Source organism: Salvia hispanica, chromosome 4, assembly GCF_029641045.1.
Source record: "Salvia hispanica isolate PSC_SH4W2 chromosome 4, Shi_PSC_v1, whole genome shotgun sequence".
Classification (NCBI taxonomy): Eukaryota; Viridiplantae; Streptophyta; class Magnoliopsida; order Lamiales; family Lamiaceae; genus Salvia; species Salvia hispanica.
In genome coordinates, this window is record NC_142695.1 from 60,329,110 (window position 1) to 60,392,668 (window position 63,559).

The following is a 63,559-nucleotide window of genomic DNA, read 5'->3' on the forward strand; positions in this document are numbered from 1 at the left end:
TAACTACAAGAATTATACTAGTACTTCGTATGAGTATCATAAATCTCTATTTCAAGGGAAATGGAATGTCATCTCAAATATTAGTTAACAATCGCTGAAACGTAATAAAAGTCAGTATTTTGCAATAGTGTTCCTCACCGTGGAAGTTGTTGGGACTACCGCAGCGGAAGAATAATATTGCACTCCCACTTAAATCACCAAATTACAAATAACTTGGGTCCATTTTATTTTATAATATTTCCCGCGTTTAAGATTATCTTGATCTGTCAATTTAATTCTTTTGTCTGCTATGTGACTAGAATTAAATTAATTCTCCAAAGAGTTTTTCTAGTTTGAAACTTTATTTATTATTCGTGGAATAAATTCCAACTGCGCAGTTTTCTGAATAATAAATTCCTTTTTCAAACACCTCTTGGGGATCACCCCTTAGGGATTTAATCATACCACACTGGGCACGCGAATTCTATGAAATAATATTCCAATACCTTCATGTTATTCAATTACTACCACCCAAGATATCATGAACTTGAGTTACGTACAAACTCTCACATATTGATAAGTCAAAGTGGCGTTTGATTGAATAAACAATATTGATATTAATATCGTAGACTAGAAAATATTAAACTTTCTGAAATATATTCTTTCAGTAGATAGAAATAAAGAATACATTTCGGATTAGATCCTTTCAGTGCTTTACCACACCGGTGTTACTAATCTCTTCTTATGTAAGAGAGAATTATCACAAAACACCGCAACCGTACCAATAGGTAGCCAAAGCCTATCTAGGTTGTGAATACGTTTTTCTTCTTACTAGATCTGGCCAAGTCCCCTATGGAAAACTCATGAGGAGATTCATCGAATTTCCCTACTTGACCTTCTTAGTAAAAAGCCTTAGACTTGTTTATTATATTTCAATAATAAACCATTATATTATATTATTTATTCTCATAAATACGTAAACAAGTGGACGTGGCGTTTCTCGTATACATGCACAAGCTGACTGTACAAAGGCATGTACGCTCGAAGCATCTTTTAGTATACAAACCCCAACAGAAGTTGCATAAGTAGGCCTCGATCCTTCTATCAGAATTAAGCCTTGCTCTGAAGCCTGGTCCATTGCCTATAGAGCATAAGCAAGTAGCAGATGAGCACAAAATAAAATGGTAGTACATATGTTCTTCACTGGCCATTTATTTGGACATATAACTTATAACACCAAAACCAAAAGAAATCATAGAATGGACCATCTATATTTGATCAAGCAGCTGGCATTTTCTCCTTATTCATTCTTTACTGCATCAAAAACTTCAAATAAAAGCAAGCAAAAGCAAGAATATCTGTCAACATAATTACAGTTAATGATTAGCAGCAACAAATAATCAATAGTACAAAAAGAGTTTATTTATCAAAGCATGAAACTAGAAAAGACCAACTCGGCTATCAAGTTTATTTAGTTTACACGGGAATGGTGGTCTGTTAAACCCATATTTCTACATGATATCTTTGTGAATACTACATTTGTCTTTTGAAATGAATTCGGGAGAAGCAAATGTTTTTCTTCTGTGAAATATGTATATTCCATATTTCATCTAATAGACTGTACTAATGCATTTTGCAGCTATTATTCCATAACTTCTTATCATTATCCGATGTCCTTTCCTCCTCAGTGGCAGCCTTCCGAATTTATTTGGACAGAAAAAGGGTAAAGAAGCTCTACTGAACAATGAGTATAACTTATACAGTAGTATAAAGAAGCTCTTAGCAGTAATAACTCTCAATAAGAATGAATGCAAACACCACAATTTTTAAGTCCCGGCCAAAGCAATGCTACATACAGAGATCACTAGAACATGAAGGTCATACAAATATGCTCTTTTACTTCCCACTGAGAAGTTTCTCCGCTATCCACAAATCAAAGTATCAAACGCAGAGATATAGCAGATGAGAGTCACATCAATGTGAAATAATTTCCATAGCCTTGATGGATTCTACTAGTTTGAGAGTTTTTCATAAACTAACGCAATGAAAAAAGGGCATTCTACTGTCAACTGAGAAATGTTTGTGAACACCACAACCTTCTAATGCAATGTATACTAGTAGTTCATAGTTTAACCCAAAATCAACACTAATTCTGAACTAAAAATCAAATGCATCAAACTATAGCTGAATGACAGAGTTGAATATAGAGAATGAGAAAAAGCACACCAACACTCATGGACAAAAATTGACAGAGTTGGAGAGATAGAAAGAAATGCACAAAGCAGAAAAATGTGGAGAATTCCTAAAGTAAACCGCAGAAAAGAAGAGAGAAATCACCGAATCAGTGTGGGTTAAAACGACAGCTCTCTCTCTTCTTCTCTCTCTTTCCTCGTAGTTAAAATGCACAAGCTTCAGAGCAATTTTCACAGATTGGAGATATCAATCTTCGCAGATTGGAGGGGAACCGAGCAATTTTTGATTTCATGGAGCCGATGAAGTAGAACGGTCGAAACGGTAGAAAGAGCTAGGGTTAAAGTAAAAAGCGGAATAGTGCATTTTAATTTCCCACGGATAATGGCCCTCGGAAATTAAATTCATAAATTAATGATTAAAAATGGAATATAGCATTTTAATTTTCCTACGGATGTTTCCCTCATAAATTAATTCCTAAATTAATGATTATTAAAATAATAGCTTTACCCACAGAAATCGTCTGTTGGTAAAATAAACTGACAAAGTCCGTGACAAAGATGTTGGAAATAACGTGGAGAAAGTTACCAGCGGCAAATCCCTTGGTAATCCATGGGTAAATTCCGATGGATATTTTGTTGTCAGTAAATCCCTTGGTAATTAGCGTTTTTTTTAGTGTAACCAGTGAATTGATCTGATTTTGATTTTTGATCGAATTATTTAATTACTTCATATATTTGTGCCAAAAAAAAATTAAGGCATCGGATATGGGCTTATCCAATCCTACATTTCCGTATGGGCTCCAAATATAAAACTTAATCGATTCTCTAACTATATAACAAGGAGTTAGCAAGGCCCAATTTTAAACATGATTTATCCTTTGCAGCCCATATCATATGAAGTATACTTTAGAAAGTTTAGAATACCTTTTTGTTTAAATAAAATAATTGTGATATCTAATTACAATTTAATTTATTGTGCATCGCACAGTAGGTTAGTTAAAAATAAGTGAAGAAAATATTTTCTGATTCCTGTTTTAATTAACCTTCTAATTGAATCTCTTTACCAACTATAGATGCTTTATTATTCTATTTACTTTATTATAAAGATAAGATGAGACTTAGAGTAAAGTTGTTACGATGATTGCTCTGCCACACCTAATCTAGCAGAATAATTATAATTAAAAAACAAATTGAGGAAAAGTAGCATGTGAAACAAGAATTAAAAGTATTAAGTAGTATTAACACAATTGTCGAAGCCAGCTAATTTTTTCCCCATTATTAGGTATTGTATTTTGTCTGGTATTAATGTCTTCATAAATTTTATCAACAATAATTATTTTTATATTATCCACTTAGTCCTAATTAAATCACTAGTTGAATTTGTCTTCATAAATTTTGTCTGGTATTGATGTCTTCATAAATTTTATCAACAATTATTAGTTTTATATTCTCCACTTAGTCCTAATTGAATCACTAGGAGCACTTATATTTCAAAATCACTTCAAACTCCGAAATCGGAAAATCAAACAAAGATAAGAAGAAAGATTTTTAAAAAAAGGTATTTTCTTTTCTTCTTTGAATAGTTTCAAAGTTCATCATATAATTATATATGTTGTTTTTCTTTTTAAATCCAAAAGTTTGAATTTGAGACCCTTTTTTTCATAAATTTGATTCAATTTATAAGATCTGGTTCATTATATAAACGATTCAATGCCTTTTTTTAATATATTATTGTGTAAGCGTGCTATTCTTTTTTGCAAATTATTATAATTATTATTCTCCATTTACTCACAATTTCTTAACTTGCAAAAGTTGACCAGATTGGGTTTATGAATTTGTAGTTCAAAATCCTCCAATTCTGAAATAAATCGAAAAGAGAGTGTGATTGAATCCGAAATAAATTCGAAAGCAGCACAGATAAGAAAGATTCACATAAAAAGGTATTTTCTTATCTTGATTTCAATAGGTTCAGAATTATTTAGATAATTATATATGTTTTGATATCTTTCACTTCAGAAATTTGATTAATTGCCGATTCATTTCGTTAAATAGAGAGTTGCAATAAAATTTAGTTCAGTAATTTTTGAACAATTCAATCATGATAACATTAGCAAGCTTTATCTTAATTGCAAAGTTCCTTTACGGTTTTTTTTTTTATCATCAAAGTATTTGAATTTGTTGAAAAAGAGCCTGAAAAGCCCTTCATCTTCTTCTTGAGCAATGCACCATAGAGAAATCTTATTAAACATTTGCACTGCAAAAAAAACACTGTTTGCCGACCAACAATTTCCAAGCACCATATTTGTGCTCAGAAATTACCGAGCACATTAACCTTTGCTCGGAAAACTACCGAGCATATTTACTTGTGCTCAGCAAACCTAACTATTATATTTTCTTCTGCTCGGCACACCAGCGAGCAATGTTAATTGTGTTCGGATATTACCGAGCACGTATACTTTTGCTCGGCATCTGAGCAAGCACTTTTACATGTGCTCGGAAAATACCGAGTACCTACACATGCGGTCGGAAATTACCGAGCACGTATACTTGTGCTCGAAAATTGGTGACATAGTTTAAAATACAAATATGATTATAATACTTACAAGTATAGAAGAATAATGAAGGTAATTAAACATAGAAAATGTATTACAATTAAAAAAAACCATCATTCCGAAATGGCGTGCAGTAGCACCGTGAAACCCCCCACTCGTGGTAGCCCGCACGGTTGATAATGATTATAAACAAATTATTTGGTTCAGGTTTTTGTGAGAATGATTAGTTTCATTGAAAAAATTGGTCTTGGTATCGAAGGCATTCGTATCAACTACGCCACCAATTATAAACCATGTATAACAAATACCAAGCACTCTTACTCGTGCTCGGTAATTAATGCGCAATTGGTAAAGTAAGAGCCAAAAAAACTAATTATAGTATTGTTATTGAAGAATGAGACCCACCTTATTAGAGAGAAAGAGAGAAAGAAGTAACCAAAAATAGAAGGGATATATTTTATGGGATGGGGAGATTATAAATTTTAATATTTTTTATTAAATTATAATTATTTAAATATTACTATATTTTTTGTCTTGTCCGATCCGACCCCCCGGTTATCGATTCCTGGATCCGCCATTGGCTCGGATGGCCGAGCACTCTAAGGTGCTCATATCAAAATTCCGACGAAGCGAATACCGAGCACTCTCGGTGCTAGGAAAGTGCTCAGTATATCACGATTTTTCAAGCATTTTGCCTTATATTTCCGAGCACTTGGTGCTCGGCAAACCCTGGTTTTTTTTGGAGTGTTGGAGCATTTCATCGAACAGATGGATCCATATTTATCTCATCTAGAAAATAATATTTATTGAGTTCATTGGAAGTAGAACAAAAGAAAAAAAACAAAATCTATCCCACAACTTTATAAAATGATCAACTATATCATAATTTTGATTTTTTTCTCAATGTCCTATAGTCTGATTTGGGGGAAATTATGCATGCTTTTGGTAAACGAAAAATATCATGCGAAAAAACCATTCAGCTATTCACACAACGTCATTTACTACATCTAGCTAGTCAATTATGTCGATATTTTTAATATATCGACGCATTACGTCAATAAATTCAGATGTGTAGCACGATGAATACTTTTGTTATGGGGCAATTGAGAAAAGTTATGATATAATTGATAATTTTTAAAAGTTATGGGGTACTCCCTCCGTCCCCACAATTTTGTCACAGTTTGACAGGGCATGAGTTTTAAGAAATGTAATAGAAAGTTGGTTGAAAAAGTTGGTAGAATGTGGATCCTACTTTTAAAGTATTAGTTTTATAATAAAATGTGAGTGAGAATAAGTTAGTGGAATGTGGGATCCACTACTAAAAAATGATAAAAAGTGAAATGTGATAAATTTTGTGGGACGGATGGAAATAGGAAAATGTGACAAAATTTTTGGGACGGATGGAGTAATATTATAGTTTCAAAATCCATAAAGATAATTATGTATGTTGTCAATTTGCATTTTAGAAATGTATCATTTTAGATTAGAAATCACGTATCAATCATAATAACACTCACAGTTTTGAAACAAGACACAACAGGAAAACAAAGTTAAATACAAAGTTTATTTAAAACTGTAGGGAGATACTATTTATTTTCTGTACATGCAACGATCTTATTAAGTGCAGTTATTTGTAGAAGCATAAACATGGCCGAGGCCAAGGTCTTAGGGATGATACAAGATCTTGAGAGTGAGCTTGCTACATGTACAAATACTGACAAGAGTGGGGAGTTGGAGGAAAAAATTGAAGTGCTAAAAGATATGTTGGATTTCTTGAGAGACTTGGAAATGGAAAAGAGGATCAGACTAAAATATTTAATAGCTGACTTGGTCGAGATGGCTCAATATGTCATGTGCCTGAGCCATTCCAGTGACATGCTCGAGGACGTCCAAGATGGGATCAAGGAGACAAAGATGCTGATGATAAACTTTGTAGCCGATGAGGAAAATATTGGAGACGCAGAAGAAGTTGTGGTGGGGTTGGAGGAAACCGCGAAGACATTGCTTGACAGAATGATTTTTACAGAGTAACAAGTTACAGATTTTGTGTATAAAGGGCATGATTGGTATCGGGAAGACAACTCTCGCCAGACAACTGTACAAGGCCGTCAAGGGCCAATTCCAGCGTCGTGCTTGGGTATGCCTTTCAAGTGACACGAGTAACAAAGAGATACTTATGAAACTGATACAGCAAATGGCGGTAGGATATGCCGAAAGAGATCTGTCATTGGAAGAAATGGACGAAGAGAGTCTCCAAAACATGCTTCGTCAGCACCTGGAAGGATTTTCATATTTCATAGTTTTGGACAATGTGTCGGAAGAAACGGAACTCAAGTACATGATCTGGAAATGTCTTCCATATCTTTCAAATCTAGGTATATATCTCCGTCCATTTTGTTTATCTTAGAAAGAAATTTTTAACTGGGTGTTTTAAACTGAAACTGAGGTAAAATTTAGACTCTAAATTATATTTAACCCAAATGACTATACCAAATAATCTAATAATTAATCCAAATTTCACATGTATATGCAGGCCTTCGTCCAAACAGGTTGAGGTTGCTGTTAACAAGTCGCTATAAACCAGACATGGTCGCTTATACTCATGAGATGAAAGCTTTGGATTTTGATAAGAGCTGGCAGTTGTTTTTGAAAACAATTAATAAATTTACAAGTGCTGAGAACAAATTTACAAAGGAGTTGGAAAGGAAGGGTAGAGAGATGCTGAAAAAATGTGCGGGTGTGCCAATAGCTATAATAGATGTGGCAAGGCAGAAAGCAAAACAAAGGCTTTCAGGCATTGAATGGGAACAACTTTTTGATTCAATTGATTTGAGTGATTCATTGAAGAAATTGGAACCGATGTATGATGAATTGAAAGATTATATCAGGCCATATTTCTGGCATTTGTCCCTTTTTAAGGAAAATGCAATTATAAGGCAAGAAAAGTTACAGCAGATTTTGGCCGCAAACGGGTTACATTCCATATACATTACAGAGGGTTTTGTACTTCAATCGATTCTTGAAGTCGAGAAGCAGCACTTTAGATATGTAGACTATCGCCTCAATCCTCTACTACACATGATATCCATCCAAAAAGCAGAAGAGGAAATGGGCTTAGAGATCTTAAGAAGCAATGGAAACAGTAGGCCCTCTCAGAAAGCCCGTCATCAGGTTATCCATTGTGGCAGAGACAAGTTTGATCCTTTCACGAATGAAGATAGCAAACAACTTATTTCTCTTATCTTCCATGGAGGCGGTCGCTACTTGGACGATGCTAGCCAATCATATTGGAAGAGTTTTGAAGCCCTCAAGATACTCGACATAGAAGATTTTGGGGTGAAGAGTTTGTCAGAAACGATCGGCACATTGATTGAGTTAAGATACTTGGGATTGAGAAACAATTACATACAAGAGATCCCCCACTCGTTGGCGCATCTGGAAAAGCTTAAGGTTCTTGATATAGCTCTGAACTTTATGGTGGAGGTACCGAATACTATAGGGCAAATGGGCAACCTTCGTGATCTCCACATGTCTGATGTGATTTTTCGGAAGCCTTTGAAAGAAGATGCGCTGCAGAATCTACGGACCCTAGCATACATCTCAATTTATGATTCGACATATGAGGACCTGATCTTCGGGAGAATGCATGAACTTGAAAAATTGGGCATTGAAGAAGTTGATGAAAACTCGGATGTAGGCATGCTCTTTGCTACGCTAGCTAAGATTCAGAACTTGCGTGAGCTTTTCATAAGAGGGTTTCGTTATAGAAGCATGCCATGTTTGGATGGAATTGGTGTTTTAGATGGACTCTTCGTACTAAAACTATATGGGTGCATAGGTAGGCTACCAAGTGCAGAAAATCTACCTCAGAGGATTAGTCGCATAACATTGGTAAATACTTGTCTTGATGAAGACCCCATGCCAATATTGGAGAACCTCGATGCCCTATCGTACATCAAACTGCGAAATGCATACACTGGTCGAGAAATGGTGATCCAACATCGTGGATTTGTATCACTCGAAGTGCTTTGCATCAGTGAATTGTGGTATCTTAGAAAGATACAAGTTGATGGTTATGCAATGTGGAATCTCAAGAAACTAGAAATCTACAACTGTCCACATCTGGAGACACTTCCGGAACAAATTCGGAGGATGGATGAACTGCAAAAGTTTAAGATGGTAACGACAAAACACATAGCAACAAAGATCAGAAATTCAGGTTTTACCTCCAGAATTGTTGAGGAGGATATCTATCCATAGTTTGAAGGTTATATCTATCTGGTTAGTTGAGTGTATATTTTTCTTCTTTCATTTACCCTTTGTTTATTTGCAAATAACTTTCTCTACAGTCTTCGTAGAAGGTGCAATGTCTACCGATAAGTGTACCTCGACGAGCAGAGAGATAAAGGCTGAACTCACCGGCTGTCGCTCCCGAGGGCCATAACCAGACAGACTTCTCCGCAAAGTTCATCAACCACGGTGTCTTGAAGATTTTGTCTATGATTGTTTCCTTAATTTATCCTTTATTTTTGGTATCTAATTGATTTCCATGTATCGAGTCGAGCATAATTATATGCCCCATTCTGGGTTTTCTTTGTCGGTTCTTTCCCGAAATGAAAAAGAGAGTCGAACCGCATAAGTGTAAATAAGTTTAAATATACTAGTACAATATAATTTGTCAATTTCTTATACCCTCCTCTCTCTATCTCTCTCTAGTGTGTGTTTTTCGTGGTCATTATTTCAGTGTATGTGTCCAAATCGGAAGTTGAGTATGCTCAAAACAAGGTCTAGATGTGTTACTTATTTAGGTTGTTAACAAGTACATATAAAAAGTTTATTTAATCAGAATTTTGAGTTAATTTTCTATTAATTCTATAATTTTTTAAGGTGAAAAGTAATTATCTAATTATATTTTTCATCATTCAAAGTAACCCATAAAATAAATATGATTGGTTTTCCACTCCCAGCGAAGGAGTAATTATGTAATCAGAGGAGACTGACTTATGATCTTGAGATTCTTAAAGAAATTTATTTAGATAAGCAGCAGAAATTTAATTAATCTGACTGCCTCCCTTTCACATGTGTAATCCAGCTATTTTCCCATTATTTTATTGTCAATTGTTCCCTTTCACATGGTTTACATTAATAATTGTCTATGCCAGCTAATCTTTTTTGCAAATTATATTTATAGTCTCCATTTATTATATGGAGTACTTAACCTGTTAAAAGTTGACCAGATTGGGTTTATGAATTGGTAGTTCAAAATCTTCCAAATCTTAAATTAAATCGAAAAGAGAGTGTGATTGAATCCGAAAATCAATTCGAAACCAGCTCAGATAAGAAAGATTCACAAAAAAGGTATTTTCTTTACTCTATTTCAATAGTTTCATAATTATATATGTTGTTTATCCTATTTAATCGAGAAGTTTGAATTTGAAATCTTTCCCTTCAGAAATTTGATTCAACGCAGAATCATTTCATTAAATAGAGAGTTGTTAGATGATTTAGTTCAGTAATGCTTGACTGATTCAATCATGTTAACATTAGCATAAAATTGTTAATTAAATTCGCCTAATTTAGATCTTGTTAATTATACTCTAATGATGGATGCATTTCTTGTTTGGTTCGAAATATTATGCAGTGTTTTTTTTCTTATTTCATATAATCCCCTTGTTGTTGTGTGTTTGCAAATTAGTTCGTTTACAGTTATTATCATCAAACTATTTTAATTTGTTGAAAAAGAGCCTGAAAACCACTTCATCTCCATAGGGAGCATTCCTCAATTTATCAGTCTTACATAAATGGATCATTGAAACCGAAGCCTTAGTTTTACAAGTAAAATCTAAACGCAAAGTGCATTTTTATAATTGATTATGCTTGATAAATTAATGATTTCTAAAGTCGGATATTTATTTTTCCCCTAAGAAGGTCATATTATGGCCATTACCAAAAGTTGGGTTAAATTACTTCACATTTAATTTTGGCTAATTGGGACATACTTTTTCTGGTTTTCTAGAAATTGTTGTAGTGTTGTTTCTAGATTATGTGTACATATTTCAAATATTTTCAATTAGGATTAATATTTGATACTCTATTCGTCATATCGTAGTTGAATGGATCTTAGTCGTCTCACTATAGTTTAGTCATTTTCCTTTATTTTCCAATCAAGATTAATATTTCCCCTGATTTATTCTCTTTTCAAGAACGATAATAAAATTTCACATGGCTTACATTATTTAAACTGTCTAAGCTGCCTAATCTGTTTTGTACACAATTATTTTAGTAGTAGTATTTTTTTTCAGGTATATTATTTAAAATAGTATTTAATCATGCTAAAATTTTACCATATTAAATTTATGAATGTGTAGTTCATAATCTCTTTCAACTCTGGAAGATATCACACTTGCTCGTTGATAGATCGAAATAGGGAGTGCCTGAATCGGAAAATCAATTCGACACCGCCAAACAAAAGAAGAGAATTTCACACTAATTTATTTTTCCCCTCTGTATCTCTCATATTGTTCTTTAAATATCTCTCCTATTTTTTCCTCTCTCTTACCTATTCTCTCCACTTAACTCCTTTCCGCTGTGACATGGGAAATGCAAGCTCTTTGAATCACTAATTTTGTTGGAGAGATTTAATTAAAATGTTTCTTATGCTCAAATATTAATTAATTGAGATGATTGCTCTTCCACACCCTAATCCACCACATGGAGTTTTATTTAGATGATATCACACTTGCTTGTAGATACATTGATAAAAGAGAGTGACTGAATGGGGAATTCAATTCGACACCGGCAAACACAAGAAGAGAATTATACAAACAGGTATTTTCTCTCCTTTCTTTTACATTGTTTTAAAATTCCTCACATGATTGTAAAATTTTCAACTTCTCTAAATCTTCCATGAAGATTTTCAGAAGACCTTGTTTGGTAAAACATGCATGATTTTAATAATACACGCTATGTTAAGAACCGAAAGCATTATCGTAATTGCAAAAAGTTCTAGATTTGTTTAAAAATGGAGGGAGTGGTATTATTTTGTATACATGCACTGATCTTATTAAGTGCACTTATTGTAGAAGCATAAACATTGTGGAGGCTGCGGTCTTAGGGAAGATACAAGATTTCGAGAGTATGTATGTTATATGTACAGAAATCTTCGAGCTTACGATGTTGGAGGATAAAATTAGAATACTTAAAGAGATGTTGGATTTCACGAGAGACTTGAAAATGGAAGACATGAGCAGACTAAAATATTTTATGGCTGACTTGGTCGAGTTGGCTCAAGATGTCATGGACATAGACATTTACAGTTTCCTTCAAATTCTCAAAGTTGAGAAACTTGAAGATGAGATCAAGATGACAAAGATGCGGATGATAAACTTTGGAGCTGTTGAGAAAAATATTGGAGACGAAAAAGAAGAAGAAGAAGTTGTGGTGGGATTGGAGGAACACGTTAAGAATTTTGTTAAGAGTGTGATTTTAAAAAATTCTCATGACTTGCAGATTATGTCTATAAAAGGCATGATTGGTATCGGGAAGACAACTCTGGCCAGACAACTGTACAAGGCCGGGGCTGGCCAGTTCCAGCGTCATGCTTGGGTATGCATTTCTAGTGACATGAGTAAGAAAGAGATACTTATGAAACTGATACAGCAAATGGTGGTAGGATATGCCGAAAGAAAGCCGTCATTGGAAGAAATGGACAACCGAAGTCTCCAACAGATGCTTGTCTGGTACCTGCGAGAATTTTCATATTTCATAGTTTTGGACAATATGCCGAATGAAATGGGATTGAAGTCCATCTTGCAAGGTCTTCCATCTGAAGGTATATATCTCCATCCGTTTTGTTCATCTTAGAAACAAACAAAGAAAGTTTTCTTTTATGACTATAATGAATATATATATATATATATATATATATAGGGGAGCACTAGGGCGCATCCTTAATTAGAGTGCTAACGTACATCCAACCACATGCTGACATGTGGCACGAAAAATGCAATATTGTATATATAAAAATGCAATACACATTTGTGAAGTTGTTCATGCATTTCCGCAGATTGCATTTTAGTTATAGGAAAATTGTATTTTTTATTGTTAAGTTTTGCATTTTCACATATATAAATGCAATCCGTATAGATATAAAATGCAAATTAAACAGTCAATATCGAAAATGCAAAACTCAACAATAAAAAATGCAATCTTCATATAACAAAAATGCAATCCGTCGAAATTCATATTGCATTTTTCTGTATATAATATTGCATTTTTCGTGCCACGTGGCAGCACGTGATTGGATGTACGTTAGCACTTTAAAATTAGTTAGCATATTAGTACATCCGTATATATATATATATATATATATATATATATATATATATATATATGGGCATGTTAGGGTGCCACCACCCCTTAAAATAACACCATACCACCATTCCTAGCCAATCATTTGTACACGTGGACGAATAATAAGCTGCCACGTGGCAAAAAAAAAAAAACTGGAAAAACTTGGTCAGCAATATGCTGGTCTTTTGACCAGCAATATTTCTTAACCAGCAATATCCGACACACTATACAGCAATCTATAGATTGTTGTATAGTGTTTGTAATATTGTTGTATAGCGTTTATAATATTGCTTAATAAGCGGTGTCACGGTGTCGTTTTAAGAGGTGGTGTTATTTTAACACAAACCTATATATATATATATATATATATATATATATACATATATATATATAGGGAGATTGATCAAAATAAGAATGCATTTAAATCCAGAAATGCAGCCCAACTCATGGCCCTAGGATTAGATGATCTAATGGTCAATAATTAACTTAAAACACGGAAGGTCATAATTAAGTAGTTTTAGGTCATATTATAATATTTGGATTTATGTCATGTTAAGATCATTTTAGGTCATGCTTTGTTAGCATGACCTAAAAATAAACTAACTATGACCTAAAAATGCCCTACGTATGACCGTGTTCTGTATTTCTGTATTTAAATCTGGTCTTCATAGATCAAAACCCTATATATATATATATATATATATAGGTTTGTGTTAACACCTCTTAAGGTAACACCATACCACCAATCCTAGCTAATCATTTGTACACATGGACGAATAATTAGCTGCCATGTGGCAATCATAAAAATTGCTCAAGGGTAAATTTTCGCGGACTGCAATATCCAATACGCTAGACTGCAATTTTTCCCGCCTGCAATATCCAATACGCCGATTGCAGTCCAGCGTATTGGATATTGCAGTCTAGCTATTATAATATTGCAGTCTAGCGTGGTGTCACAGTGTCATTTTAAGAGTGTTGTCATTTTAACGCACCCATATATATATATACATATATATATATATAGGGGAGTGATCAATTGCTAACTTATCATTTAATTGCTAATTACAACTAATTTAAGACCATAGGATTTTAGAAAATGTGTGGTCTACAATTTGCCACGTGTAATTTTTATTTTTATTAATAAAATAAAAAAAGATTAAAAAAACGCCAAATTAGGGTTTTAGATGAAAATGTCAATATAGTGTTTCAGAAATATCAACACAATGCTTTGAGAATGTCAATACGATGCTTTAAGAATGTTAACCCATTGCTTATATTGACATTCTACATGTATTATATTGACATATTTTATATAGTATGTTGACATTTCTACTTTACGAAAAAATTGAAAAAATTTTGAATTTTTTTTCAAATTTTGACGTCGGAACATATGCATATATGATATCGTTGGAATCCTTATAAAGTTTTGGGATTTCTTTTAAAAGTTAGTTATAACTAAACATGTAGTTAATTGACATTAATACCCCTATTGATATTTTATGGAATTAATCCTATGGCTTTATTGACGTTTTTTTTTTGATCGTATTGATATTTCTTGGTTGATGATCTAGGCCCTTAATTTGAATATCTAATGGCTATTATTTAGTTGTAGTTAGCAATTAGGTATTGAATTAGCAATATAATACTCCCATATATATATATATAGGGAGATGATCAAAATAAGAATGCATTTAAATCCAGAAATGCAGCCCAAATCATGGCCCTAGGATTAGATGATCTAATGGTCAATAATTAACTTAAAACACGGAAGGTCATAATTAAGTAGTTTTAGGTCATATTATAATATTTGGATTTATGTCATGTTAAGATCATTTTAGGTCATGCTTTGTTAGCATGACCTAAAAATAAACTAACTATGACCTAAAAATGCCCTACGTATGACCGTGTTCTGTATTTCTGTATTTAAATCTGGTCTTCATAGATATATATATATATATATATATATATATATATATATATATATATATTCAGTATCTAATGCAAACTCAAAACTTTAATCCTAGCCACTAATTATTACATATCAACGCTTATTATGTTTCTAGATTAAAATTTCAATAACTTCTATGAATCTATCAACAGAATCTATCAACAGAGGGTATATTAGACACTTTTATAATACGTTGAATCATTTAATTATAGAATAATTGTGTAATCCCGATTTCGTCGTTCTCTCTCCTTCCACTATTCACGTTAACTAAACCGTTTCAATTACTACCCCTCATTCCAACTTTTCTCCTCTTCTTCGTTCTCTCTCCTTCTCGTCGAAAAAATTGCTTGAAATTTGTGGTGAAATTGCGTTGATTCTTTGTTGATGTTGAATTTTGTGTTGAAATAGTGTTGATTCTATGTTGATTTTAAAATTTGTGTTAATTTTATAAAGATTTTTTGTTGAATTTGTGCAGAATCGACATGTTGCTTTTTTGTTGAATTTTGAAATCTGTGTTGCTTTTTACGCTGAAATTTCGTTGATTCTTTTTTTTCTGTTGTTGGTGATTTTTTGTGTTGATTCTTTTGTTATGCTGATGTTGAATATTTTGTTGCAATCGTACTGATTCTATGTTGATTCTATGTTAAGATCCTTTCGAAGATGTGAATATTTTCAGTTTTGGAAAGTTGGAGAGAAATTAGGAACGCAAAAACCGTTCAGAATCTTAATTTACAAAAATACCCTCTGTTGACAAAATACATACTTTTGTTGAGATAGAAATTCTACGCAATATTAACAAAAATCTGTTATAATTAATGGCTAGGATTAAAGTTTTGATTTTGTATTAGATATATGGTTTTCATTTGATCACATCCCTACCAAATAATCTATTAATTAATCCAAATTTCAAAGTTCACTAGCCTTCCAAGTTTTCTTTTATGTAATAATTGTCCTTATCATACATATATATTTCAATATATGCAGTCTTTACTGGAAACGGGTCGTTCCTGCTGTTAACAAGTCGCTATAAGATTAAAACAAAGAATGACCATTATACTTACGAGATGAAAGCTTTGGATTCTGATAAGAGCTGGCAATTGTTTTTGAAAACAGTTGATAAAATTACAAGTGTTGAGAACAGATTCTCAAAGAACTTGGAGAAGAAGGGAAAAGAGATGTTGAAAAAATGTTGGGGTTTGCCGATAGCTATAATAGATGTTGCTAGGCAGAAAGCAAAGCAAAGACTCTCGGGGATGGCATGGGAAGAAATTTTTGATTCAATTGATTTGAGTGAATCATTGAAGTTATTGGAACCGATGTATTTCGAATTGGAGGAAGTATTAAAGCCACATTTCTTGCTTCTTTCCCTTTTCAAGGAGAATGCAATAATGAGAGACGAAAAGTTGGAACAAATTTGGGCTGCAAATGGATTAGTTTTTGATGGAGGTATAACGGATTTAGCTGATAGGTCGATTATTGAAGTCTTTGGGCAAGGCTTCTACATGACAAAGACAAAGTGTCACCTCAATCCTCTACTACACATGCTATCAATCAGAAAAGCAGAGGAAGAAATGGGCTTAGAGGTCTTAAGGAGCAATGGAAACAGTAGACCTTCTCAGAATGCCCGCCATCGTGTTATCCATTGTGGACGTGAGAAGTTTAATTATTTCACGAATCAAGATAGTGAACAACTTCTTTCTCTCATCTTCCTTGGAGGTGGTGGCTACCTAGACAACGCTAGCTCGTCTTATTGGGAGAGTTTTGAACGACTCAAAATACTTGACATAGAAGATTTTGGGTTGAAGACTTTATCAGATTCCATTGGCACATTGATTGAGTTAAGTTACATGGGTTTGAGAAATAATCACTTACAAGAGATCCCACGCTCGTTCGGGGGCTTGAAAAAGCTTGAGGCTCTTGACATAGCTCATAACTTTATGGTGGAGGTCCCAGATGTTTTATGGGAAATGGATAGCCTTCGTCATCTCCACATGTCTAATGTGATTTTTCGGAAGGCTTTGAAAGTAGATGCGCTGCAGAATCTGGATTCTCTAACATACGTCTCGATTTATGATCTCCACATGTCTAATGTGAATAAACTCCAAAAGTTGGGCATTGAAGAAGTTGATGAAAACTCAGATTTAGACACACTCTTTGCAACGCTAGCTAAGACTTCATACTTTCCTGTGGTTTTAGTAAGAGGGTTTCGTTATAGAAGCATGCCGTGTTTGGACGAAATCGGTGGTATACGATACCTCAAGACACTAAAACTAGATGGGCGCATAGGTAGGCTACCAAGTGCTGATACTTTGCCTCATTTTATTAGGAGCATAATATTGGTAAATACTTGTCTTGATGAAGACCCCATGCCAATATTAGAGAAGCTCCGATCCCTAGCCCACCTGAAACTGCGAAATGCATACACTGGTCGAGAAATGGTGACCCAGGGCGATGGATTTTTCTGCCTCGAAGTGCTTTGCATCAAAGATTTGTGGAATCTTAGAAAGATACAAGTTGATGATGAAGCAATGTACCGTGTCGAGGAAATAGAAATCAGTAACTGTCCAAAGCTGGATACAATCCCGGAAGGGATTCGGAAGATGTCTAAACTACAAAAGTTTAAAATGGTAACAACCAAACACATTGCGACAAAGATCAGAAAATCAGGGTTGACCTCCAATATTTTTGAGGTGGATATCTATCCATAGTTTGAAGTTGATATATATCTGGTTAGTTGAGTGTATTAATTTCTTCATTTTCCCTTTGTGTATTTGCAAATACTAATTTGCTCTACATTCTTCTTTCATGTTCCTGATAGGCCCTCACAATCACGAGACATAGAAGTCACCATACCGACTGATCAAGACAACAGAAGGCCAACAGCTGGACGACCAAAGAGAAAGAGATCGCGTCCAACGAAATTCGGAGATTTCACCAATTACTAGACCATTATTCTGTAATCTTTTGTGTTTTAGCTTTGTTTTATTTTCGCAAGAATATTATGTTTTATTTGGTAGTTAGAGTCAATCTTCTTGGGTTTTCTTCTTGATTCTTTCCCAAGTCGTAAAGTCCGAATCAGGCAGGGGCAATTCTATAAATTATAGAATTCCCATAGATCAAGTCATTGAGAAATAAAGCTTATCTTTTTCTTATTCATGTTACAAACCCTAGCACCTCAACTAGGGCAAGCTTATTTTCTCTTTAATCTCACACCCTCGGCCTCACGCAATCCATCAAACCCTATTAGTTCCCTTTGTCTTTGTAAACAAACTACATTAGAAAGATACAGGTTGTAGAAGGTGCAATGTAGACCGATACGTGTGTCTCGATGAGCTCGGCCATTTCTTCAGCACTGCTGTTGCTCCCGAGGGCCATCACCAGACTTTGTTGTAAACTTCATCAACCACGGTATCTTTATGATTTTGTCCTTCACTTTTGGTATCTATTTAATTTGCATGTATTGTGTCAAACGTAATAATAAGTTCCATTATGTATTTTCTTTGTTGGTTCTTTCCTGGAATGCAAAAGAGATCAAACCGCGTAGGTTTAAATAAGTTAACAGATTTATTGTTTCTAGTGTTTCAATGCAACTAAGTTCAGTTACTTAGCCTTAAACATACAACTTAAGTTCGAAAAACATATGAAAGTGATGCAAACATGAAAATTAATGAAACCACAAAATATAAGCATTGCTCCTATTATGCTTCGGGTATATGAACTACTTCGGGTAAATACTTGCCTTGATGAAGACCCGATGCTACTACTAGAGAAGCTGCCTAAACTACAACGCCTCAAACTGTGAAATGCATACATTGGCCAAGAAATGGTGATCCAGTGCAATGGATTTCCCGCGCTTCGAGTCCTTTGGATCAGCAAATTGTGGAATCTTAGAAAAGTACGCATTGCAGATGGCGCAAGGTTTTATCTTGATAAACTAGAAATCAATAACTGTCCACATCTCGAGACCCTCCCGGAGGAGATTGGGTCGATGAAGTATCTGAAGAAGTTTACGATGGTAACAATGAAACACATAGCAATGAGGATTCGAAACACGGGCTTAACATCGAGGATAGTGGAGGAGGTTATTTATCCATGATTTGAAGTTGTTTGTTTCATGTATTTTTTATTATTGCTTTCACATTTCTCCGTTGTGATATGATTGCACAGCCGTGAAGCTGAAGATGAAGAAAGGAGCTCACTTGAGAGCTTCATGGGCCGTCAGATTGAGTATTAGTTAGATGGTTAAATCTGGACCATTGGATCAACTCAGCCATTGATCTCTATTAGGTTTAAATAGAATTTCTTAGTTTGTTAATTCTGTTTTTCCCAATCTCAATCTCTCTGTAACTAAGCTCAGAAATCAAATCAATAAAACTCTCTCTTCGTTTTCGCAACTCATCTTCATCTCTCAATTCTTGCCTCGCACACACACACCGAACCCCAATCCTAACAAATTGGCGCCGTCTGAGGGAAGTTCGGAGAATCGCTAAGAGAAGGAGAAGATCTATTCAAGTATGGCGTTGCGATTAGAGCAGACAAATTCAATGGGAAGAATGACTACTGCCTATGGAAGATGAAGATTAAAGCGATCCTGATTGAGAAGGGATGCGCAGCGGTCTTGGAGAAGCCCGATCCCGCAGATAAAGGGAAGGCACCTGCTCTCGATGAGAAGGCACAGGCGAAGCTGGAGGAGATGCAGCTCAAGGCCTATGGTGCAGTGAGATTCAGGAGGAGAAGACCGCGGCGGACATTCTTGATAGGCTGGATGAAGTCTATTGTAGTAAGACTCTAGCGATTCGTTTATATATGAAGAGAAGGGTGTATTCCTATAGTTTTTCTGCTGATAGATCGATTCTTGATCAATTAGAAGACTTTAATAAAGCAATAGATGATTTGGTGGCCTGTGATGTCAAGGTTAGTGATGAGGATAAGGCCATTTTGGCTCTCAATGCACTACCTGACGCTTATGATCAATTGAGAGATGCGATCTTGTATGGCTGTGATAAGGAGATCACCTTCTCGGAGGTTCATTCAGCTCTTATGGCAAAGGAATTGCAAAAGGGGGTTGTGAGGAATCTGGGGCCGCAAGCAGAGAGTCTAAATGTGAAGAAGTTTAAGGGAAAGAAAGTATTCAAGAAACCTCAAGAGTCATCCAAGAATACCTCATCTGGACAGAAAGAAACCCGCTCTTGCCATTGGTGCAAGAAGCCGGGGCACCTCAAGAAGGATTGTTATGCTTGGAAAAGAAAGCAGGAGAATGAGGGTAAGGTTGTTAACTCAGCTGAAGGAGCTCAGGAAGATGATGAGGCTCATGAAGTCCTCAATGTTATGGAGGGAGGAGTGCTGTCATCTTGGATTATGGACTCAGGGTAAAGTTTTCACATGAGTCATAATCTTGGATGGTTTGAGGACATTGAAGAAGCTACCGGGTCTGTCATTCTTGGAAATAACCAAGTCTGTTACATAAAAGGGATTGGATCAGTAAGGTTAAAAGGTGATGATGGGGCAGTGGTAGTCCTGACTGGAGTAAGGTATATTCCTGATGTAAAAAGGAATTTGATCTCCCTTCGCTTTCTTGAGAGAAATGGGTGTTCTTTTGCCTCTGCTTATGGAAAAATGCAAGTTTGTAAATATGGAAAGACACTTATGAAGGCAGATAGGAAGGGAAGTTTGTATTATTTGACAGCTCTTGTGTGCAGCAGAAAGGCTGGTGAAGCTCATACTGTGACTCCAAGCTCTCTACTTCAGTGGCACAACAGACTTGGCCACCCTGCAGCAGGCAGCATTAAGGAACTTGTGAAGAAAGGAGTCTTGCAGTGCTCGAATGATGAAGAAACAGTTTCTTGTGAAGATTGTGTAATGGGCAAGGCCAAGAAGCTGCCATATCCTAAAGGTACTCATATTTCCTCACAACCATTAGACTACGCACATAGTCCTGCACAAGAAAGGTCTATTGGTGGGGCAGGTATTATATGAGTATAATTGATTATTATTCTAGGAGAATATGGCTTTATATTTTGAAGGAGAAATCTTAGGCTTTTCAAAGGTTTAAAGAATGGTGTGTGGAAGTAGAGACTGAAAAGGGAATGAGCTTGAAATGTTTTAGGACTGACAATGGTCTTGAATATTTGTCAAAGGAGTTTGATGATTATTGCAAGATGAAGGGTATAAGAAGGCATAGGACTGTGCCTATGAATCCCCAACAAAATGGAGTGGGTGAGATGTATGCTTCTGGCAGCTAGGCTTGAAAAGAGATTCTGGGCAGAAGCAGCATCAACTGCTGTCAAGCTTATTAACAAGTGTCCTTCTAGCATCAATGGAGATACCCCAGATTTCAGATGGTTTGGGAGTTATGGAGGATATTCCGAGCTGAGAACTTTTGGATGTAAGGCATTTGCTCATATTAGGCAAGGCAAGTTGGAAGCAATGGCATTGAAATGTATCATGTTGGGGTATCAACCAGGAGTTAAAGGGCTATAGGTTGTGGTGTATAGAGCCTGGGAATGGAAGGGTCATCATTAGTAGAGATGTGGTTTTCTTGGAAATAGAATTGCCTTTCAAGAGAGGTCAGGGTCACTTCAGCAATTGAGGTGGAGCCTGAGCAGTCTGACCTCACCCCTGATCACAGTCAAGCTGATGAAATTTCTAATTCCCCATCACCATCAGCTGATCCACTTGGCCAACAACCTAATCCAGACAATTTGAGGAACTGGAAACTGGCTAGAGATAGAACAAAGAGGACCTCAAAACCACCAGCCAAGTATTTAGATGCATAATTTCTATTCTATGCTTTGCTAGTAGCTGAGGAAGTTGAATATTCAGAGCCTTGTTCATATAATGAAGCAATGCAAAGTAAGGAATTGGAAAGATGGATGCAAGCAATGATTGAGGAGATAGAATCTTTGCTAAAAAATGGAACATGGGTTTTGGTGGAGAAACCTGATGGGAGAAGAGTTGTGAGCTGTAAATGGGTTTTTAAGAAGAAAATTGAGGCTGCTGAACCAGATGGAGTGAGATTCAAGGCCAGATTGGTGGCAAGGGGGTTCACACAGGAGCAAGGTGTAGATTTTGATGAGGTCTTCAGCCCTGTGGTGGAACATGCTTCCATCAGATTATTGTTAGCCATTGTAGCAAGAAGAGACTAGGAGCTTGAACAGCTTGATGTGAAGACAGCTTTCTTGCATGGTGAGCTCAGAGAGACAATATATATGATGCAATCCGAGGGCTTTGTCAAGTCAGAGGATAAGGGAAAGGTGTGTCTACTGAAAAAGAGCATCTATGGCTTGAAGCAAGCTAGTAGGCAATGGCATAGAAAGTTTGATGACCATATGATCCGCAGTGGCTTTGTGAGCTCAAAATATGATGAGTGTGTGTATATCAAGAGTCAAGGTGGAGCTGTTGTGGCTTATCTATTACTCTATGTTGATGATATGTTGTTGGCTGGTGCTTGCAAGAATGAAGTGCAGAAAGTGAAGAATGATCTCAGTGTTTGAGATGAAGGACCTTGGGTCAGCAAAAAGAATCTTGGGCATGACAGTAATCAGAGACAGAAAGGAGAAGAAAATCTGGTTGACTCAGGCAGATTATGTATCAAGGATGCTCAAGAAGTTCGGGTTAGACAATGTTAAGGAGGTCTCAGTTTCCTATGGGCCAACACTTCAAGTTGTCAGTTCATCAAGCTCCAAGATCTGAGGTAGAAATAAATGAGAAGCAGAAACTCCCTTATGCTAGCATGATTGGTAGCATTATGTATGCCATGATTAGCACAAGGCCGGATATAGCCCAAGCTGTTTCTATTACCAGCAGTTTTATGTCGAACCATGGGAAGGAGCATTGGTTAGCCTTGAAATGGTTGATGAGATATATGAAAGGGGCCAGTGACATTGGGATTCTGTTTGATGGTGCAAATGAAGTATGTGGTGATGCTTTGGTGGGATGGTCAGATTCTGATTTTGCAGGAAACATAGACACAAGAAGATCCCAATCTGGATATGTGTTCACTCTTTATGGAGCTGCAGTAAGCTGGAAGAGCAGTCTCCAATCAGTGGTTGCACTATCCACAACCGAAGCTGAGTTTATGGCTTTAACAGCTGCGGTAAAGGAAAGCTATTGGCTAAGGGGGATTTTGAAAGACTTTGGTGTAGTTCAAGAATCAGTGGCTGTTGGTTGTGACAACAACAGTGCGCTTTGTGTGTCCAAACACCAAGTATACCACGAGAGAAGTAAACATATAGACGTGCACCTACATTTTATCCGAGAGAAGATAGATGAAGGCGAAGTAAAGGTATTCAAAGTAGATACCACTGAGAATCCGGCTGATATGCTTACTAAGCCGGTGTCAAGAAGCAAGCTTGGATCATGTATGAAGCTTGTGAGTTTATGCAAGATATGTTGATAATCGGCAGAGCAATCAAGGTGGAGATTTGTGATATGATTGCACAGCCGTGAAGCTGAAGACGAAGAAAGGAGCTCACTTGAGCTTTGGAGCTTCATGGGCTGTCAGATTGAGTATTAGTTAGATGGTTAAATCTGGACCATTGGATCAACTCAGCCGTTGATCTCTATTAGGTTTAAATAGAATTTCTTAGTTTGTTAATTCTGTTTTTCCCCAATCTCAATCTCTCTGTGACTAAGCTCAGAAATCAAATCAATAAAACTCTCTCTTCGTTTTCGCAACTCATCTTCATCTCTCAATAGACACGTTTCACTTTCACTTACTTTGATTGATAAAAAGGGAGTGTCAATTAAGCTAGCAGGCTTGACAAACCTAAAACTCTACAATCAATGATAATTAATAGCAGCCTGGCCCGCTGTAAACTTATTGTTAGGTCCAATTTATATAAGAATAAAATTAGGGCCAATAAGATTGGGCCGGTTCAGGCCAGGTGTGAATTTACTTATACTATTTGATTTGATTTACGATGCAAGTTGCAATGATTATTTCTGTTCAATTTAGCTAGATTTGTTTCATGATGATGAAAGTTGCATCGAAAGCTGTACTAAATTAATTTATTAATAAAAAATAGTTGAAGTCATTAAAATGAACTTTTGAAAGGAAGTAATTTTCTAATTCTATCTTTCATCTTCTAAAAAATAAAATAGGAATATAAATTATATAATCAGAGGAGACTGAGTTATGATCTCGAGATTCTTAAAGAAATTCATTGAGATAAGCAGCAAAAAATAATTTATCTGACTGCCTCTCTTTCATATGTTTGACATTGTTATTATAATCATTTAATCCAGCTATTTTCTCATTATTTTATTTTCAATTGTTTCCCTTGCACATGGTTTACATTAGTAATAGTGCAAGTCAGCTATTTTATTTTGTAAACTATTTTTTATTCTCCATTTACTTAGAGTTACTTAACTTCAAAAAATTGACCAGATCGAGTTTATGCATTTGTCGTTCAAAATCCTCCAAATCTGAAATAAATCGAAAAGAGAGTGTGATTGAATCCAAAAATCAATTCGAAACCAGCACATATAAGAAAGATTCATGAAAAAAAGGTATTTTTTTTCTCCATTTCCATAGTTTCAGAATTATTTAGATAATTATATATTTATATGTGTTTGAATTTGAGACCTTTCACTTTAGAAATTTGATTAAATGCAGAACCATTTCGTTTACAGTTTTTTTTTTTTTTTTTTTTTTTTTTTTTTTTATCATCAAAGTATTTGAATTTGTTGGAAAAGAGCCTGAAAAGCCCTTCATCTCCATAGGGGAATCTCATTAAACATTTGGAGCATTTCATCGAACAGATGGAGCTTTCCCCGAAGATCTGTATCAGTCTTAAATCCATCATTGTAACCGAAGCCTTAGTTTTACTAGTAAAATGAGAAAACTGCGAAGTGCATTTTTATAATTGATTATGCGTGATAAATTAATGATTTCTAAAGTTGGATATTTATTTTTCCCCTAAGAAGGTCATATTATTGCCATTACCAAAAGTTAGGCTTAAATTCCAACCTCTTATTTTACTCTGTCTTACTTTATTCATTTTCTACTTTTTTTTAAACTTTTACTTTTTTATCTATCTACTTAACACACTAGACATGCCTTTCTTACACTCCGTGCCAAAAAGATATGCTTCGACTACGAGGGAACGGAGGAAAGAGTGTTATTTAGGGAGGCTTTCGATTAAATTATGTTATCTAAAATCCATAATTTATCGAAGAAAGTAAGATGCATGAACGATGATAAATTTTCACGACTTACATTATTTAAACTTTCTAAGCTGCCTAATCTTTTTTGTATACAAATTATTTTAGTACTTTTAATTATCCGCTAAAATTTGACCATATTTGAGTTTATGAATGTGCAGTTAATAATCTCTTTCAACTCTAGAAGATATCACAATTGCTCGTAGATACATCGAAAAAAGAGAGTAACTGAATCGGAAAATCAAAACGACACCAGCAAACAAAAGAAGAGAATTTCACAAAAAGGTATTTTCTCTCCTTCCTGTTATAGTATTGTGTAAAAATTCTTCACAAGATCGTAAACTTTTCAACTTTTCTAAATCTTCCATGAATATTTTCATAATATCTTGTGTTATTAACATGTATGATTTATTCAACGCTATGTTCGTCATGTTAAGATCCGAAAGCATTATCATAATTGCAAAAAAATATGTTTATTAAATATTATTGAAATATAGTACTTCCTCCGTTTCTTCATAGTTGAGGCGGAACTTTTCGGCACGGAGTTTTAGAAATGAATGTTGGGTGAGTTAAATAAATAGATAAAAAAAGTAAGAGAGAGGAAAGGTAGAGAGAATAAAGTATAAAGTGAATAAAGTAGAGAAAATAAAGTAAGAGAGAGTAAAGTAAGAAAGAGGAAAAAGTTACCATATAAGGAAACGACTCAACTATGAAGAAACTTCCCGAAATGGTAAAATGACTCAACTATGAAGAAACGGAGGGAGTACTAACTTTTAGTTTATTAATGTTAGCTTTTGCATCGTACATCTGGATAGGCTGTGAAATTAGCTAAGGCTCTGTTCGGTATTATGAAATTGGGTAGCGGAATTGGAATTGGAGCTTCCAATTCCAAATCCAATTGTTCAGTACTACAAAATGTTTGGATTTGGAATTGAATTATATTTCCAATTCCTCCTGGTTCCACAATTTGAATTCTATACGAAAAGAAGATAATTGGAATTTCAAATTTCAAATAATAATATAATTGCACTATCAACACACACACAAACAAACACACACCTGCACACCTAAACACATACACACGCCTGCACACACACACATATATATATACACACACCTGGACAAACACACACACACACACTTGCATAATTTCTTTAAATTCAACTTCATACCAATTATATCAATTTAGTGACCAAACGATTTGGAATTGGATTATAATTCAATTCTTTCTAATTCAATTCCGTAGAATTCTAATTCCAATTAAATTCCAATTATGTGTGCCAAACGGACACTAATAATATTTGAACCAATTTAAGTTGCATGGAAACATAAATAGAGAAAAAGGGTTTACAAAAACATGAATTTTTGGACACCTAAATTCCATATTCTTCAAATTATGTAACATTAAGAATTATATTTTTTCTCTATAACCTTACTAATTAATAGTATCTACACAAATACAAGTACAACCGATTACCAAATTCCAAAAAGGTATAACCAATTACCAAATTCCAAAAAGTACAACCAATTACCAAATTCCAAAAGGTAATCCCTTCATCCTGTTCAAAGTTGAATTTTTTTTTTGGCACGCGATTTTATGCAATATTGTTTACGTATAGTCTGTAAAGTGGAGATAAATAAATTAGAGAGTGTGTTTCTATTTTCAGAAATGGCAAATTGTCATAAAAATCACAATATATAGTCGAATTTTGCCCCCGTTCAATACATTTCAAAAATTGAATTATAAATCACGAAATTAAGTCATTTTCTTAGGTTGACACATGTTTATTTGGTGGGTGGCTAATGTAAAATAGGCTGCCACATCATCACATATTTTGCCGGGAAGAAGGCGTATGAGATAATTCTAAAAACTGCAATCTTTGTTGTTTTTATAATTCAGTTTTTGAAAAGTGTGGAAGGGATCGGAATTTGACCATCTTTTGCGATTTACTTGGCAAAATACCATTTTAGTATTGTGTCACCTTAAGTTAGACATCACGTATCATAATAATACTCCCAATTCTTGAAACAAGACACAAATAGGAAATAAAAACAAGGGAAAAAGCTAAATAGAAAGTTGATTTACATGCAGTTGTTGTAGAAGCATACACATGGCGGAGGCTGCGGTCTTAGGGATGATACAAGATCTCGAGAGGTTCCCTCCTAAACGTACAGATGTCTCCGAGCGTTCGATGTTTGAGAAAAAAATTGTAGTGCTGAAAGATATGTTGGATTTCATGAGAGACTTGAAAATGGAAGACAGGAGCAAGCTAAGACATTTCATGGCCGACTTGGTCGAGTGGGCTGAACGTGTCAAGTACATGGGCCTTTATGATTACGAAATGCATTACATGTTAGAGAATCTCCAAGACGAGATCAAGATAATAAAGATGCGGATGATAAACTTTGTAGCTGATGAGAAAAATATTGGAGACGAAGAAGCAGAAGAAGAAGAGGAAGAAGTTGTGGTGGGGTTGGAGAAAGACGTGAAGCAGTTGCTTGACCGAGCGATTTTGAAAAAATCTAATGAGTTAGAGATTTATTCTATAAAAGGCATGACTGGTATCGGGAAGACAACTCTCGCCAGACAAGTGTACAAGGCCGGGGCTAGCAAGTTCCAGCGTCACGCCTGGGTATCCATTTCTAGTGGCACTAGTAAGAAAGAGATACTTATGAAACTGATACAGCAAATGGTGGTTGGACATGAAAGAGATCCGTCATTGGAAGAAATGGACAACCGAAGTCTCCAACAGATGCTTCGCCAACAACTGGAAGGCATGTTATATTTCATAGTGTTGGATAATGTGCTGGAAGGAAGGGAATTGTCTTACATCTTGCAAGCTCTTCCATCTCAAGGTATATATCTCCATCTGTTTTATTTATCTTAAGAGAGAAATTTTCAACTGATGCTATAAGTATTTAACAAAATGATGCAGTTATAGAATATATGACTTTGATGGCTAAGAAGGTTATATTTTAGATTTTATTTATTTCTTAGTTAGTAGAATTAGTAGATGGAAACATATTAATTTTTTTTCCTTCTACAAAATTAGGTTTTTCCTTTGCCTATATAAAGGCTTTTTAGACTTTGAATATACTCCCTCTGTCCCGGCTAAGATGACACATTGCTTAGCCGGCACGGAATTTTAAGAGTTATTAGTTAAAGTGTTTAATTGGAGAGAGAGAAGGTGAGTGTAAGTATTAAAGTAGATGAGTGTAAGTATTAAAGTAGAGAGATAAAGAAGGATGGATATTTTAATAGGAGTGAGAAAAAGTGTTTGGGTGAATTAATTGGAGAGGGAAAGTTACCAAGAAAGCAAATGTGTCATCTTAGTTGGGACAAACTAAAAAGGAAAACGTGTCATGTTAAGCGAGACGGAGGGAGTGTAATTTTACATCGAGTTTTTATACTACGAAGTTCTCAATAAGTTTGAGTTCTTTATTTACCTGTTCAGTCATTCTCATACGTTTCTGTATTCATTTGCATCATTTGGTATTAGAGCCATCATAATTCCCTTGATTGCTTTCTCAAGTCAGTCATTCTCATATGTTTTCCATAAGACTCAAAGTTTTGTTTGCTTTCTCAAGTCTAATTAACGTTTGATGATGCAAATGATGATGGCTCTGATACCAAATGATTCAATTGAATACAGAAACGTATAAGAATGACTGAACTAGTAAATAAAGAACTCAAACTTATTGAGAACTTAGGAGTATAAAAACCTAATGTAAAATTATACTCCCTCCATCCCAGATAATTCGACCCAGTATTCCATTTCGGGCCGTCCGACATAATTTGTCCCACTTCACTTTTACCATTTTTCGTAGTAGACCCCATATTCCACTAACTCATTCCTACTCACATTTTATTATAAAACTAATACTTTAAAAGTAGGACCCACATCCCACCAACTTTTTCAACTCACTTTCCATTACATTTCTTAAAATCCGTGCCGGGTCAAAGTGTCCCAAATTATCTAGAACGGGGGGAGTATATTCAAGTCTGTCTTTTTAGTTAAACAATGAGGCATTTATATAGACAAAGGGAAATCCTAAACTTATAGAAAATAAAACTAAAAGGAAAATAAGCGAAAAAAGAAAAACTTAATTTGTAGAAGGAAAAACAATTAATATTTTTTCCATCTACCAATTCTACTAACTAGAAAATAAATAAAATCCAAAATATAACTTTCTTAACCACCAAGTCATATATTCTATAACTGCATCACAAAATACCTATATCAAATAATTGTTCATTAGCCTTCCAAGTATCCTTTATGTAATAATTGTTCTTATGATGCTTATATATAAATAGGTGCAGACCGCACTGGAAGCAAGTTGCTGTTAACATGTCGCCATGATATTAGAAACTCCTATGTCAGTAGTACTCATAGGGTCAAATATATTCATGAGATGAATGCTTTGGATTCTGATAAGAGCTGGAAATTGTTTGTGAAAACAATAGAGAAATTTACAAGTGATGAGAACAAATTCACAAAGGAGTTAGAGAGGAAGGGCAGAGAGATGTTGAAAAAATGTGGCGGTTTGCCAATGGCTATAATAAATGTTGCAAGGCAGAAAGCAAAACAAAGACTTTCGGGGATTGAATGGGAAGAGCTTTTTGATTCAATTGATTTGAGTGAATCATTGAAGTTATTGGAACTGATGTATCATGAATTGGGAAAACATCTCAAGTCAAAGTTCTTGTATTTGTCCCTTTTTAAGGAAAATGCAGTGATTAGAGAAGAAAAGTTGGATCAGATTTGGGCTGCAAATGGATTAGATAGTAAAGGAGATATAGGGCCTTTTCAAGAACGTGAGGGTTTTGCTCATAGATCGATTCTTGAAGTTGTCAAGCAGCAATTTCAGAAAAGAAAGTATCGCCTCAATCCTCTATTACACATGATATCAATCAAAAAAGCAGAAGAGGAAATGGGCTTAGAGATATTAAGGAGCAACGTAAACAGTAGGCCCTCTCAGAATGCCCGTCATCGTGTTGTCCATTGTGGTAGAGACAAGTTTAATCATTTCACGAATGACGATGGAAAAAAACTTATTTCTCTCGTCTTCCATGGAGGTGGTGGCTACTTGGACGATACTAGCTCGTCTTATTGGGAGAGTTTTGAATCACTCAAAATACTTGACATGGAAGATTTTGGGGTGAAGACTTTATCCGAAAATATTGGAGCATTGATTGAGTTAAGATACTTGGGATTGAGAAACAACTACATACAAGAGATCCCACACTCGTTGGGAGGCTTGAAAAATCTTGAGGCTCTTGATATAGCACAGAACTTTATGGTGGAGGTCCCGGATATTATGTGGGAAATGGACAGCCTTCGTGATGTCCAAATGTCTAATGTGATTTTCCGGAAGCCTTTGAAAGTAGATGCCTTAACGAATCTGAATAGCCTAACCTACATCTCGATTTATGATTGGACAAATGAGGTATGTGGCTTGGAGACAATGTTAGGACTCCAAACTTTGGGCATTGAAGAAGTTGATGAAAACTCGGATTTAGGCACGCTCTTTGCATCTCTAGCTAAGGCTCCGGAAACCCTATCGTTTTAGAAGCATGCCGTGTTTGGATGAAATTGGTGTTTTGAAAAGACTTAGGGTACTAAAACTAGATGGGCGTATAAGTAGGCTACCAAGTGCAGATAACATACCTCATGCGATTGAGTACATAGCATTGGTAAATACTCGTCTTCCTGAAGACCCCATGCCAGTATTGGAGGAGCTCTATTTCCTAAGACACCTCAAACTGCGAAATGCATACACTGGTCGAGAAATGGTGATCCTACATCGTGGATTTCCCAGTCTCAAAGTGCTTTGCGTCAATGAATTGTGGAATCTTAGAAAGATTCAAGTTGCTGATGATGCAATGCCGGGTCTCAAGAAACTAGAAATCAATAACTGTCAACAGCTGGAGACACTCCCAGAACAGATATCGAGGGAATGGAGATATAAAACATTTATGATGTATGAACTGGAAGAGTTTAAGATGGTAACAACCAAACACATTGCAACGAAGATCAGAAATTCAGGTTTGACCTCTGAAATTTGTGTGGAGGATATCTATCCATAATATGAAGTGGATATATCTATCAGGTTAGTTGAGTGCACTTTTTCCTTCTTTCATTTTCCCTTTATGTATTTGCAAATACTAACTTGGTCTACAGTCTTCAGTGGACAAAATACATTAGAAAGATACAAGTTGTAGAGGGCCATGACCAGGCATCGCTGCAAAGATCATCGACCACAGTATCTTGAAGATTTTGTCTACGATTGTTTCGTTGAGTTATCCTTTGTTTTTGGTATCTAATTAGTTTCTATGTATCAAGTCGAGCATAATTATATGTTCCATTCCGGGTTTTCTTTGTCGGTTCTTTCCCTGGATGCAAAAGAGAGTCAAACCGCATCCCAATTAATAAGTAGTACAATATTATTTGTCAATTTCTTCATCTCTCATTCGAATCAGGGTTTCTAGTATGTGTTTTAGAGCACTTTATAATAATGTATATGTAACAGTTAACTTTAACTATTCATCCTTAAACATACAAATTGTGCAAGAACACGAATGTTAATGTAGTATTTCAGGTATCGATCCGCAACGAGGTTGTTAATTTGAGCTAGAGCAGTAAATGTGGATAATGGTGATTCGATAAAATATGAAAGTGAGGCAAACATGAAAATTAATGAAATCACAAGATTAAAAGCACTGATCCTAATATGCATGCACAAAATACGGAGAGAGGCACAACATGTACAATAATCCTACTTCTTCAAGTATGCCGGCTGAAAAATAGGAAGCGTCACCGTTTTTCACCCAATTTTTGTTCATTGAGTAGTTAATAGAATGAATGACGCTATATCCTTTCTGGGTTGTCTCAAGTTAGTTCAATTGATTTTTTTTGGCAAAAACCTTTGTACTTTCTGCTTTAGTTTCTCTTTACTTTTATCTTTAAAATATCATTTTTTTAATTTTTTATACATCATTTATCTTGGGACGGAGAAAGTATTAGAATATGGGCTTATGAATAACATAATTATTGATTGCTTTAAAAAGCTGCATTTTATATATACTGATAAATTCTACTCCCTCCGTCCCTAATAATTTGTCACCATTTGACCCGACACAGGTTTTAAGAAATGTAATAAAAAGTGGGTTGAAAAAGTTAGTGGCTTGTGGCTCCTACTTTTATATATTAGTTTTATAATAGAATGTGAGTGAGAATGAGTTGGTGGAATGTAGGGTCTACTACCAAAAATAGTAAAAGTGAAAGGTGACAAATTTTTAAGGACGGACGAAAATGGAAATAAGTGACAAATTTTCAGGGACGGAGGGAGTATGATTTACATCTTATGTATTACCATCACTCGATAAAGTGTCAATTAGGCTAGTAGGCTTCGAGTTGGGGCTGTCATAAATGATGATAGCAGCTTATTTTAAGGTCCAGCTTTATAAAATAAATTTAGACCCGATAAGATTGGGCCGATTTAGGTCAGCTGTGAATTTATTTAGATTTGATTTATGATGCAAGTTGCATTGCTTATTGGTTAATTTCTGATCAATTGAAAAGTATTTTTTCCACACCTAATCCTAATTACAATTAGAGGAATCTTATGCTCTCGAGATTCTCAAGCAGAATTTAATTTATATGACTGACTGCCTCCCTTTCACATGTCTTGCATTATTTTTAGTTTTTACTCCATTTGTCTGAGCCTAAGGCAGATATTTTCCCCATTATATTATTATTATATGTTGTTGTTGTTTTCTATTTAGTCTAGAATTAAATTTGAAATTTTGAAATCTTTTGCTTGATTCAACGCAGTCATTTCTGATAATAATTTTGAACGGTTCAAACATGTTAACATTAGCAAACTTTATCTACTGGCAAAAATTTGTTAATTAAATCCACTCTAACTAAATAATTACTCCCTCCGTCCCCCATTAAGTGTCACACTTTTCCATTTCGATCCGTCCCCAATTAAGAGTCACACTTCATTTTTACCATAAATAGTAAGAAGGTCTCACATTCCAATAACTCAATTCACTCACATTTTATTATAAAACCAATATAAAAAAATAGGTCTCACATTCCACTAACTTTTTCAACTAACTTTTTTTTACATTTCTTAAAACCCGTGTCCGGTCAAAGAGTGACTCCTAATAGGGGGCGGAGGGAGTAGTTGTTTTAAATATTTCGATTCCTAAACTTAATTGAAAGTCAATTCAGATGATAGATCTTCCACACCTAATTAGAGGAGACTTTCATTATTTTACTGTTAAATGTTTCCCTTTCACATGGTTTACGTTTAAGCTAGCTATTTTTTGCAAATTATATTTATGTTCTCCGTTTACTCCCAATTAATTAACTGCCTAATAGTTGAGCTTATGACTTTGTATTTCAAAAATTACTTTCAGCACTAAAAGAAATTGAAAGAAGGGGAGTGAGTGAATCGGATAATCAATTCGAAACCAGCAAAGATAAGAAAAGATTCACAAAAAGGTATATTTTCTTTTCTTCCTTTGAATAATTATGTTGATTTTTTCTATTTAATCGAGAAGTTTGAATTTCAAATCGTACGCTTCAGAAATTTGATTCAACGCAGTAGCATTTCTGTAAAACATTAGCAAGCTTAATCTAAATTGAATGAATTTGTTGAATTTTAAATCCGATTTAGATCTTGTTAAATACATATGCTTCCTCTGCCTTATTTTGTTTGTTGCATGTATTGTTTTCTTGCACACTCAAGTATAAATCACGAAATTAACTCACTATTGAACTAGAGAATTGAGATAATTATGTTGCGTATCATTCACACGGTTATAATTGTGTTCCGTCCCATAAAAATAGGGACTTTGGGACGAATTATGTTTTAATACATAATTGGTAAAGTAAGAGAGGGATGGATAAAAAAAAGTAATAAGAGTATTGTTAGTGGAGATTGAAGTCACTTCTTAAGAAAGAGAAACTAACCAAATATAGAAGGAGATTTTCGTGGGATGAACAAAAATAGAAAAATGCAACTATTTTTATGGGATGGAGGGAGTAGTACTTTTGATAGAGAATAATCTTAGTTTTCGGATTCCCTATCAATTACATATCAATAACATATATATTCCTCTATGATCTTCTCTTCACTTGGTATGTTATTCAAGTTGATTAACGACATCTCCGATACCCAACTTGTGCATATTTCACTAATAATCTTGGGGCTTTTTGCTTTCATGAAAATCTTCTAACCGAAAAAATTGTCAGCTTTATGATTCCTCCCTCAATCTTTTCTTTAATGAAATAACGATCAACCTCCACATATTTGGTTCTATCATGCTAGTCTGGATTCTCTAAAATGATGGATGTTTTGTTGTCACAAAATAGTTGCTCTTCTGGTGGGTGGTAGAGAGTAGTCTACTTAACCATAGTATTTATGTTAGGCCATTTCTTATGGGAAAATTGACAAAGATATAAAGGCCGCCCACGAATGACTCGAACCCGAGACCTTTGGTCTCAGGCATTACCGCTCACCGCTTGGCCAACTCAGACACTAAATCGTTCCATAGAGTGTTTTCTTCGCCCTGCATTCATTCAACCTATTAGAAAAGGCCACTCACCCCCTTAAAAGGCCTTATAAGGGAAAGGGTTATCCATACTTATATAGATGAGCTAGGATCATCACCAAGTCTATGTGAGACAAAGGTAAAGAGATTTCCGCACACACGGTTTCACCCTCATAATATAGGGACTAATACATACTCTCTCTGTTTATAAAAAGTTCAATTTAGGAAACTTCTCTCTCTATGTGGTTGCACCATTTTCCACTAACATATTTTTTCTTTCCATCTCTCTTATTTTACCAATTTTGCATTAAAACCCATGCTATTATAAAAGTTCCTATTTTTAGGAAACAGATGGAGTACTATTTTTTTTTTGATAGAGAATAATCCTATTCTTAGGAATATATTTCACTTTGTATGTTCTTCACTTGGTAAGTTTAAACACTCGCATAAAGTATTTAAAATAGGCTACCACATCATTACAAACTTCGGTTATATTTATAATTCAGTTTTTTAAATGTGGGACGGATCAAAAGTTGACTATCTTTCGTGATTTATTTGATAATTTTTCCTTTATCATAATAATTCTCTCAATTTTCTGAACAAGACACAGAGAGGAGAAAAGAAATTATTTTCTATACATTCAACAATCTTATTAAGTGCAGTTATTGTAGAAGCATAACCATGGGGGAGGCTGCGGTCTTAGGAATGATAAAAGATCTCGAGAGTTTGCGTGCTACATGTACAAATATCAGCGAGGATTCGATGTTCGGGGCCACAATCGAAGAGATGAAAGAGTTGTTGGATTTCTCGAGAGACTTAAAAACGGAAGAGAGGAACAGGCTAAAATATTTCATGGCTGACTTGATCGAGTTGGCTGAAGATGTCATCGACAAAGGTATTGATGATTACCGTTTCAGTGACATGTTACGGAGCCTCAAAGATGAGATCAAGATGACAAAGATGCGGATGATAAACTTAGTAGCTGATGAGAAAAATATTGGAGAAGAAGAGGAAGTGGAAATTGTGGTGGGATTGGAGGAAAGCGTTAAGCAGTTGCTTGACAAAGCGATTTCAAAAAATTCTATTCACTTACAGATTTTGTGTATAAAAGGCATGATTGGTATCGGGAAGACAACTCTCGCCAGGCAAGTGTATAAGGCCGGGGCTGGCCAGTTCCAGCGTCATGCCTGGGTATCCATTTCTAGTGGCACGAGTAAGAAAGAGATGCTTATGAAACTGATACAGCAAATGGTGGTTGGATATGAAAGTGATCTGTCACTGGAAGAAATGGACAACCGAAGTCTCCGAAGGATGCTTCGCCGGCACCTGCAAGGAAAGTCATATTTCATAGTTTTGGACAATGTGTCGAAAGAAGAGGAATTGAAGTACTTCTTGCAAGGTTTTCCTTCTCAAGGTATATACGTATATATATGTCTTCGTCTGATTTGTTTATTTCAAAAATCTTATAATTAATCCAAATTTTATGCATATATATAAATATATGCAGGCCTTTTTGGAAGCAGGTCGATGTTGCTGTTGACAAGTTGCAATGCGATTACAGCAACCAAGGTTGATTATACTCATGAGATGAAAGCTTTGGATTCTGATAAGAGCTGGAAATTGTTTTTGAAAACAGTTAATAAATTTACGAGTGATGAGAATAAATTCTCCAAGGAATTGGAGAAGAAGGGCAAAGAGATGCTGAAGAAATGTGGGGGTTTGCCGATAGCTATAATAGATGTTGCAAGGCAGAAAGCAAAACAAAGACTTTCGGGGATTGAATGGGAAGAGCTTTTTGATTCAATTGATTTGAGTGAATCATTGAAGTTATTGGAACCGATGTATCATCAATTGGAAGAACGTATCAAGCCACATTTCTTGCATTTGTCCTTTTTTAAGGAGAATGCAATGATGAGAGAAGAAAAGTTGGAACAGATTTGGGCTGCAAATGGATTAGATTTTGAAGACATTGCATGGGATTTGACTGCTGGATCGGTTCTTGAAGTCGTGAAGCATCACTTTAGAAAAATAAGATGTCGCCTCAATCCTCTATTGCACATGATATCAATAAAAAAAGCAGAAGAGGAAATGGGGTTAGAGATCTTAAGGAGCAATGGTAACAGTAGGCCCTCTCAGAATGCCCGTCATCGTGTTATCCGTTGTGGCAGAGACAAGTTTGATCATTTCACAAATGAAGAGCGCAACCAACTTTTTTCTCTCATCTTCCATGGAGGTGGTGGCTACTTGGACGATACTAGCTTGTCTTATTGGGAGAGTTTTGAATCACTCAAAATACTTGACATGGAAGATTTTGGAGTGAAGACTTTATTCGATACAATCGGTGCATTGGTTAAGTTAAGATACTTGGGATTGAGAAACAATTACATACAAGTGATCCCACACTCGTTGGCGCATCTGGAAAACCTTGAGGTTCTTGATATAGCTTTGAACTTTATGGTGGAGGCGCCAAATATTATATGGCAAATGAGCAACCTTCGCGATCTCCACATGTCTGATGTGATTTTCCGGAAGCCTTTGAAAGTAGATGTGATGTGGAATTTGGAGACCCTAGCATACATCTCAATTTATGATTGGACATGTGAGGGCTTCAACTCTAGTATAAAGTATAAGCTTCGAATGTTGGGCATTGAAGATGTTGATGAAAACTCGGATGTAGGCAAGCTCTTTGCATCACTAGCTAAGTTTCTGAACTTTGATGTACTTTCTGTTAGAGGGTTTCGTTTTAGAAGCATGCCATGTTTGGATGAAATTGGAGTAATACAAAGACTCAAGGTACTAAAACTAGATGGGCGCATAGGTAGGCTACCAAGTGCAGATGATCTACCTCAAGAGATTGAGTACATAGCTTTGATAAATACTTGTCTTGATGAAGACCCCATGCCGATATTAGAGAAGCTCAGTTCCCTAAGCCACCTCAAACTGCGAAATGCATACACTGGTCGAGAAATGGTGATCCAAGAAGGCGGATTTCGAAGGCTCTATGCGCTTTGCATCAATGAATTGCCGAATCTTAGAAAGATACAAGTTGGTGTTTATGGAATGTGGAGTCTCAAGATGCTAGAAATCAATAACTGTCCACATCTTGAGACACTCCCGCAACGGATTAGGTGGTTGTCTGAACTGCGAATGTTTAAGATGGTAACAACCAAACACATTGCAACAAAGATCAGACATTCAGGTTTGACGTCCAAAATTTTGGAGGAGGAAATCGTTCCATAATTTGAAGTTGATATATCTGGTTAGTCGAGTGTGTTTTTTTCTTCTTTTATTTTACCTTTGTTTATTTGCAAATAACTTGCTCTACTGAACTTCAGTGGACAAAATATGTTAGAAAGATACAAGATGAAGAAGGTGCAATGTCAACTGATACGTGTACCTTGATGAGCAGAGGGATTAAGGCTGAACTCACCGGCTCGGCCACGTCTTCACCACTCACGTTCATGAACCAGAGTATCTTGAAGATTTTGTCTACGATTATTTCCTTAATTTATCTTTTATTTTTGGTATCTCCTTAAGTTTCATGTATCGAGTCGAGCATAATTATAATATATTCATTGAATGATAAAATAATTACATTCTCCCCTATTCATAATGCTAAACCCTAACTTACTGAACAAGAAAATAATATATGGAAAGATATGGGGAATCAAAAGATAACTAAATATTTGGGGAAACCTAAGATATGGGGATCGTAACATACAAATAAAATGCAAACTCATATATTGTAGAAACTCAAAACTTTTCAACGCAGTATCAACACAACGTCAACATAGTGTAAAAATTTCAATATTTTGATGTCAACATAATATCAATACAATATGAACACAATTTTAACACAAAATCAACCGTTGATATTATGTTGACATTTTTTGTTGCTATTATTTTATATCTGTTGATATTTTCTAACGGTTCAAATTATAGTTTGAAGTTTGTACAATATTTAGAGTTTGCATTTAATCACATTCTTATAAAGATAATTTAAGAGTATGTTGTAGTATATCTTATGTATCAACATTCACTAGCACCACCCTCATTTAATACGAATGCATTTGTTGTGGTTTTAAGCACATATGTAGTAAGCACTAAGTGAGGCATTTCTTTATTTCATAATAATTAACTATTTTCTTTTTTTTTCTCTTTTTTTTTTCTTTTCCATTTTATTTTATCTTATACTTTACCATTTACAATTTAATTCAATAAATGTCACTATCTAAATATATGTGTCAAATAGAAACGTTTCACTTACTTAGGTTGACAAAATGGGAGTGTCAATTAACCAATATTCAACGCAAGATGTTATCTTAGAAACGGAAAAACACGATGGCTATGTTTGGTTGCCAGGATTCTTTCTGGAAAAGTAATCTAATTCCTTAAATTTTAAATTCCTGTGTTTGTTTCGGTTTTTAATCAAACTGGGAAATTAATCAGAATCCGAGAACAAGGAAAGTTAGTACAACTTTCCAGATTCTGAATCCTAACTTTTCTTAGGTATTCTTTTTCCCAGTTTTAGGATTCTTACATATTTAAGCAATATAGTATAGTATTAATAATAATAATAATAATAATAATAACATAATAATAGTAATAATAATAATAATAACTACAATGTTTTAAAAATAATTTAAAATTATAAATTGTGCTTAATTTCACTATAATAAATACTATAATTAAAATAAAATTATATAATTTAAATCTTATAATAAATAATAACTATTATATTTTATAAATTAATAATTAATCAATAAAGTCATAGTGCAATTTTAATTTATAAAATTTATTTAATTATAATATTCGTAAATATTATAATTATAATATAATATAATAATTATTATATTTATTATTATAATAAATGAGTACTATAATACTTCATGTAACTATAATTATAATTATATTAATATATATTATGATAGATAATTCATATTTAAACTATCCATCGTAATAATCAATATAATTATTATTATTTGTAACTAATTATTTTTTACAATATTATTTTTTTATAAATAAAATAATAATAAATATATTTTTAGTTTGATGTTTAAATTAAATATACATTTAAAATTTTGATATTTTCCAAACACAGTAAAGTTTCTAGGAATCATATTCCCGGGATTCATTTTCCCAGGAATCATTTTCCTTGCCAACTTTACTTTCCCGTCAACCAAACATTGCCAATATGTATTCTTTTATTACATTTTGAAAAACAACACCATACAATAGAATACAACAACATTTCGTCAAACTTATTCCAGTCGTCATTTTTCAACCTCTCAAGCCATGCTTGACAATGGACCAATATCCACCTCCAATATTTTGGAGATTAAGCCTGAATTTTTTATCTTCGTTGCAATGTGTCTGGTCGTAAGCATTTTAAACTTCCTCAAACACTTCATCGACCCTATTTCCTTTGGGAGGGTCTCTAGATGTGGACAATTCTTGATTTCTAGTTGCTCGAGCTTCGGCATTACACCTTCTCCAACTAGAATATTTCTCAGATTCCACAACTCATTGATGTTAAGGACGCAGAGCTTAGGAAACCCGTTGTTCTTGATCACCATTTCTTGACCAGTGTACGCATTCCGCAGTTTGAGGCGCTTTAGTTTGGGCAACTCCTCTAGTAACGGCATGGGGTCTTCATCAAGACACGTATTTACCAACACCAAGTCACTAACCCGATAGAGTCCACCCTGTGTTTTAGGGAGTCTAGCCAGACGTCGATTCAACTTGAGTGTTGGCAGCATATATATCTTTCCGATCTCGTCCAAACATGGCATGCATCTGAAGTGGAACCCTCTCAAGGCAAGGCAAGAGCAATGATTTATGTCCCCTTTCTTCAGTGATGCAACCAACTTGCTTACATTAGCATTTTCATCAATGTCTTCAATGCCCAATAAATTCAAACCAGTCTTTCTCATCCACCCCAAGTTCTCAAATGCATAATCATAAATTGAGACGAAGGCCAGAGAAATTAGCTTCCATATATCTAATTTCAAAGGCTCCGAGCAAACCACATCAGACATGTAGAGATGACGAAGGCTTCGTATTTTGCATATAATATTTGGCACCTCCACCATAAAGTTCTGAGCTATATCAAGAACTTCAAGGTTCCTCAGATGTTCCAACGAGTGTGGGATCTCTTGTATGTAATTGTTTCTCAATCCCAAGTATCTTAAATGCTCCATTGTGCCGGTAGTTTTTGATAAAGTCTTCACCCCAAAATCTTCCATGTCAAGTAGTTCGAGTGATTCAAAACTCTCCCAGTAAGACGAGCTAGCTCCTTCTACGTAGCCACCACCTCCATGGAAGATGAGAGAAATAAGGTGTTTTACATCTTGATTCGTGGAATGATTAAACTTCTCTCTGCCACAATGGATAACGCGATGACGGGGATTTTGAGAGGGTGTGCTATTTCCATTGCTTCTAATGATCTCAATGCCTATTACCTTCTCTGCTTTTTCAATGGATAGCATATGTAATAGAGGATTGAGGCGATACTTTCTCATTTTAGAGTAAAGTGAGCTATTCACGAGATCAATAATTGAATCATCAGCTAAACTGCGACATGTGTCTTCAACCCAACTTGAGCTAAATCTCTGTTCTCTTTCAGCTCCACTTACAACCCAAATATGTTCCAACTTTTCTTCTCTCATTATTGCATTTTCCTTAAAAAGGGACAAATGCAAAAAATATGGCTTGAGTTCTTCATCCAAGTTGTGATACATTGGTTCCAATAACTTCAATAGTTCACCCAAATCAATCGACTCAAAAAGTGCTTCCCATTCCATCCCTGAAAGTCTTTGGGTTGCTTTCTGCCTTGCAACATCTATTATAGCTAGCGGCAAACCCCAACATTTTTTCAGCATCTCTCTGCCCTTCCTCTCTAACTCCTTTGAGAAATTGTTGTCACAACATGTAAATTTATCAATTGTATTCGAAAACAATTGCCAGCTCTTGTCAGAATCCAAAGCTTTCATCTCATGAGTATAATACATGTAGTAGGCCCGCTTTTCGGTTCTCCACATTGGGGCTATGGGAATCGAACCCAATTTGTCCACGACCCCAGAAAAGAAGAAAGGCATTTCCGTTTTTTTGTATTGCTTTCTTCTCTTATGAGATTTCGATAAGAGCCACATTGAGGGAGTTATATGACCTACAATACGAATTCTTATCATATTTTGAACTCGCCAATTAATGACAAAAGATTACTTTAAGCCAAAGTGACTATTATTGGCAAATCTTTATAGCACACTCCCTTCGTCCCACTATAAGTGAGTGATTTCTTTTGAGCACGGGATTTAAGAAAATACTCCCTATGTCCCACCGAAGGGAGAAATTCAGAATATGGGTCTCAATAAACTGATCTTTCAAAATTTGGGATTAATTTGTTTATCTTTTTGAAAAAAATGCCCTCAACTTGACAATAGAGGTGGCAGTGCTTGTTGCCACGGTGTCAAACGAGAGAAAATAGCCAGGGATTTGGGATTTGGTGTGGAGAAATTTCTAGATTGGAGTTTCACGTTTCAGAATGGGTTTCATATCTTATAAAAAAATGAGTGCGCAAAAGTGATCAGGACACCTAAATTGGGACGGAGGAAGTATTAGTTTTATAATAAAATATGAGGGAGAATGAGTTAGTGGAATATAGGGTCCACTAGAGAAAAAATGGTAAAAAGTGAAATGTGACGAATTTTTTTGGGTGGACGCAAATGGAAAAATGTGACAAACTTTTAGGGACGAAGGAAGTAGTATTTTTTAAAACTCGAGCAGGGTCAAAGTAGGGCAAGTATTGAGGGACAGAGGGAGGAAAAAGTAGTATTGGTGTCACTTCATTGTGGACGAAGGAAGAGTAGGAATTTCTTGTAACTGCTATACACACTTCCCCGGTTAATGAAGGGAGGTATATAGAAATTACAACTTTGTTTTGTTGTTTCAACCACATGCCTCATTTGAGGATTATTAAGGCTTCTTCAAAGGATTGTTCTACTTTGATTTTAATTCGGATCTTTGTTTACAATACGTCGTGTGCTCATTATATTCTTGTGGTCATCGTGGAAGAAATCGCGCCCCCGCGATACAAGAATATCGTGACCTATTAGTGAGTTAAATTTATTATTCTTATTTTTGGATTGTTCGTTTGCAAGTATTTTAATTATATAGTCAAATCTTCTTTGGTTTCTTCGTGATTCTTCGTAAAGTCAAATCAAGAAGAAAGAAATTATATAAATAATAGAATTCCCCTAGATCGACTTATTGGGAAATAAAGCATAAAAACTTTCTTCTCAATCATTATAATTTTCGACAAACTAGGGTTTCGCTTCTTATCACTACAAAAAATATCGCCAATTTGTGACGGATATCTCTGTCACTAATAGTGAATTTTTTTCACTTAATAGATTAGTGACAGATCAAGGTTTGATATATCCGTCAATAATAAACTTGTCATAGATTAGTGACAGATCAAGTTTTGGCATATCCGTCAATAATAAATTTGTCAGTAAAAAGTTTTAGTGACAGAATTTCCGTCACTAAAGCTATAGTGACTGAAATCATATGCGATTATTTCGCATTAGTGACGGAGAACTCTGTCACTAATTAGTGACAGACACCTTTCAGTCACTAATTCTGTCACTAGTTGTTGAGCTATTGAATTCCGTCACTATTTTGCATTTTTTTTGTGTACAAATCGCGTGCTCTCAACCCGATAGGCATACTATAGCCTATCAGAAGGATTGTTATACTTAAATTAAATTCCAGTTATTGTTCTGTTTTGGCTTGTGCTCGTTATTTTTTGTATTCGTCAAGCTTCACTCCATATCAACTTGTTAAATTAGACCTAGTTTGAAAGATTTCCATGCCTTGTAAATTAAAGGTGAATAGGTTTAACAATGGAGAATAATATTCTCTCAGTCCGAAGGTAGTTGAGTCGTATTCCTTTTTGGGTTGTCTTAAGGCAGTAGAGTCATTTATTTTTGGCAAAAAAGTCTATCTTCTCTCATACAATACTTTATTTTTTCTCTTACTTTAACTTTTACTATATCATTTTCTTAAATCTTGTGCCGAAAAGAAATGCATCAACTACTTGTGACGGAGAGAGTATATTCTAAGATAAGAAATAATGATAAACATACCTTCCTCGGGAAGAGCATTCAAGATGGAATGAATGGGCATTTGTTTTGGCAGGTTATCGAGAACTATGAAAAATGGCATTCCTTGCAGGAGGCGGTAAAGCTTTCCTAGGAGGCTATGGTTGTCCATTCCCTCCAATGGCGAATCTCCGAACATGTGTATGAGTTCCACAAGTACCTCATTCGCACTTGTGTCACTAGAAATGCTTATCCATGCAGCGCGGCCATTGAATTTCCCAGTGACGGACATGTGGTTGTACACTTGTCTGGCAAGAGTTGTCTTTCCCGAACCAACCATGCCTTTGATAAGAATCACTTTAACACTGCTCTCCTCATTCAGGATTGCTCTACTAATAAGCTGCACGTCTTTCTCAAAGCCCACCACGACACCTTCGTCTCCTACACTTAGTGGACTGTTCACCCTCTCGCCACCAACAAACTCCGGCCTTCGATTTCGTACCTTTCTCAGCCAATATAGACCATGTGTCATTTTATTTTTGGCCAAGTCCTCATCAATGTTTATCGCGAGATTCGCTGATAACTGAGCTATATCAGCATAGTCAGGTAGTAAATAATTTAGCCTGCTCAACTCCTCCAATTCCACCTCACCCAGTGCATACGCCTTGGTCAATTCACACACCATAATTTCTAGCTCTGCTAATATCTCTTCCGGGATTCCATTGTATAATATTTTGGCCACCTTAAACCTGTACAGTTGCTCGATCGCCCATAATATGATGGCCACCCACATGTTTATGGGATATCCGCACGACGAAAATTCTAAGATGCTGCGTGTATAATAATAACATGGTGGTATCTCCGCTATCAACCCGTCTCTCACCATCCACTTCACCATCATATCCACGACCACGTCCTTCATACTTTTTCCATTAATAAGGTTTAGACATGTCCACATGCCCTCATAGTCGATCCGCTGCTGCTCGTGATTGAAAATCTCAGAGCCAATATACCGCGTCGCATTGTCGTCCAAGCGACGCTCCTCATCGACCCCAAACTCCGCCATGTACCCATCTATATAAAGCAGCCAATCTCGTGCATAGGCTATTGCTCTTTGGGCTGTGGGGTTCTTTGAAAGTTGAGTCATCTCATCAAAGTCAGCTACCAAATAGTGTAGGCTGCTCCTCTCTCCCGATTCCTTGCCTCTCAAGAAATCCAGCATCATGCTCAGCTCATTAATCACCTCTTTCAGTATCATCTCAGCATCAGTATCGATACTTGGATTCACAACTGGATAACGCTCTAGTTCCATTATCACCCCTATCATGACGGCCTCTGACATGTTTCTTGGGCAACTGCATGTACCAAAGTTGTCAGATTTCAAGATTTGATGTTAACTCCCTTCGATCCCCAATAAATGAGGAAATATGTGACATTTAATAAAAAAAATAATGTAAATAAAAAATGTCTATATAGTTTGCATATTATAACTACCCTATAGAAATATATATGCTCAGTTTTATTGGGAACAGTGAATAATCACTAAAAAAAGCTCCAATTTAGTGACGGAAAAATTCAGTCATAATCAGCGAAAAAGCAATTAACATATTTAGTGACAGATTAAGTACTGACAGCTCCGTCATTAATAAGCCTGTCAATAAAAACAATTAGTGACGGATTTCCGTCACTAAAGTTACAGCGACGGAAATCAAAGGCGGCAACCATGGTAGATTCAGATTATTGACGGACTATTCTGACACGAATTAGTGACTGACATTTTCAGCCGCTTTTTGTCACTAGTACTTGAAATTTCTGTTGCCGTCACTAATATGCGTTTTTTATTTTTATTTATTTTTTTTGTAGTGAATGAAGTTTGAACTCTAAACCTCAAATCAAACTATGAGTTCGACAAGGAACCAAATCAGATAAAAAAGGCAATTGTAAAAAACAAAGCCCATATTCAGTTCTAAAATTCAAGGATATGGTTTGGATTAATCTCTTATCATTGGATTATATGTATATATTTGAATAATCAAATTTTAAAAAGTGAATTTGAATCAACTGCTAGGAAAGTATAAGGAGAAAAGCTCAAATATCAAAATAATTAAGCATTGGCAAGTTAGAAGATAGAGCAATAGTCAAATTTTACTAAATAAGGTACTACACGTAATACTAGTTTCTTCTTTTAACCAGGCTATATGTGCCTTGCTAAATTAAATTTGACCAAAGCATTTCACATATATGTAATCAGGTGCTAACTAATTCTGAATCTAGAAGTCAGGACCTTTTATCAAAGGCATAATTTTATCAATATTACATGTAAATTTGAGTATCATCACAAAATTTGAGTTTCTGAATTGAAATTAGTTGGCATTTTAACTGCGATCCTCCAGATACAAAATATAAAGTCCTTAAGAAAATATTATAAAGCAAGTTCCTGATTTTAACCTCTTTTTATGTATCCTCATTAAGATTTGTATGCTATTAAAGTTAGTAAATCTTCTTAAAGTCATTTCATCCTAGATTTTTCGTAGAAGCTTTAGTTGGACAACACAAATTTTCGGATCTTCGAAAAACATTCATTAAAGATTTAGAGAAGTTGGAAGTGTTCTACCTTTAATAAAAAGAAGGCTTTCAAATATCTATGCCAAAACAACATAATCATGTGAATTATGAAACTATTCAAAGAAAAGAAAATACCTTTTCGTAATTATTTTTAACTTAAGCAGCCAATCTCGGGCATTGGCTATTGCTGTATGTGTTTTGGGGTTAGTAGAAAGTAGAGTCCACTCGTCAGAGTCAGCTACCGAATAGTCTAGGATTCTCGTCCCTCCCGATTCCTTGTCTCTCAGTAAATCTTGCATCAATTTCAGCTCATCAATTACCGTTTTTCGAACCATCTTTTCATCAGTATCCATACTTGGATCCTCATCTGGATAACGCTCTAGTTCACTCATCACTCTTGATATGAAGGCCACCGACATGTTTAATTTCTGGGCAAACTGCTGGTACCAAAATTGTAAGATTGTCAAAAACAAAAGCCCACATTCAGATCTAAAATTTAAGGATATAGTTAAAATTCACTTTGGATCATTGGATGTTCGTATATTCAAATTCTAAAAAATTAATTTGAATCAACCGATAGGCAAGTATAAGGACAAAGCTCAAATATCAAATGAATCACAACTTACAAGATAGTGTAATAGTCAAATTTTACTAAGGTACTAGATATTATGTTTCTTCTCTAAAATAGGGGAATATATGCCTTCCTAAATCAAATTGACAAAGTACTTTAGCACAAAATATGAAGTCCTTAAGAATAATAAAGCAAGTTCCTGATTTTAACCTTTTTTTCTGTATGCTAGTTAAGATTTCTATGCTATTGAAGTTAGCATATCTTCTTAACTCATTTCCCCCAATTTTTATGTAAGCTTTAATTTGACAGCACAATTTTTGAATCTTCAGAAAACATTCATTGAATATTTAGAAACGGTTGGAAAGTTTTCTGCCCATAATCTGGATGGAATAATTGTCTGAAGAAAAGGCATTCAAAAATCTATTCAAAATATGAATTACGAAACTATTCAAAGAAAAGAAAATACCTTTTCAAAATTATTTCTTCTATTTCCCGTTATCTTTGCAGTAGAGTTCGTAGACTTGGTATGGTCAAAATGATTTGTGAATAAATGAAGAAACGTAGCTCGATTAAATAAATTGGATCAAGCCTGAATTTATAATCTTTCTTGCCACGTGTTTGGTTGTTACAATCTTGAAATTTCTCGGATGCTTCATTTGTTAATTAGCACACAAAAAATAATTGGAGTAATACAATAAGCTATGCGTTCGGTTGTACAGACTTACAGTCTTAAACTTTGTCGGATGCTTCATTGATTAGCACACAAAAATAATAACAAAATCATATAAAGCCATGTGAACGGAGAGAAGTACGTTACTCCCCCGTATCTGAAAATTTGTCACTTATTTTTATTTTCGTTCATCCCTAAAAATTTGTCAATTTTCACTTTTACCATTTTTGGTAGTAGACCCCACTAACTCATTCACATTCACATTTTATTATAAAACTAATATATAAAAAGACCCATATAACACTAACTTTTTCAACTCATTTTCTATTACATTTCTTAAAACCTATGTCGGGTCAAATGTTGACGAATTTTAAGGGACTGGAAGGAGTATTATTTTTCAATCACCTCATTTAGCCCAACCAAATAAAACTCTAGCTATACTTCTCTCATTTACACTGGCCCAAAACAATTAAATCCCTAGGCCCAAATCTCCATTTAAATCCTTAGTCCAATTTAGGACAAATTAAAATAAACAATGAAAGTCACGATTCACTTTTACATTTTACAATTGGCTCCTTTAACTCCCAATTTCACTTTGTTTTCCCCAATTCTTGGTGTTTGGTATTTCTTGGGGTACCTTAATTGCTCAATTGTTTGGTTGTTCCAAGCTAGTGCATGAGAGAAGTGCTACAGTTTATGGGAGTGGGAGGCCTGTTCAGAAAAATTGACTCGTTTCTGAATGTGAAAGGCCTGTTTTAGAAAATTTTCTAAAATATAATTTGTCAATTAAGAAAGTACAATATAATTTGTCAATTTCTTATGCCTTATTCAGCATCATATAATGCATACTTATAAATTTAGAAAAATGTACCTTGTTATCAAACAAATGTTTGTTCATAGCTAAACATTAAATAAACTTGTGGCTGACTAACTCTAACAACCATAATATTTCAAACTGAAAAAAGTAAATTCTAACAAATAACCATTTCAGCTTGGTATCCACATAATCGATGTATTACTCTAATTTTTTATTTTCCTTTACTCCGTCTTGTCTCTTATATTTTATTTTCTTAATTTTTTTTTTCATATAATATATTAAATACAAGTTTTTTTTTTTTTTTTTTTTAATTTCACACTCAGAAGAAACATTTCGACTAAAGTAGGGCAGGGGAGGATTATCTTTTGCAGCTCGTTAATTAACAAATCACATTGATTATGAATTTAGCCATTACAGCTATTATACCACATTTCTCACTCTTATCTAAAAGTCAACGATCCAAATTAGATGATTCTTAATCCTATTTGAATTGTTTCAACTTAATTAAATTATTTCACTTAGTTAAACTCAATCATAAATCTAATTTATTAAACTAACATATTTAATCTAATATTAAAATTCATAAAATATTTTTTTACATGTAATAAAAAATATTTAAATTTATAAAATATTTATTATATATAATAAAAAATATTAAAATTTATAAATATTTTTTACCTACAATAAATATTAAATTGAATTAAAATGTTCACAAATTTAATGGAAAGTCAATCGTTGATCATACATTAGGACGGTTGTTGCACCTAATCCAGCTAAACTATTATAAGAGAAGACTTTAGATTAAACAAATAAATATGCTAATGAAAAATATTAAATTAATTTATTAATGTGGGAGATTTGAAATGATGAATTAATCTATAAAAACCCGTGTCGTCTCTAAATTTCCTATTTTTATAGGATGGAAGGATTACCATTCATTAGCATCACTCTCGTTTAATCTACTACTAATGCTACTTGTTTTGTTTACCAGCACACATATAGTACTCCCTTTATCTATGTCTCAATTTAAGTGAGCCATATTCCTTTTTAAAATGTCTTAGCCTAACTAAAGCATTTTTTTTGCTTTCCTATTATATTTTCTCCCACACTTTATTATTTATAATTTAATTTGATAAACATCACTATTTAAATTCATGTCCTAAAATAGAAAAGTCTTGAGAAAGGAGTGTCAATTAGGCTAGTAGGCTTCGAGTTGGGGCTGCTAAACCTCAAACTATAAATTCTATCATAAATGTTAATAGTAGCCCAATACGCTAAACTGGTTTAAGGCCCAATTTTGAAAATAATAAATTTAGGCCCAATCTCATTGGGCCTAAATGTTAATAGCAGCCCAATACACTAATCTGATTTTAAGGCCCAATTTGAAAATAATAAATTTAGGCCCAATGAGATTGGGCCTAAATGTTAATAGCAGCCCAATTTGATTTATCATTCTAGTTGCATTGATTATTGTTTCATTTCAGCTTTTGAAACCGAAAAGTATTTTTCAAACTTATCATAAAATGAAAATGTTTGCTTTTCCACACCTAATACAGCGGAAAAATTACAATTAGAGCATCCTCAATGCTAACGGATGTCCCATAGCCTTTCCGACGGACATCCCAAAAATACCTCCTGCCATATTATAAGGACATCACATTTGCCACGTCATACGGACTTCCCACTGCACAGTGGTGGACATCCCATAGCCTTCCCGCAATAAAAAAAATTCACAAATTCACCAAATTAAAATTTTCACGGAATTAAAATTTCGTAATTCATACGGAATTAAAGAAAGTGCAAATTAATTTCATTAGATTAAAAAAACGGCAAAAAAAAGGAACTACATCACTTAACACGCCTGAACATATCAACGACCACCCCGACGCAACCATAGCTCTTCAATTATATCGTTCTGGAGTCGAATATGGGCTTGTCGTTGGCGCATGTCGGCAAACGCACGGACGCGGTCGAGCCCTTCCTGGGGTACCCCATACGTGCACTGGAGGTAGCTACACCGTGGCTTGGACCTGCACCATCATCATCGGGCCACTCAGTCAGTGCTAGACCTTCAACTTCGACAATCATGTTGTGCATGATAATACACGCGTGCATGACATCAGTGATGGTCTCCATATCCCACAACCGTGATGGACCCCTCAATATCGCCCATCGACTTTGGAGCACACCAAATGCCCGCTCCACATCCTTGCGCAGCTGCTTCCTGACGACCCGCAAAGTATTTCTTCTTATCTTCTTTTGCGCATCTGATCGTCTTCACGAACACGGGCCACATAGGATAGATCTCATCCGCCAAATAATAGCCCATGTTGTGCTGGTTGTCATTGGCGACGAAACTGAAGCCGGACCAACACCGACTTCTTGGTCTTTGAAAAGGGGAGACGACTGTAGGACGTTGATGTCGTTGTTCGAACCGGCTACTCCAAAATATGCATGCCAAATCCACAGCCGGTAGTCAGCTAACGCCTCAAGGACTATCATTGGATGTTTTCTCTTGTAACCGGTTGTGAACAACCATTTCCAGGCGGAGAGCAGTTCTTCCATTCCCAATGCATACAGTCTATGCTGCCCAACATTCCCGGAAATCCGTGCTGACTTCCGTGCATAGCCATCAGATCCTGGCAGTCTTAGGGAGTAGGCTTGCGAAGATAGGTATCCCCGAATATCTCCCTAATGCCTTGATAAAAAAACTCCATACATTCGCGGGCAGTCGTCTCGCCGATGTGGAGGTACTCGTCGAACATGTCGGCCGTACCTCCGTAAGCTAGCTGCCTGATCGTTGCAGTGCACTTCTGAATGTGCGTGTGGCCCGGTCTACCAACCGCATCCTCTCTCATCCTGAAATATAAGTATCGACGCTCTAAAACACCAACGATATGAAGAAACAGTTCACGACGCATCCTGAAACGTCGGCGGAACAAGTTGTCTCCAAACCGCGGCTGTGGAGCAAAGTAGTCCGCGTACAACCGATGGTGTGCTGCGATGCGGTCACGAGGTATATAAGTGCGACAATGGATGGGTCGAGGTACCGCCGGCTGTTGCTGCTGCTGCATGGCCGTTTGTAATGCCCGATTTAACTCCCTAGACGTAACGGCACGCAGCTCATCCCTAACAATCTGCCGCCAATCGCTAGCACCGCTACTACCCGCACCACTACCACTACCACTTGCCATTATATTAAATAATAAAAGAAACGTAGAGAGAGAGAAACTTGTTAACACAAGTGGTGCGGAGTTCAATGAGCCGTATATATAGATTTTGAAAAAAAAAATAGAATTATCGGACGTCCCGCCGCCGTCGCGACGGACGTCGCGAGATACCTCCCGTGTCCGCACGGGACATCCGTCCGCCCCTCTTCCTCGCACAATGGCGGACGTCGGGGACAGCGGTCCGACGCCCGGCAAAAATCCGGCTTTGATGATGCTCTTAGAAGAGACTAATTGTCTCGAGATTCTTAAAATATTTTATTGAGAGAAATGCAGCAAAATTTACGTTAAAGCCAGCTAATTTTTACCCATTATTTCCCCCATTATTTTATTATTAATTTTTTCCCCTTTCACATGGTTTCATTATTATAATTGTCTAAGCCAGCTATTTTTCGCAAAATTCACTCCCATTTAATTGACTTCCTAATAGTTGAGCTTATGACTTGGTATTTCAAAAATCTCTTTCAGCACTAAAAGAAATTGAAAGAAAGGGAGTGACTGAATCGGATAATCAATTCGAAACCAGCAAAGATAAGAAAAGATTCACAAAAAGGTATATTTTCTTTTCTTCCTTTGAATAATTATGTTGATTTTCTGTTTAATCGAGAAGTTTGAATTTCAATCGTACGCTTCAGAAATTAGATTCAACGCATTATCATTTCTGTTAAATAGAGAATTGTTAGAAGGTTTAGTTCAGCCATTCGCCTGATTGAATGAACATTATCTTAATTGCATAAATTTGTTAATTGAATCCGCCTGATTTAGATCTTGTTAGATCTATTTTGTCTCCTATTTTCACCTTATTATTGTTTGTTTGCAAATATCCGTTTGATACGCGCATCTCATTGAACAATTGTAGCATTTATTCGAACAGTTCAAGCGCCTCAGTGTGTGCCAAATGCCAGTTTTTAATGGGATTTTCATCAAACAGTTGAGCATTGCTAATGACATAATTTCCTTGGCTTATGTATTCATATTACAATTACGGTTAACATTTGATATTCCACTCGTCCTACCATAGTTGATTTGTCTCCATTTTATTAGTCGTCCCACAATAATTGGATCATTTTCATATACTTTTCAGTTATGATTAATATTTGATAGTTTCCATTCTACTATAATTAAGACAAAGTATTCTTTTCTACTTTATTTTTTCACTTATTTTATTCTATTCTTCCCTCCTCATGTATCTACTTTACTTAACCTACGATAGGTCAAAGGAAATACTATTTTCATAATTTGAAATATTCTCTCACTGAAACTTTTTGAGAATAAATACCACAACATGATAGAAATCCATGGGTTTCATCATAAAACCAATTGGCGATAGGAGGAGGGGCCCATGAGACTTATATAGTGATTTCAGTTCTCTTTGTACATCGATTTGGGATAGTTGTAATATATATTTTTAGTTTCAATTGCCAACACCCTCCTTCAAACCCTTAAAGGTGAACCTTAGAGGGGTTGGACTTTTTTCTGATTGATTGGACAACTGACCCAATTGTTTTTCGATCGGTGGACCACTTGGCAGAAAATTTAAGTCCAAATATACTGCTGGGTCAATCATTTTTTCGGTTTCGGCTCAGAGATATACTGCTGGGTCGTTTAATTTGATCCACAATCAGCGACCCACTCTGATACTATGATAGAAATTTATGGGTTCCATCCTAAAAGCAATTGGTGATAGGAGGAGGGGCCCATAAGACTTATATAGTGATTTCAGTTCTATTTGTACACCGATGTTGGATAGTTGTAATATATTTTTCTAGTTTCAATTGCCAACACAACACTGCTCAGAGCACTGCTGTACCGTGGGAAATGCAAGCTCTTTGAATCACTAATTATGTTGAGAATGTTGATCAAGGAAAATGATCAAAATAAAAATGCATCTAAATACAGACATATAGTCCAAATCGTGACATTAAGATTAGGCGTTCTGATAGTCAATAATTAACTAAAAACATGGAAGATCATTATTAATCAGTTTTAGGTTATTTAATAAAATCCAGGTTTGATTTCATAGTTAGATTATTTTAGGTCATCTTTTATTAAGATGACCATCTTTTATTAAGATAGACCTAAAATCCAATTTTGCAGGAATCTCTACCCTGTTGATCAAAGGGTTTCTTATGCTCAAATCAAATCCCAAGTAATTAATTATGATAAAATACATATAAAGAAATTAGTTTGCTTGCAACTAGAAGCAATGTCCACTTTAATTAAATAATTGTTTTTAATATTTTAATTCCACAGTTTCTGATGTGAACTTTTATTAGTTTAACTGTCTAACCTAAACTTTTTTATATATAATTGCTTTATTGTTTTTATCAGGTACAAGTGGAATCTTTAAGTTTTGTGAAAAACTTTAGTATTGTAAATTGTCATGCCAAAATTTGAATATATCGAGTTTATGAATGTGTAGTTCATAAACTCTGCCAACTCTAGAAGATATCACACTTGCTCGTAGATACTATTTCGCAAAAGAGAGTGACTGAATCGGAAAATTAATTCGACGCCAGCAAACAAAAGAAGAGAATTTCACAAAAGGTATTATCTCTCGTTCCTTTTATATTGTTTTAAATTTCCTCACATGATTGTAAAATTTTGACGAATAGGGTGAAAGAAAAAAGAAGCTAAATAGAACGTTTATTTAAAAAAGGAGGGAGCAATTAGTTTAATACATTGCAACGATCTTATTAAATGCAGTTATTGTAGAAGCTTAAACATGGAGGAGGCTGAGATCTTAGGGATGATACAAACTCTTAAGTGTTTCCATGCTACCAGTAAAGATATCAGCTGCAGTTTTATGCTAAATGACAAAATTCATGAGCTGGAAAAGATGCTGGATTTCTTGAGAGACTTGAAAATGGAAGAGCGGAGCAGGCTACGATATTTCATTTCTGACTTGGTCGAGTTGGCTAAAGATGTAATGGAAGTGGGCATTAATGGTTACTATCAAGGTGGAAATTATCAGAACCTCCTAAATAGGATCAAGATGACAAAGATGCGCATGACAAACTTTGGAGGTGATGAGAAAAAAATTGGAGACGAAGAAGCAAAAGATGAAGAGGAAGTTGTTGTGGGGTTGGAGGAAAATGTTAAGCACTTGCTTGGAAAAGTGATTTTAAAAAAATTTAAGAACTTACAGATTTTGTCTATAAAGGGAATGATTGGTATCGGGAAAACAACTCTTGCCAGAGAAGTGTACAAGGCCGGCGCTAGCCAGTTCCAGCGTCAGGCCTGGGTATGCATTTCAAGTGGCACGAGTAACAAAGAGATACTTATGAAACTAATAAAACAAATTGTGCCTGGATATGAAAAAGATCCTTCATTGGAAGAAATGGACAACCGAAGTCTCCAACGTATGCTTCGCCAGCACCTGCAAGACAAGTCATATTTCATAGTTTTGGACAATATTCTGAAAGAAATGGAATTGAAATCCATCTTGAAAGCTCTTCCATCTCGAGGTATGTATCTCCATCCGTTTTGCTAATCTTAGGAAGAAAGTTTAAACCGGACTATAATTGGAAATCTTCTCAAAATTAAGGCTACACAAAAGTAGATAAAAAATGATGCTTTAAACTCAATCTGAACAGAAAATTTAGACTATAAATTATATTTATCCAAATGAATATGTTAAATAATCAAATAAATAATCCAAATTTCGCAGTTCATTAGCCTTCCAAGTTTCTTTTTTATAATAATCGTTCTTAACATCCAAATATATAAATATATGCAGGCCTTAATGAAAGCAGGTTGACGTTGCTGTTAACATCGCGCTTTGTGATTGGAACAACTAATGTCAATTATACTCATGAGATGAATGCTTTGGATTCTTATAAAAGCTGGCAATTGTTTATGAAAACAGTTGATAAATTTACAGGTGAAGAGAACAAATTCACAAAGGAGTTGGAGAAGAAGGGCAAAGAGATGCTGAAAAAATGTTGGGGTTTGCCAATGGCTATAACAGATGTTGCAAGGCAGAAAGCAAAACAAAGACTTTTGGGGATTGAATGGGAAAAACTTTTTGATTCAATTGATTTGAGCGAACCATTGAAGTTATTGGAACCCATGTATCATCAATTGGAAGAACTTATCAAGCCACAGTTTTTGCATTTGTCCCTTTTTAAGGAAAATGCAATAATGAGAGAAGAAAAGATGGAACAGATTTGGGCTGCAAATGGATTAGATATTGAAAGAGTTCCAGAGAGATTGGGTTTAGCTGCAAATCAATTTGATATTGAAAAAGTTACATGGGTTTTGGCTGGTGAATCGATTCTTGAAGTCGTGAAGCACAACTTTGGGAAAAGAAAGTATCGCCTCAATCCTCTATTACACATGATATCAAGAACAAAAGCAGAAGAGGAAATAGGCTTTGAGATCTTAAGGAGCAATGGAAACAGTAGGCCCTCTCAGAATGCCCGTCATCGTGTTATCCATTATGGCAGAGACAAGTTTAATCCTTTCACAAATGAAAATAGCAAACAACTTATTTCACTTGTCTTCCATGGAGGTGGTGGCTACTTGGAAGACAATAGCTTGTCTTATTGGGAGAGTTGTGAATTACTCAAAATACTTGACATGGAAGATTTTGGGGTGAAGACTTTATCCGAAACAATCGGAGCATTGATTGAGTTAAGATACTTGGGATTGAGGAACAATTACATACAAGAGATCCCACACTCGTTGGCAGATCTGAAAAAGCTTGAGTTTCTTGATATAGCTCTCAACTTTATGGTGGAGGTGTCGAATATTATATGGCAAATGGGCAACCTTCGCAATCTCCATATGTCTAATGTGATTTGCCGGAAGCCTTTAAAAGTAGATGCGATGCGGAATCTGGAGACCCTAACATACATCTCGATATATGATTGGACATATAAGGTCTCGAGGTTGAAGACAATGCATAAATTCCAAAAGTTGGGCGTTGAAGAAGTTGATGAAAACTCGGATGTAGGACAGCTCTTTGCATCACTTGCAATGGTTCCGAACTTTGATAATCTTGTCTTAAGAGGGTTTCGTTTTAGAAGCATGCCGTGTTTGGATGAAATTGGTGTTATAATAGGACTCACTGTACTAAAACTAGATGGGCGTATAGGCAGGCTACCAAGTGCAGATAATCTACCTCAAATGATTACGTGCATAACATTGGTAAATACTTGTCTGGATGAAGACCCCATGCCAATATTAGAGAAGCTCAGTTGGCTATTCAACCTCAAACTGCAAAATGCATACACTGGTCAAGAAATGGTGATCCAACAAGGCGGATTTCCCGTACTCGAAGTGCTTTGCATCAATGAATTGTGGAATCTTAGAAAGATACAAATTGATGATGATGCAATGTCGAGTGTCATGGAACTAGAAATCAATAACTGTCCACACCTGAAGACCCTCCCAACATGTATTCGGAGGATGTCTAAACTGCAAAAGTTTAAGATGGTTACAACCAAACACATTGCAACAAAGATCAGAAATTCAGGTTTGACCACCAATATATTGGAGGAGGATATCCATCCATAATTTGAAGTTGATATATATCTGGTTAGTTGAGTGTATTTTTTTCTTCTTTCATTTTCCCTTTGTGTTTTTGCACATACTAACTTGGTCTACAATCTTCGTAAACAAAATACACTAGAACGATGCAAGTTATAGACGGGCAGAGAGATAGAGACTGAACTCACCGGCTTGGCCATATCTTCACCCCGAGGGCCATCACCCAAGGTATCTTGAGGATTTTGTCTAAGATTGTTTTCTTAATTTATCCTTTATTTTTGGTATCTCATTAATTTCCATGTATCGAGTTGTGCATAATTATATGTTCCATTCAGGGGTATTATTATCGGTTCTTTCCCTAAATGCAAAACAATGTCGAACCAGGGATTCTAGTGTGTGTTTTAAAGTACTTAGTATTCAATTATTTATCCTTAAACATACAACTTACGTAAGAATACGAATGTCAATGTAGTATTCATTTAATTAAAGGATTGATTCATAAAGAGGTAGAGACTGTTTAATGGAGCTAGAGCATTAAATATGGATAATGGTGATTCGATTAAGAGTAAAGGTCAATTGTAGTCATAAAAATATAATCAAAATATGGATTTGGTACAAAACATTCACTTCTTGAAAAATAGGCCCATAATAAAAATACTACTTCGGCGATATTTTCATTTGTTATGGACCCATTTTTCAAAAAGTGAATCTTTTGGATCAAATTCGTATTTTGGTAATATGTTTAGGACCAAAATTGATCTTTACTATATATTTAATTAAAAACCTATATCAAATAATCTAAAAATCAATCCAAATTTCACTGCTCATTAGCCTTCCAATTAAGTTTCCTTCATGTAATAATTGTTCCTGTTCTTATCATGCATATATATTGATATATGCAGGTCTTACTGGAGGCAGGTGTTGAAGTTTGCCACGAACTTTGACTTTTTGTCAAAAAAAATTTATCCCGCATCGATGGGTATTGGAACACTGGGGGGAGTGGCTGCCTATAAAAGAAGGACTCCTCCCTCATTTGTAATACACCTCAAATATTGTATTCCTTCTCAATTTAAATATAAGCGGGCTCTTCTGCAGAGTGTGCTCGGAGACGTAGGCAATTTGGTCGAACTCTGTTATCAAAGTTTCGGGTGTGTTCTTTCTTATTATTTATTTTGTTTCGCATTTACTTCTGGGTTTCCTTTTCTGTTGTGATATTGTATTCAATATTATTTGTGGATTTGGTAGTAGTGTTTCGTACGGTTCTTTTGGGTGTTTTTATATTGTGATAAATACACCGACTGATAAATTGAATCTGGTATTTAAGAGGGACCGTGTCCCCACCAGCTTGTCCTAAGAATTTATTTGGGAAGTAATTTTATCGAGTTGACCTCATTGGGTTAACTCTGAAATTATTGAATCGGTTCATTTCACTATTTGTAAGAAAATTATCCGGTTTTCTCAACAAGTGGTATCAGAACCAAAGGTTCGTCCTTGGTTCTGTTTGTTTGTAATATTGAATACTTTATTTTGAGTCTGTAATGGCGTGTAATGATCAAGAAGTCAAGGCTAGTTCTTCGTCATCGTGGTCGAGGTTTCCACTGTCAAATATAAAATTGACGGTGGAGATATTTGACGGTTCTGGCCATTTTGGTATGTGGTAGGGGGAGGTTATAGACTCTCTTTTCCAGCGGGGTCTTGACATTTCCATTAAAGAAAAGAATCCAGAAGATATAGATGATAAAGATTGGAGTACCATAAATCGATTAGCTTGTGGAACAATTCGGTCATGTCTGTCCAGGGAGCAGAAGTATGCAAGTATGCTGTCAAGAATGAGACTTTTGCACATAGATTGTGGAAGACACTGGAGGACAAATTTTTTGAAGAAGAGTGGTCAGAATAAGCTCCTTATGAAGAAATGGTTGTTCCGTTTTGAATAAAGGAACACATTACTTTGTTTAATCAGTTAGTAGCAGACCTATAAATTTAGATGTGAAATTTGAGGATGAGGATCTGACATTGATGTTGTTGTCATCTCTTCCTGGTGAATTTGAACATCTGGAGACCACATTACTCCACGACAAAGAGAAAGTATCTTTAGATACTGTATGTTCTGCTTTGTATAGTCATGAATTGCGAAAGGCAGATAAAATGAAAGGCAAAGCAGTTGTAGATGAAGCATTAGTGGCAAGGGGTCGTCAACAAGGCCGATCAAAGGAGAGAAGAGGAAGGTCTAAATCAAAAAGACGAGCTGCCAAAGATGAGTGTGTTTTTTGTTACGAGAAAGGACATTGGAAGAAACACTGCCCAAAGTTGAAGAAGAAGAAAAGGCTTCACAGGATGCAAATTTCCACTGCACTCATGCACTCAGATGTGTGGGGACTGCCAAGACTCCATCACTCGGAGGTAGGCACTATTTTGTCACTTTTGTTGATATTTTTCCAAAAGAGTTTGGGTGTATACTATGAAGAGCAAAACTGAAATCCTTGGGATTTTTCTGAAATGGAAAGCTAAAGTTGAAAATCAGATGGGGAGGAAGATCAAAGTCTCTGATCAGACAACGGTGGAAAATACAGGTGTGATCCTTTCCAAGATGTGTGTCAGGAGTGTGGCATAGTTCGGCACTTCACAGTGAGAATGGAGTGTCAGAGCGTATGAATCAAACACTAGTGGAGAAAGTACGTTGTATGTTGTCTAATGTTGGGCTAGACAGGAAATTTTGGGCTGAGGCCATCACATATGCTCAACACATTGTCAATCGTTCGCCATGTTCTGCCATTGATGGCAAGACTCCTCTAGAGGTATAGTCCGGTAAACCTGCAACTTATTATGATTCTTTGCGTATTTTTGGTTCTATTGCATATTATCATGTGACTGAATCAAAGTTGGATCCACGTGCAAAGAAGGCTTTGTTTATGGGTTTCAGTGCTGGTGTTAAAGGATATCGGTTATGGTGTTTGGAGTCTAAGAAGACGATTGTAAGTAGGGATGTTACCTTTGATGAATCTTCCATATTGAATAAGGTAAATCCAAATAGTAGTGATACTTCACAGCAGGAAAGCAGGAGGAGTATACACCAAAGAAGCAGATGGAGTTCGAAGAAGCAGTTATGATCCCGACTATGAACACCACAAATGACTCTTCTACGGAAGAAAAAGAGTCAGATGATAAAGAGGTTCCACCCAAGAACCTTCGCAGCAATCAGAGCCAATTGCAGTCAGGCAAACAAGGCGGGAAAATAAGAAACCTGCTCGTTTCACGAATATGGTAGCATATGCGCTTCCAGTTATTGATGATGTTCCATGTATCTTTTCCAAAGCAGTTGAAAGTTAAGAGAGCGATGGTTGGAAAGGTGCTTTGGAAGAAGAGATGCAATCTCTTCAAAAGAAGAAGACGTGGAAGTTGATGCCATTGTCGAAAGGCAAGAAGGCAATTGGATGTGAATGGGTTTTTGCAAAGAAAGAGGGATTTCCTGACAAAGATAATGTTCGCTACAAAGCAAGATTGATAGCTAAAGGCTACGCCCAGAAGGAGGACTTTGATTAAAATGAGGTAAATTCTCCGGTTGTTAAACATTCCTCAATTAGAATTTTGTTAGCTATGGTATTGCAGTTGAATTTGGAGCTAGCTCAACTTGATGTGAAGACCGCGTTTTTACACGGTGATTTGAAGGAGGAAATCTGTATGACCCAATCGAAGGGATACAAGGTTACTTGTAAAGAAAATTGGGTTTGTAAGTTGAAAAAATCTTTGTACGGATTGAAGCAGTCTTCAAGACAGTGGTACAAACGGTTTGACAACTTATGAAGGATCAGATGTACAGAAGAACCAAATACTACCATTGTGTGTATTTGCGCAGACTTCAAGATGGTTCCTACATCTACCTATTCTTATATGTTGATGATATGCTAATAGCATCAAAGATCCAAGTTGAAATTGACAGATTGAACGCTCAGAAAAGAGTTCAAGATGAAGGATTTGGGGGAAGCGAAGAAGATTCTCAGCATGGAGATAAAAAGAGATAGAGAAGGAGGCAAGCTTTGGCTGACACAAAAGAAGTATTTGACCAAAGTTATACAGCATTTTGGTATAAATGATGATTCCAAACTGTAAGTACCCCACTTGCTCCTCATTTGAAACTTAGTTCTCAGTTATCTCCAAGTACGGATGATGAGTGAGAATATATGGCGAAAGTTCCCTGTGCAAACGCAGTTGGAAGCTTGATGTATGCAATGGTGTTTACAAGACCAGACATTTCACATGCCGTTGGTACTGTGTGCAGATACATGCATGATCTAGGAAAAGGTCATTGGTAAGCTGTGCAATGGATTCTGCATTATATCAAAGATACTGTAGATATTGGTTTGTTGTTTGTGCAGGGTAAATCACTTGATCATTTTGCAGTTGGATATTGTGATTCCGACTATGCTGGTGATTTGGATAAGCGAAGATCTACTACTGGTTATTTGTTCACTTTAGCGAGTGCGCCAGTTAGTTGGAAGTCTACTTTGCAGTCAACGGTAGCTTTGTCTACGACAGAGGCAGAGTACATGGCCATTACTGAAGCTGTGAAGGAGGCAATTTGGCTTCATGGGTTGCTGAAAGAATTGGGTGTTGGTCAGAAACAACCTGAAGTATATTCTGACAGATAGAATTGGGTCTTTCATGCAAGGACGAAGCACATTGATGTTCGCTATCATTTTGTGTGGGAAATTCTCGAAGAAGAGGAAATTATAATCAGAAAGGTTCCGACTTTGGAGAATCCTGCAGATATGTTGACCAAGGTGGTGACGAGAGCCAAGTTTGAACATTGTTTGGACATGGTTAATATTCTGCAAATTGGAACTGGCGCTTGACAGCGCCAATATGAAAGCACCGCGGGTCATTTGTTTGGGTAGAGAAGATTCATGTTCGTGGGATTTGAAATTTTGCCAAGGTGGAGATTTGTTGAAGTTTGCCACAAACTTTGACTTTTTGTTAAAAAATATTTATCCTACCTCGGTGGGTATTGGAACATTGGGGCAGTGGCTGCCTATAAAAGGAGCACTCTTCCCTCATTTGTAATACACCTCAAATATTGTATTCCTTCTTGTTAGTATGTCGTGAATCTGTATAGAATCAGGTTTCTTAATTGGAATAGAATTATGTTTCCTAGGCCCAGTCTGTCTCATGTGTGCCTATTTATTTGGGAGTAGGGAACATAATTTTGTGATCTGAAATCCAATCAGATCCAATCTGTAGCCATAATCTGAAAACATTCTGCATAAAATTTTTGTTCTCTATTTCCCGCCAGTGGAGATAGCCAACAACGTTGGTGAAACACGTAAATTTGTGTCTTCTTTACGTTTCTGTTTATCTCGATTACACAATTGCTCTATTCGGTCAAAAAAAACTGGTAGAGCTTGGTTCTCGGACTAGGGTTTCTGTGTTAATCAATCAAGATGTCCGCTCTGAACGTGAAGGTCGACCAATTCACTAGGAGAAGTCTATTCGTCTAGCATTGTAATGATGCGTCTGCAAGGTGAATTCGGATTATGGCATATCTGAGGCAAGAAAGGAGAAATCTGGTATCTAGCATTGTAAAGATGCATCTACAAGGGAGAATTCAAGTCAAGGTGGGGATTTGTCAGTATGCCTTGAATCTGTATAGATTATATTTTGTAATTGGGATATGATTATGTTTCCTAATTGGGATAGGATCTCATGTGTGCCTATTTATATGGGAGTAGGCATATAAAAATCTTCTAATCTGTAATCTATAGCCACAGTCTGTAGCCATGATCTGAATACACTCAGAATAAAATATGTTCTTCGTTTCTGCCTGTGGACATAGTCAACGCAACGTTGGTTAACCACGTAAATCTGTGTCTTAGCTTCTTTACGTTTCTTTTATCTCGATTACACAGTTGCTCTATTCTGTCACAACACTTCTCTATTTAAATATAAGCGGGCTCTGTAGAGGGTGCTCAGAGACGTAGGCAATTTGGCTGAACACCGTTATCAAAGTTTCGGGTGTGTTCTTTCTTTATTATTTATTTTGTTCCTGTAAGGTCTATATCAGCCAAGATTACAAGTAATACATCAGAAAATACAAGATCTAGCTACTACACTACTAGATCTACAGCCTTCATTTTCATGTGCTCTTCACCTGAAACACTTAACACACGAATCAAATGCGTTCACCTCTAAATATGTGAAGTAAACTATTAGAGAAACAACCAAGAAACAAACAGAAGATCAATTACAGGCTCAAGTAGCACTAGGTACAACTGCACAGGCCTATAAATCCGACCCTCAATTCCTTGGTCACCAATTGATTTGCCCCTCAATGGAGAAACCCTAGCAGATAACCAATCTACTTCACCG

The 63,559-nt window shown here is 35.6% G+C and overlaps 8 protein-coding genes and 1 pseudogene across 8 annotated transcripts; 6 read left to right on the forward strand and 3 right to left on the reverse strand.

Moving 5' to 3' along the window:
• The first annotated feature begins 3,647 nt into the window (after positions 1 to 3,647).
• LOC125199790 (disease resistance protein RPH8A-like) lies at positions 3,648 to 9,382 on the forward strand. Its single transcript, XM_048097688.1, has 5 exons — positions 3,648 to 3,729; positions 4,013 to 4,111; positions 6,361 to 7,098; positions 7,257 to 9,004; positions 9,073 to 9,382. The coding sequence occupies exons 3-4, from the start codon at positions 6,783 to 6,785 to the stop codon at positions 8,981 to 8,983; spliced, it is 2,043 nt and encodes a 680-aa protein (XP_047953645.1). The 5' UTR covers positions 3,648 to 3,729; positions 4,013 to 4,111; positions 6,361 to 6,782; the 3' UTR covers positions 8,984 to 9,004; positions 9,073 to 9,382.
• Positions 9,383 to 9,952: 570 nt separating this feature from the next.
• LOC125199792 (putative inactive disease susceptibility protein LOV1) lies at positions 9,953 to 18,379 on the forward strand. The gene is made up of 5 exons (XM_089070276.1): positions 9,953 to 10,081; positions 11,473 to 11,551; positions 11,806 to 12,554; positions 16,008 to 17,752; positions 17,842 to 18,379. Exons 2-4 carry the CDS (start codon positions 11,499 to 11,501, stop codon positions 17,729 to 17,731), a joined length of 2,526 nt encoding a protein of 841 aa, XP_088926402.1. The 5' UTR covers positions 9,953 to 10,081; positions 11,473 to 11,498; the 3' UTR covers positions 17,732 to 17,752; positions 17,842 to 18,379.
• Positions 18,380 to 22,644: 4,265 nt separating this feature from the next.
• LOC125195569 (secreted RxLR effector protein 161 pseudogene) lies at positions 22,645 to 23,418 on the forward strand (annotated as a pseudogene).
• Positions 23,419 to 24,436: 1,018 nt separating this feature from the next.
• LOC125196956 (putative disease resistance RPP13-like protein 2) lies at positions 24,437 to 31,630 on the forward strand. The gene is made up of 5 exons (XM_048095623.2): positions 24,437 to 24,533; positions 25,349 to 25,472; positions 27,280 to 28,043; positions 29,503 to 31,298; positions 31,370 to 31,630. Exons 3-4 carry the CDS (start codon positions 27,299 to 27,301, stop codon positions 30,756 to 30,758), a joined length of 2,001 nt encoding a protein of 666 aa, XP_047951580.1. The 5' UTR covers positions 24,437 to 24,533; positions 25,349 to 25,472; positions 27,280 to 27,298; the 3' UTR covers positions 30,759 to 31,298; positions 31,370 to 31,630.
• A 1,952-nt stretch (positions 31,631 to 33,582) lies between these two features.
• LOC125193838 (disease resistance protein RPP8-like) lies at positions 33,583 to 38,324 on the forward strand. The gene is made up of 4 exons (XM_089056234.1): positions 33,583 to 33,700; positions 35,424 to 36,166; positions 36,260 to 38,011; positions 38,088 to 38,324. Exons 2-3 carry the CDS (start codon positions 35,434 to 35,436, stop codon positions 37,990 to 37,992), a joined length of 2,466 nt encoding a protein of 821 aa, XP_088912360.1. The 5' UTR covers positions 33,583 to 33,700; positions 35,424 to 35,433; the 3' UTR covers positions 37,993 to 38,011; positions 38,088 to 38,324.
• Positions 38,325 to 40,040: 1,716 nt separating this feature from the next.
• On the reverse strand, positions 40,041 to 41,849 carry LOC125195570 (putative disease resistance RPP13-like protein 3). Its single transcript, XM_048093708.2, has one exon. It carries the CDS (start codon positions 41,847 to 41,849, stop codon positions 40,041 to 40,043), a length of 1,809 nt encoding a protein of 602 aa, XP_047949665.2.
• Positions 41,850 to 43,807: 1,958 nt separating this feature from the next.
• On the reverse strand, positions 43,808 to 46,847 carry LOC125195572 (uncharacterized). The gene is made up of 2 exons (XM_048093709.2): positions 46,554 to 46,847; positions 43,808 to 45,208 (listed from the first exon to the last, which is right to left on the reverse strand). Exons 1-2 carry the CDS (start codon positions 46,835 to 46,837, stop codon positions 43,846 to 43,848), a joined length of 1,647 nt encoding a protein of 548 aa, XP_047949666.1. The 5' UTR covers positions 46,838 to 46,847; the 3' UTR covers positions 43,808 to 43,845.
• Positions 46,848 to 51,124: 4,277 nt separating this feature from the next.
• Positions 51,125 to 51,670, reverse strand: LOC125195573 (uncharacterized). Its single transcript, XM_048093710.1, has one exon. It carries the CDS (start codon positions 51,668 to 51,670, stop codon positions 51,125 to 51,127), a length of 546 nt encoding a protein of 181 aa, XP_047949667.1.
• Positions 51,671 to 52,127: 457 nt separating this feature from the next.
• On the forward strand, positions 52,128 to 58,441 carry LOC125192163 (putative disease resistance RPP8-like protein 4). The gene is made up of 6 exons (XM_048089662.2): positions 52,128 to 52,256; positions 54,035 to 54,250; positions 54,410 to 55,170; positions 55,443 to 57,244; positions 57,339 to 57,424; positions 58,099 to 58,441. The coding sequence occupies exons 3-4, from the start codon at positions 54,429 to 54,431 to the stop codon at positions 57,221 to 57,223; spliced, it is 2,523 nt and encodes an 840-aa protein (XP_047945619.2). The 5' UTR covers positions 52,128 to 52,256; positions 54,035 to 54,250; positions 54,410 to 54,428; the 3' UTR covers positions 57,224 to 57,244; positions 57,339 to 57,424; positions 58,099 to 58,441.
• Positions 58,442 to 63,559: the final 5,118 nt, after the last annotated feature.

Excerpts from the sequence above, each read along its gene's own strand:
- LOC125195572 (XM_048093709.2), bottom strand. The coding sequence starts at position 46,837 with ATGTCGGTGGCCTTCATATCAAGAGTGATGAGTGAACTAGAGCGTTAT. Across the intron at positions 45,209-46,553 it reads TTAAAAATAATTACGAAAAG|TTGCCCAAGAAACATGTCAG; the intron begins GTATTTTCTTTT and ends TGGTACATGCAG.
- LOC125193838 (XM_089056234.1), top strand. The coding sequence starts at position 35,434 with ATGGGGGAGGCTGCGGTCTTAGGAATGATAAAAGATCTCGAGAGTTTG. Across the intron at positions 36,167-36,259 it reads GCAAGGTTTTCCTTCTCAAG|GCCTTTTTGGAAGCAGGTCG; the intron begins GTATATACGTAT and ends AAATATATGCAG.
- LOC125199792 (XM_089070276.1), top strand. The coding sequence starts at position 11,499 with ATGGGGAATTCAATTCGACACCGGCAAACACAAGAAGAGAATTATACA. Across the intron at positions 11,552-11,805 it reads GAAGAGAATTATACAAACAG|AAGCATAAACATTGTGGAGG; the intron begins GTATTTTCTCTC and ends CACTTATTGTAG. Across the intron at positions 12,555-16,007 it reads GCAAGGTCTTCCATCTGAAG|TCTTTACTGGAAACGGGTCG; the intron begins GTATATATCTCC and ends CAATATATGCAG.
- LOC125192163 (XM_048089662.2), top strand. The coding sequence starts at position 54,429 with ATGGAGGAGGCTGAGATCTTAGGGATGATACAAACTCTTAAGTGTTTC. Across the intron at positions 55,171-55,442 it reads GAAAGCTCTTCCATCTCGAG|GCCTTAATGAAAGCAGGTTG; the intron begins GTATGTATCTCC and ends AAATATATGCAG.
- LOC125196956 (XM_048095623.2), top strand. The coding sequence starts at position 27,299 with ATGGCGGAGGCTGCGGTCTTAGGGATGATACAAGATCTCGAGAGGTTC. Across the intron at positions 28,044-29,502 it reads GCAAGCTCTTCCATCTCAAG|GTGCAGACCGCACTGGAAGC; the intron begins GTATATATCTCC and ends ATATATAAATAG.
- LOC125195570 (XM_048093708.2), bottom strand. The coding sequence starts at position 41,849 with ATGCCTTTCTTCTTTTCTGGGGTCGTGGACAAATTGGGTTCGATTCCC.
- LOC125195573 (XM_048093710.1), bottom strand. The coding sequence starts at position 51,670 with ATGGCAAGTGGTAGTGGTAGTGGTGCGGGTAGTAGCGGTGCTAGCGAT.
- LOC125199790 (XM_048097688.1), top strand. The coding sequence starts at position 6,783 with ATGATTGGTATCGGGAAGACAACTCTCGCCAGACAACTGTACAAGGCC. Across the intron at positions 7,099-7,256 it reads TCCATATCTTTCAAATCTAG|GCCTTCGTCCAAACAGGTTG; the intron begins GTATATATCTCC and ends ATGTATATGCAG.